This window comes from Coregonus clupeaformis, chromosome 37, assembly GCF_020615455.1.
Source record: "Coregonus clupeaformis isolate EN_2021a chromosome 37, ASM2061545v1, whole genome shotgun sequence".
Taxonomy (NCBI): domain Eukaryota; kingdom Metazoa; phylum Chordata; class Actinopteri; order Salmoniformes; family Salmonidae; genus Coregonus; species Coregonus clupeaformis.
In genome coordinates this window covers 14,677,736-14,749,824 of record NC_059228.1, presented here as the reverse complement: position 1 = coordinate 14,749,824, position 72,089 = coordinate 14,677,736, and the positions used below count along the sequence as shown (strand labels likewise).

Below are 72,089 nucleotides of genomic sequence, written 5' to 3'. Positions count from 1 at the left end.
GGCCGGGCAGCTGCACACAAGCCTAAGATCACCATGCGCAATGCCAAGCGTCGGCTGGAGTGGTGTAAAGCTCGCCGCCATTGGACTCTGGAGCAGTGGAAATTCGTTCTCTGGTGTGATGAATCACGCTTCACCATCTGGCAATCCGACGGACAAATCTGGGTTTGGCAGATGCCAGGACAACGCTACCTGTCCGACTGCATTGTACCCTCTGTAACGTTTGGTGGAGGAGGAATAATGGTCTGGAGCTGTTTTTCATGGTTCTGGCTAGGGAAATCTTAACGCTACAGCAAACAATTACATACTAGATGATTCTGTGCTTCCGACTTTGTGGCAACAGTTTGGGGAAGGCCCTTTCCTGTTTCAGCATGACAATGCCCCTGTGCACAAAGTGAGGTCCATACAGAAATGGTTTGTTGAGATTGGTGTGGAAGAACTTGACTGGCCTGCACAGAGCCCTGACCTCAACCCCATCTAACACCTTTGGGATGAATTGGAACGCCGACTGTGAGCCAGGCCTAATCGCCCAACATCAGTGCCCGACCTCACTAATGCTCTTGTGGCTGAATGGAAGAATGTCCCTGCAGCAATGTTCCAGCATCTAGTGGAAAGCCTCCCAGAAGAGTGGAGGCTGTTATAGCAGCAAAGGGGGGACCAACTCCATATTAATGCCCATGATTTTGGAATGAGATGCTTGATGAGCAGGTGTCCAAATACTTTTGGTCATGAAGTGTGGTTTTTGGATGGAATTTTCCTTTAATAATAGCTTTATAAAGTGAGTTACCTCCATACAATGCAAGTCACTTCGAGACCCAGTGAAAATTAGTAATGATAAATGATCTGATCCAATCCACAATGAATCTACATGAATAGAGAGAAGAAAATGTTGGATGTCTTCCCTTTTCTTGTTGCTTAAAGTCCAGACAGACAGACAAGTTTAGTCACAGAATGGTGTGTCTGACAGAGCACTCAGGCGTGTTTATGAGCATGTCACACGTGTGGCAGGCAGCTCTTAGTGTGTCTGTGTGTGTTAGGGTTGAATGGCGGGAACTCGGTTACTGAGATTTACGGCCAGAAACCACTCCCTTTTCCCAGGATAAATAACTGCGAGAAAGCGGTAAATTATAATAAATTATTTCTATGAACAGCATGGCGTGAAATGGAACTGTTAAGTTATATGCGATGTCTAAATCTGGCTTCTCTACAGCCTCTGTATGATGAACCAACGCTCAGGGTGGGGACAGACAGCCCATCTCAGTATGGAGCGGAGTTCACAATGCATGTAGACCTATCATCTCACTTTGTTTTGCCATAACATTCCACGTCAATTCACAATGCAGCTGTGCTGCTGCCAGCAACGGTTTGGGTCTCATGGTGAGTCCCTTTCAGATGGTTAAGCATTGCACCTGTACTACCATTACTGTACCTCAATTCCACCTCGCAAAGTTTGTATTTCACCACATTCTCATTTAACATCTTAAAGTATTGCCATACAGGACTTCGCTGCTGTCGCTTGTCTTTCTCTGCCATTTTTCCAACTGTTAACGACGATGACGTAGTGGTGGAGAGTCGACTCCAAAATAATTGATTCCTCGACTCCTTGCACGTCGACTCCCGATGTCCCATTTGTGAGTGTCAAGATTAGATTCCGATAGGAAATGACTCATAAGATTCAGTATATTTGGAACGGAGGAGACTGATTAGTTGCCATACTTCCGAGAACACAAACACTTGCATCTTTCATAGCGAGCTAGCGGGGGACTGAGAGAGAGGGGAGGGGCACAGTATAGGCAGGTTGACCACCAGACAGTCAGTCAGAACCACTAGGCCTATCTATCGGCAATCAAAAGCTGTATCTCGCAATGCAATGCTGTATCTTGCTATTTCTTGGCTTACAATGTCTCGCAACTTCAGTAAAGCAGGTCCTATCATCATTGAATAGGCTAGAATATTCTACACGCAACAGTCTGAAGACTGAACACACACTGGCATCATTAGCAAAGAGAAAGAGCAGGCGAGCCAGCGTGAGAGAGAGACAGAGGAGGGGCCAGGCAGAAATAACTGTTTGTGCGCATATGTCTTGGTGATCTGTATCTCGCAATGTCTTGTCTTGCATGCCTCGCAAATTCACCAAAGTAGCCTAAAGTTAGCGTTTTCCTCTCAGGTTTTTAGTTAAATGACACAACTTTCCCAGGGACTTTATAGCCTATTGTCTAGTTAGGCTATAACACAGAAAATAATATGTTTTGTGATAACTGCACTGTGATTTACATTTTGTGGAAAGCAAACATAGTTTTTCGGTTAGGGATTTTTCTTAAAGGAGAACTGCACTTCCTGATTTGGCCTCGTTTTTCATCAATGCTCATTAAGAAATGCTAGCGGCCATGACTGAAGGCAAACGACAGTTGTCTTCGGGGTGTGGTTTCATGTGGGTGTTTTTTTTTTGGGCGGGGGGTGTCTTTGCCATTTAATCATAACAAACAAGGACTAATTTAGTTCTATGTAGACAGGAAGAAGCAAATATAAAGTAAAGCCGGCACTGACCTTGTGTTTAGCCAAGCTGACTACAGCTAATTTAGTTAGCATAGCTTGGGGGATAGCTTTCTGCAGTTGGCTAGCCTGTCTAATGTTAGCTAGCTGATATTTCTCTGTCAAATTACAGTTTTGCCAAGATAGCAAGAAACAGTGACTGGAATGTGTTTCATGAGACATTTGTGGTACAACACCTTGCTACTCGCTAGCATTATCAAATAATATAGATGACCTGGTTAGAGAAGAGTTCTCAGTACACGTGTTATTCATTTAGTTCCAGCATCACTAGAGCAGCTACCATCCTGCTACTGAGATAAACCTATTACTGTGGTGAGAGCTGAGACGATGTGCTGCATCAACTCAATGCCAGACAAATTCCTGAATCAAATTAAATGTATTTTATAAAGCCCTTTTTACATTAGCAGTTGTCACAAAGTGCTTTATAGATACCCAGCCTAAATATGGGACTAGTTGAGCTGCTCCAGTTGTGTGTTATTGGGCCCTGGGAGGCCTCCCATACTGATTTGGGAGTACAGTATTAAAGTATTACGTCCCTGACAAAAACACACACACACACAGCTCTGACCTGCAGCTCTCTGGGCTGCCCTTCATTAGTCACGCTAACTAACATCTGCTGTGTTACATGGAGCTCCGTTTAGGAGACACTCCTGCAGTTTGGGAGACACTCCTGCAGTTTGGGAGACACTGCTGCAGTTTGGGAGACACTGCTGCAGTTTGGGAGACACTGCTGCATTTTGGGAGAGACTCTTGCATTTTGGGAGACACTGCTTCAGTTTGGGAGACACTGCTGCAGTTTGGGAGACACTGCTGCAGTTTGGGAGACACTGCTGCAGTTTGGGAGACACTGCTGCATTTTGGGAGACACTGCTGCATTTTGGGAGACACTGCTGCACTTTGGGAGACACTCCTGCAGTTTGGGAGACACTGCTGCAGTTTGGGAGACACTGCTGCAGTTTGGGAGACACTGCTGCAGTTTGGGAGACACTGCTGCATTTTGGGAGACACTGCTTCAGTTTGGGAGACACTGCTGCATTTTGGGAGACACTGCTGCATTTTGGGAGACACTCTTGCAGTTTGGGAGACACTGCTGCAGTTTGGGAGACACTGCTGCAGTTTGGGAGACACTGCTGCAGTTTGGGAGACACTGCTGCAGTTTGGGAGACACTGCTTCAGTTTGGGAGACACTGCTTCAGTTTGGGAGACACTCCTGCAGTTTGGGAGACACTCCTGCAGTTTGGGAGACACTGCTTCAGTTTGGGAGACACTGCTTTAGTTTGGGAGACACTGCTTTAGTTTGGGAGACACTGCTTTAGTTTGGGAGACACTGCTGCAGTTTGGGAGACACTGCTGCAGTTTGGGAGACACTGCTTTAGTTTGGGAGACACTGCTGTAGTTTGGGAGACACTGCTTTAGTTTGGGAGACACTGCTTTAGTTTGGGAGACACTGCTTTAGTTTGGGAGACACTGCTGCAGTTTGGGAGACACTGCTGCAGTTTGGGAGACACTGCTTTAGTTTGGGAGACACTGCTGTAGTTTGGGAGACACTGCTGCAGTTTGGGAGACACTGCTGTAGTTTGGGAGACACTCCTGCAGTTTGGGAGACACTGCTTTAGTTTGGGAGACACTGCTGCAGTTTGGGAGACACTGCTGTAGTTTGGGAGAGACTGCTGCATTTTGGGAGACACTCTTGCATTTTGGGAGACACTGCTTCAGTTTGGGAGACACTGCTGCAGTTTGGGAGACACTGCTGCAGTTTGGAAGACACTGCTGCAGTTTGGGAGACACTGCTGCAGTTTGGGAGACACTGCTGCATTTTGGGAGACACTCTTGCATTTTGGGAGACACTGCTTCAGTTTGGGAGACACTGCTTCAGTTTGGGAGACACTGCTTCAGTTTGGGAGACACTGCTTCAGTTTGGGAGACACTGCTGCAGTTTGGGAGACACTGCTGTAGTTTGGGAGACACTGCTGCATTTTGGGAGACACTGCTTCAGTTTGGGAGACACTGCTTCAGTTTGGGAGACACTCCTGCAGTTTGGGAGACACTCCTGCAGTTTGGGAGACACTGCTTCAGTTTGGGAGACACTGCTTCAGTTTGGGAGACACTGCTTCAGCTTGGGAGACACTGCTTTAGTTTGGGAGACACTGCTTTAGTTTGGGAGACACTCCTGCAGTTTGGGAGACACTGCTTTAGTTTGGGAGACACTGCTGTAGTTTTGGGTAATTTCTTATGGTTTGTTATAGTTTGCCGTAGTTGCTGTTGTTTGCGGGAGTTTGCTGCTGTTTAGGCCTGCATCACTGTCTCTCGTTTTCTCAACAATGCTGACAGCTCGTTCACACTCTCACTGTTTGGTTTGGAGTGCACTGCACTCCAGCAGTATATAGGGCACGGTTCCCCAACTGGCTGTGATCTTATTTGGCCCCCCAAGTTTTCTGAGCAAAAATATATACAAAAAAGATATAATTGTTTTAATTGTTGGACATAAAAGACTGTAAAAATAAGTGATTTTAATTTTGGAAATCTGTTCCAAAGGATTCCCACGCATAATAGAGATATATATGTGAGCGTATATAAATGTAAGCAAGGTTTGAAATTGTTTAGGTCAAATAATATATCTTAGTGCAGTCAATTTGCAGTATACCAATTATTTGTAATTATGTTCCGGCCCCCTGACCATTCACGAAAAAATCGTCCCGTGGCTGAATCTAGTTGATGGTCCCTGATATAAGGTGTCTGCCTAGAGTGGGTGGAAACGCGTGTTGGTGATGAAATTTAACTTCCTTATATTATAAAATACATTTTACCAAGACAAATATGACTATTCATGTCCTGAATCATTCAGTGGGGTCTTTCTCTAACATATCATAAAAATTGTATCCAAAAAGTTGGATTTCGTATCCTAATGCATCCGATAATAAGCACCGAGCTCTGTTGACATAAAGGTGCATGTTTCTCGTAACAACCTTTGAGAATGTAACATTTTGTGGTGGTCATCGTCAAAGTTGTTTCTGCGGGTCACAAAAAGCAACATTTGCTGAATTAAATGTAAAAGGCTTTGAAATTAAAAAGCTTGGTATATGCTCAGTGCTCCATTGACATTTCACAGAGATATGCTTGTTTTTGTGAGAAATCTACTCAAATATGAAAATACTACATGTCATGTCTCAAAATCGATATACTGTATATACCTCTATTATTGTTTTATGTCCTGCGGATTCAAGAAGAAAGATGATGAGTTCAACGGGAAAGTGAGCCTGTCAAGTAGCCAGTGGCCTCAATTCTTGCACAGCATCCAGACTAGCTGACGAGATGGAATTTTCAAGATTTATGACCACTTTTTTCCTCTGGCCTCCATTGATTTAGTCACCCTAATTCTGACCATCCTACAAGGGTATAAACTCTAATAGGTTTTGAACAGATTATGATAGAGACATGAGGTTTGGACCGTTGGTTTTCTTAGATGAATGTCTAAGGCACTGTGCCACTAGAGATCCTGGTTCGAATCCAGGCTCTGCTGTAGCCGGCCGCAACCGGGAGACCAATGGGGCGGCGCACAATTGGCCCAGCGTTGTCCAGGGTAGGGGAGGGAATGGCCGGCAGGGAGGTAGCTCAGTTGGTAGAGCATGGCGTTTGCAACGCCAGAGTTGTGGGTTCGATTCCCACGGGGGGCCAGTATGAAAATAAAAAAGAATAATGTATGCACTAACTGTAAGTCGCTCTGGATAAGAGCGTCTGCTAAATGACGTAAATGTAAATGTAAATGTAGACACTTATAACATATTATTTTACCCATTGGTCAAAAGACACCCTACGGTATACTATTTATTTTGTGCTGCCATACAACTGCATAAACCACTTGTTTTAATTATAATGAATGACTTTCTATTGACCTTTCATGTTCCTATGTGGCTGAATGAGCCTCTTGTCTTGTACATTCCATTTTTTTTCAATTCCTTCACCTTTGTTAGACCGTGAGGAAGCGACCATAAACTATTTGCTTTGTACTGCTATACAATTGCCACAGTCCTACCAATATACAGTGAGGGAAAAAAGTATTTGATCCCCTGCTGATTTTGTACATTTGCCCACTGACAAAGAAATGATCAGTCTATAATTTTTATGGTAGGTTTATTTGAACAGTGAGAGACAGAATAACAACAACAAAATCCAGAAAAACGCATGTCAAAAATGTTATAAATTGATTTGCATTTTAATTAGGGAAATAAGGATTTGACCCCCTCTCAATCAGAAAGATTTCTGGCTCCCAGGTGTCTTTTATACAGGTAACGATCTGAGATTAGGAGCACACTCTTAAAGGGAGTGCTCCTAATCTCAGCTTGTTACCTGTATAAAAGACACCTGTCCACAGAAGCAATCAGTCAATCGGATTCCAAACTCTCCACCATGGCCAAGACCAAAGAGCTCTCCAAGGATGTCAGGGACAAGAATGTAGACCTACACAAGGCTGGAATGGGCTACAAGACCATCGCCAAGCAGCTTGGTGAGAAGGTGACAACAGTTGGTGCGATTATTCGCAAATGGAAGAAACACAAAAGACCTGTCAATCTCCCTCGGCCTGGGCTCCATGCAAGATCTCACCTCGTGGAGTTGCAATGATCATGAGAATGGTGAGGAATCAGCCCAGAACTACACGGGAGGATCTTTTCAATGATCTCAAGGCAGCTGGGACCATAGTCACCAAGAAAACAATTGGTAACACACTACGCCGTGAAGGACTGAAATCCTGCAGCGCCCGCAAGGTCCCCATGTTCAAGAAAGCACATAAACATGCCCGTCTGAAGTTTGCCAATGAACATCTGAATGATTCAGAGGAGAACTGGGTGAAAGTGTTGTGGTCAGATGAGACCAAAATGGAGGTCTTTGGCATCAACTCAACTCGCCGTGTTTGGAGGAGGAGGAATGCTGCCTAGAACTGTGCAAGAACACCATCCCCACCGTCAAACATGGAGGTGGAAACATTATGCTTTGGGGGTGTTTTTCTGCTAAGGGGACAGGACAACTTCACAGCATTAAAGGGATGATGGACGGGGCCATGTACCATCAAATATTGGGTGAAAACCTCCTTCCCTCAGCCAGGGCATTGAAAATGGGTCATGGATGGGTATTCCAGCATGACAATGACCCAAAACACACGGCCAAGGCAACAAAGGAGTGGCTCAAGAAGTAGTACATTAAGGTCCTGGAGTGGCCTAGCTAGTCTCCAGACCCTAATCCCATAGAAAATCTATGGAGGGAGCTGAAGGTTCGAGTTGCCAAACGTCAGCCTCGAAACCTTAATGACTTGGAGAAGATCTGCAAAGAGGAGTGGGACAAAATTCCTCCTGAGATGTGTGCAAAGCTGGTGGCCAACTACAAGAAACGTCTGACCTCTGTGATTGCCAACAAGGGTTTTGCCACCAAGTACTAAGTCATGTTTTGCAGAGGGGTCAAATACTTATTTCCCTCATTAAAATGCAAATCAATTTATAACATTTTTGACATGCGTTTTTCTGGATTTTTTTGTTGTTATTCTGTCTCTCTGTTCAAATAAACCTACCATTAAAATTATAGACTGATCATTTCTTTGTCAGTGGGCGAACGTACAAAATCAGCAGGGGATCAAATATTTTTTCCCTCACTGTAACTCACATGTAGGCCATCTGCGTCTTAGCTAGTAGATTTTCCTTGCTCTTATTGGCAGTAGGATGAATTTTTTTGATTGAAATCTGCTCTCAGTAGCACACGCTGCCATCTTCTAGTTGTTATTGTGGTAAGTGTCATGGTAACTAGGTTGGATTGAGTCTGCCTCTTCTTGGTCGCGCCAAGCCTGAGTTATTTGTTTTGGTCTTAGGCCTCAGTAAGACTCGTACCATTGAGATTACCTCATTTAGTTCATTGAGGAGAAATACCTGAAACGTAAAGAACAAGGATATGTTGGCTGTGCAAACAGAGAAGAGCAGAGGGTTAGATAGAGATGTGTTTGAGGTATGAGGATAATGCCAGGACTGGTAAATGGTGTGTTTGTTCGGATACACATTAACAGACTCTGTTAGAACTTGCCACGAATGTGGGTTCAATTCCCGCAGGGATCACATACACATTCTGAAAAATGTATGCATTCATTGTACTTTAAGTCGCTTTGGATAGAAGCTTCTAACTTTGTCTATGTGGACAAGTTAAAGTTTTTCTGTTTATTTCATCACCCACTTCATACAGAAAGTCTGATGATACTGGATACCACATACAATAAAAAGTACATTGCATAAATGTTAGTACAGTTTATAGCCCCTGATCATCAATGCCTGTTCCATTCTGATCTGAGCTTGTGGTCGGACAGATTGACAGATGGGCAGAAAATGATTGGATTTACCTTTAATAGAAACAAATCTTGTTGTCTCTGGATCTTCATTCTATTTCTGTCTCTGTGGACATCATGTTCATATTAAATACTCTGGGAGTTCCTTCTAGCTTTATTCTTCTTAGTCTCTACAATTCTCCATCCAGACAGAGAGAGGGGTATAGAGAAGTGATGGAGAGATGGGTGAGATGAGGGGAGAGGGGGATCAGTGAGAGAGAGAGAGGGAGAGGAGCAATACATATGTTTAGTATCCGTAAATCATTCTGGGATTGTCAAGCATTTATAGAAACCCCATTTGACTCTATGTCTGATTAGTTATACAGCTAACAAATGAACATCCTCATTACTCCCGTCTGTCTCTTGCTGGTGTTTAAAGACTGTAAATGTTCTCCTTCCACGGTTAAATATAGTCTTGTCTGTTTGATTGTAAAGACAGCGCCTCTGTTTTGATCCTCTCACACTCCTGGAACGTGCTACTCTTTTCCTTCCTGTATGTGTTTATATAGTGTGTGAAAAAGGGAGAGGGACAGGGAGAGGGACAGGGAGAGGGACAGGGAGAGGGACAGGGAGACGGAGAGGGAGACGGAGAGGGAGACGGAGAGGGAGACGGAGACGGAGAGGGAGACGGAGAGGGAGACGGAGAGGGAGACGGAGACCAACAGGGACACCAACAGACACAGACACAGCGAGAGACAGGGTGAAGGACAGAGATGGACATTGAGTTCTTTATTGATCTCATCAGCCCCTGAGCTATGAATTGCCCCTAAGTTACAGATTGAATCAATAGGTAATTAGTGGGTGGTGCATAGTAGAGGCTAAAACACAGTGACTGTGGTCCGGTAGGCTTCTGATAGCAGAGCTTCTATTCTCTACTGGGACACTGGATATTACATCACACCTCTACTACCACTGAGTATGAGAAAGGAGTTCTGATCCCATTTGTTACTACCACACCAGTGCTGCTAATGTGTGTCTTAATGAGGAATAGAGAGCTTATTCACGCCATGAACATGATCTTTAAAATCCAGGCTAGCGGGCAGGACTGAAGTACTCCATTGAGTCTATGGAAATAGTTTTAACACTTTCCTCATGTTCAACCTTTAAGTTAACAGACAATTTAATAACCTGAACCAACTGAAAATATGACTATCTGTAGAAGTAGTTTAGTATTCAAATTGGTTCTCTGAGTGTTTTTTCTAACATTTTAGGTAGAATTTATTTTTTTTGGTAGGTTATTCATTGTCAAGCTTTAAAACCCGAAGCCAGACTGCAACATTTTAGTAGACTAGCTAGAACTGTGGCATGTGTCTGTACACTTTCCCTCTGCCTCGAGCTGTAAATGGGACACACTAAAGCAGAGCAATTGACATTCAATTCACCGATGCGAGCGCATCAGGCTGTAATTTCATAAAGTAGCTGTAATTTCATAAAGTAGCTGACTCAACTGTTGACTCATTTATAGTTATGTGTCCTATTGTCCTTTAATAGTCATTTATACACGCTTGTGAATACTTTATCTTATAACTTTTTGACAACTAAGATTACATTTTCTGTAGGCTACAGCAATGACCTGTTGGAACCAAAACTTGACATTTAGCCTACAACACTATAAACTATCGGTCAGTGCCATTAGTGATGATATGATACAGTGGGCTGGCTGGCTGGCTGGCTGGCTGGCTGGCTGGCTGGCTGGCTGGCTGGCTGTGTGTGTGTGTGTGTGTGTGTGTGTGTGTGTGTGTGTGTGTGTCTGGGAGGAGGGGTATGTGTGCAATGCACTGCGGTTTAGGGTGCAGCACGTTGGCGGTGCTTGCTGTGACTTGAGTGCACGGGCAGGATAGAAATGTGCATTCTGTGGAACTGAACGCTTAAAAAGCATCTGCTAAATGGCATATATTATACTGAACAAAAATATAAACGCAACATGCAACAATTTCAAAGATTTTACAGAGTTACAGTTCATAAGGAAATCAGTCTATTCAAATAAATAAATTAGGCCCTAATCCATGGATTTCACATGACTGGTCCGGGATGCAGCCATGGGTGGTCGTGGGGAGCCAGGCCCACCCACTGGGGAGCCAGGCCCAGCCAATCAGAATGAGTTTTTACCCATAAAAGGGCTTTATTACAGACAGAAATACCCCACCCATCCTCAGACGATCCTGCAACGGGAAGAAGCGGATGTGCAGGTCCTGGGGCTGGTGTGGTTACACGTGGTCTGCGGTTGTGAGACCAGTTGGATGTACTGCCAAATTCTCTAAAATGATGTTGGAGGCAGCTTATGGTAGAGAAATGGACATTAAATTCTCTGTCAACAGCTCTGGTGGACATTCCTGCAGTCAGCATGCCAATTGCACGCTCCCTCAAAACTTGTGTTATGTGACAAAACTGCACATTTTAGAGTGCCCTTTTATTGTCCCCAGCACAAGGTGCACCTGTGTAATGATCATATTGTTTAATCAGCTTCTTGATATGCCACACCTGTCAGTCAGGTGAATGGATTATCTTGACAAAGGATAAATGCCCACTAACAGGGATTTAAACAAATGTGTGCACACAATTTGAGAGAAATAAGCTTTTTGTGCATATGGAACATTTCTGGGATAACTTTTTTTCAGCTCATGAAACATGGGACCAACACTTTAAATGTTGCTTTTATATTTTTGTTCAGTGTATATATTATTTGCAAGTTATCCAATGTTGGAGATATTTCCGTAGTCTCAGAAAATATCATTGCTAGCTAACTAACGGCTTGCTATCTGAGGAAGATGTATACAGCTAATCAGAGGCCACCTCTCTCTCTACTAGTGCTGAGCGATTAGTGCTTTTCTTGTTCAGTTCGATTATTTAAAAAATAAATAACGGTTTTTCGATTTCGGTTTCAAAAATGTTTTTATACATTAAATGCATTAGGAAATAATGACAATAAAATGATTAGAGCTTTTAAATGGAAATTCCAATGCCAAAAATAGTGAACATTCAATTGCCAAAATATTGTCTCTGTCAGGTCCACATTGGGTAGACATCAATAGAAAAAAATTAAATTACTGTGAAATAATAAAATATTTTAGTTACGTATATTACTTAATTTTTATTTGATGACTTTATTATTTATCATTCCTTGAAGTCATCATCCATGCTTGCTCAGGCAGTAGCAGCCAAACAGCCAGACAACGTTATCTCTGTACTTCCCATACCATACTGTCTTTAGTCATCCTATTTAGCTTGGCATACTTTCACAAACTGTCTCTATCCCTTTCTCTCATCGTTGTGTTGTGTACATTCCTCTCTCATGCAGTCTGTGTGTATCTAACCTAACGTAGCAGGCGTAAAAGTGCAGCTATCCATCTCTGCCTGAGACGATAAAACTGGCGCAATGGATTATGGTCATTGTAGTTAATTAACATGTTTCTGGGCTGAACTATGTTGAATATTTGCTTAATGAAAATTACAGCTACCTTCAGCCCAGTGTCTCACATAGTTCTTGATTTGATTTATCTCATGAATGATTAGATTTCTCTATAGAGAAACGGCGCGTTGGGCTCACAAAAAAACCAAACTAAATGGAATTCAAGTAATTGAACCGACATTGGTCAATTAGTTGTTTAATACCCCCCCCCCCCACACACACTAAAAAATGCCGGTAAATCACTCAGCACTACTCTTTACTGTATGTGCAGCCCAGTGTTACTGTTTTTCTGGTGATGCTAATGAGCCTAATCAGAGTTATATTTGTGTTTCTCGCTCTCTCCCTCAGGCGGGGAGCCCCACCTCCGTCAACACCCCCTGCAGTTTCTCACGGACGTCGGTCACCCCCTCCAACCAGGACATCTGCAGGTACTGTACACACACCTTTAAACAATAACCTTTGAACTCTAACCCCTGACCTTTAACGCTCCAACCATGACATCTGCTGCTTTACATCCTTCAATTGCATTGGGCTGCTGAGGGCAATGCTTGGCAGACCCATGGTTAGTTGATTATGTGAAAAACGGGTCACAGATGGTGTTGCCTGATGCCGAATGGAATAGATAGGAGCTAGAGTTGTCAGTGAGGAGTACTACACTGTACTGAAGAATAATACTTTATTGTCCATTGTCACAGAGAATCTGAAATGTGTGTTCTGCTTTACACCAACCACCCTGTGAAAGGTCAGGGAGTTTCCCTGTTTTAATTCTCCATCCTGTTTTCTTGGTTTTCTTTGAATGCATGCTGGCTTTTTGTTTCATTTCATTTATCTTTTTTCTACCCCTCTCTCCTCCCTCCTGCTTGTCTCTCTTCTTCTCTCTCCTGTACCGGTTTTCCGCTATCGTCCGCCTGTCCATCCCTCCATCCCTCCACTCCTCCAACTTCCATCTCTCACCCCTCCATCCCTCCACTCCTCCAACTTCCATCTCTCACCCCTCCATCCCTCCACTCCTCCAACTTCCATCTCTCACCCCTCCATCTCTCCACTCCTCCAACTTCCATCTCTCAACCCTCCATCCCTCCACTCCTCCAACTTCCATCCCTCATCCCTCCACTCCCTCACACACAGCCTTACCGCCACATCTCCAGATCAGGGCTCCCAGAAGCCTTTGCAGACCGCTGTGGTTCTATTGAACTCAAACGGCAAAACCTCCCAGAGGTCAGGAGGAGGCATCTCGATGACAACCCTCTGCCTGGACGCACCCCCAGCCTTCAAGCCCCCAAAACCCCGGGGCGGGGTCTGCTTCGGGACGGAATGGTTTTCATTGCTCCGCCCCTCCACCGTCAACGGAACACTGAAGTTTTCTCGCTCTCTGAACGATGTGGGCCAGCGCATGGACAGCCTCTGTAGTGGACTGCATTTTATAGACCGGACCTGTTCTGAAGGAGAGCTGGATGTAAAACCCGAACCACCCATCACGGACCGGAAGTCCAAGGCACTCAATGGCAAAGCAGCCACACTCCCACATCAGGCCTCAAACCTTCCTTCCTTCCCCACGCACACACACACCCACACACACCCTCACTTCGTCCCCTCGTTCACCAACAACTACAAATACCTCAACCCCGAACACTGCCTCCAACCTCCCTCTACCGGCGTCCCTCCTCCTCCTCCTCCTCCTCCTCCTCCCAGCTCCAACCTCCTCCTCCTCTTCCTCCATTTCTCTCGCTCCTCTACCTCGGCCAGTCTGCAGTGTTCTGAGCTGGGGAGCTACGCTTCTCACCTCCACATCGCCAAATCCTCCAGCGCCCTGATGGGGGCCAGCGAGCCTCCCCTGGGGGGAGCAGAGGACCTCCTGGGGGATGACGAGGTGTTCGAGGTCCCCCAGGGAAGGACCGGGGCTTGGACAGGGGCTGGAGTCCCAGGAAGAGGTGCTGGCAGCGGGGTAGCAGCTCTCCTCGGAGAAGCCCCCATCTGCTACATGGACGAAGACAGCGATCTGGACCGGTTTTCGTTTCGGGACCAGTGTTCGTCACCCACCCACTCAGAGAAAACAGGGCCGCTCACGCCAGGCCCACTCTCTCCCTATTCATTGTCCGGAGACTGCTGCAGGTGGGTGATTCCTGGATTGTCACCCCGTGCTGTTATGTGGTAGAGTCCCATAGAATGCCATGGCTGGATCCTGCCCACCTCTCCTGTGACGTGACATAGGAGAGTCCTGCCCACCTCTCCTGTGACGTGACATAGGAGAGTCCTGCCCACCTCTCCTGTGACGTGACATAGGAGAGTCCTTCCCAACCCATCCTGTGAAGTGGTAGAGCCTGAACACCCCTGTGACGTGACATGGCAGTAGAGTCCTTTGGTCCACCCCCTCGCAACCTTGTGGTGGTAGATTCCTGTGGTCCACCCCCTTTCAACTTTGTGGTGGTAGATTCCTGTGGTCCACCCCCTTTCAACCTTGTGGTGGTAGATTCCTGTGGTCCACCCCCCTTCAACCTTGTGGTGGTAGATTCCTGTGGTCCACCCCCTTTCAACTTTGTGGTGGTAGATTCCTGTTGTCCACCCCCTTTCAACCTTGTGGTGGTAGATTCCTGTGATCCACCCCCCTTCAACCTTGTGGTGGTAGATTCCTGTGGTCCACCCCTTTCAACCTTGTGGTGGTAGATTCCTGTGGTCCACCCCCTTCAACCTTGTGGTGGTAGATTCCTGTGGTCCACCCCCCTTCAACCTTGTGGTGGTAGATTCCTGTGGTCCACCCCCTTCAACCTTGTGGTGGTAGATTCCTGTGGTCCACCCCCTTCAACCTTGTGGTGGTAGATTCCTGTGGTCCACCCCCCTTCAACCTCACTAGCTTAATGTCCTCACGTGTGACGATCAGTCACACTGTGGTCTACTCTCCAACCACGCACACCTGCACCCAAGCATGCCACACACATGCACGCCCTCCCTGCCCCAGATCAGATAAGGTAGTTGTCCTGGGAGAGAGGGACACATGAGCTCTCTGGGAGTGGGTGAAGGCTAAGGATCAACAGGCAGATTATTGGCTTCAAATAGCCTCATAAGGTCTGACTCACACACACACACACACACTTTGTGTCAAGCCAAGGTCGCGTGGCTCATGACCTGACCCGTGTCGGGAGGCGAGTGTAGGTGTGTGAGTGTGAGGCTACTTGCAAAATAGGATTTCAATTATTAACTCTGGCAATCCACAGGGACAGCAGACATAGTGGGGGTGAGTGAGTGAGTGAGTGAGTGAGTGAGTGAGTGAGTGAGTGAGTGAGTGAGTGAGTGAGTGAGTGAGTGAGATGAGTTCAGGGGAGAGGTAGGGATAGAGACGCATCAAGTGCTTTGGCCAGAGGATGACGGTGTTGTGACTTGTTACTCCCTATAGAGACCAGACCAAGACAAGTATAGAAGCTTAAGGAGCTTTAATTGCACCCTGTTCCCTTTATATGGGCCAATGCGCCCTGGCCAAAAGTAGTGCACTATGAAGGGTAATAGGGTGTCATTTGGGATGCACACATGGACTGAGATCACCACTGATCCTTCCTGTTCGCTCTGCTCTACTCTGTCCTGGCTGCTAGCCTAATGAGACAGTCTTTCTGACACTCCCTGGTTCAGGTGCTCTCCCCGGTTCAGGTCCAATCTGAACTAGAGGAAATGATCAGAAATCGAGCCAGCAAAAAATTTGTTGAAGTTTTAAAGTGCCAATGGAAACAAGATATTATAGATCAATGCAGACTTTTACGGGCATACCACTCAGAGCAGAGAAAACGGGGACGGGGTTTCAATTAAAATATTTTATACAATTTAACACGGAGAGGAGAGGAGAGGAGAGGAGAGGAGAGGAGTGAAAGTGTTTTAATTGCTTATTGTATGGTGACTGTGTGATCAGGGTGAATGAGGGAGGAAGAGGAGGAACAGAGGAGAGCTTTAGATGTGACTAAAACATGCACGCTCCAGTTTCCACTCAAAAGTTGGCATTTATAAAAACTTAAATTGACGTGAGAATGTGCTTATCCTCCCGCAAACATTAGATCATGCGTACAAACAGTTTCTAGGGGTTGAAGTGTTGCATTGCAAGAAGGCAAAAGTAGGCTAGTAGTAGCCTTGTGCAAATGGTGAATATATACTGAGTGCACAAAACATTAGGAACACCTTCCTAACATCCCACTCTCTCCTCTTCTCCTCCCCAGCCATAACCTCTCTCTCTCTCCCTCCATCCCACTCTCCCCTCTTCTCCTCCCCAGCCATAACCTCTCTCTCTCTCCCTCCATCCCACTCTCTCCTCTTCTCCTCCCCAGCCATAACCTCTCTCTCTCTCCCTCCATCCCACTCTCTCCTCTTCTCCTCCCCAGCCATAACCTCTCTCTCTCTCCCTCCATCCCACTCTCTCCTCTTCTCCTCCCCAGCCATAACCTCTCTCTCTCTCCCTCCATCCCACTCTCTCCTCTTCTCCTCCCCAGCCATAACCTCTCTCTCTCTCCCTCCATCCCACTCTCTCCTCTTCTCCTCCCCAGCCATAACCTCTCTCTCTCTCCCTCCATCCCACTCTCTCCTCTTCTCCTCCCCAGCCATAACCTCTCTCTCTCTCCCTCCATCCCACTCTCTCCTCTTCTCCTCCCCAGCCATAACCTCTCTCTCTCTCCCTCCATCCCACTCTCTCCTCTTCTCCTCCCCAGCCATAACCTCTCTCTCTCTCCCTCCATCCCACTCTCTCCTCTTCTCCTCCCTAGCCGTAACCTCTCTCTCTCTCCCTCTCTATCTCTCCCTCCATCCCACTCTCTCCTCTTCTCCTCCCCAGCCATAACCTCTCTCTCTCTCCCTCCATCCCACTCTCTCCTCTTCTCCTCCCCAGCCATAACCTCTCTCTCTCTCCCTCCATCCCACTCTCTCCTCTTCTCCTCCCCAGCCATAACCTCTCTCTCTCTCCCTCCATCCCACTCTCTCCTCTTCTCCTCCCCAGCCATAACCTCTCTATCACTCCCTCCATCCCGCCACGCCTCTCTCCTCCTCTGTCTGTTTTTGAGGAAGACATAATGCCGTTCTCTTTTCCCTCCTGCTTTGTTTATGTTGTCATTTAATCACACCTACCTGCACGACTCAACCTAGGTGTGTGTGTGTGTGTGTGTGTGTGTGTGTGTGTGTGTGTGTGTGTGTGTGTGATAGGGAGGGGGTGTGTGTGTGTGAGTTCTGAGAGTATTGACTTCAGGGATAATTTCAGTGCTGCCTTTACATGTTACTCTGTATTTTCAGCAGCAACTCTGATCCCACCCTCTTCTCTCCCTCTCCCTTCCCCCTCTCTTTCTCTCCCTCTCCCTTCCCCCTCTATTCTCTCTCTCTCTCCCCTCTATTCTCTCTCTCCCTCCCCTCTATTCTCTATCTCTCTCTCCCCTCTATTCTCTCTCTCTCTCTCCCCCTCTCTTTCTCTCTCTCTCTTTCTCGATTTCTCTCTCTCCGTCGATTTTCTCCCTCCAACTTCCTGCTTGAGAAGAGGAGCGATGTTACAGATCTGATTGATTCCCTGAAATATACCTTTCATTTATGGTGTGTGTATGATCAGAATACTCAATAGAGGTGTGTGTGTGTGTGTGTGTGTGTGTATATTTGTGCGCGGGTGGGTGTGTGTGTGCAGAGTCACTGTACTGATCTCATGCCCTCCAACGGTGAATGCTGCTGTGGTAAAATACCTTGAGGTTGTTCTATTTATAAGCCATACTGTAACAAACTATCTGTGTCATTCTATGTCTACTCTAATGGATGCATCCCAAATGTCACCTTGTTCCCTATATAGTGCACTACATTAGACCAAGGCCCATTGGGTGCCATATGGGACGAAACCCATGTCCCTCAGAAAACAGCAAATTATTAATGACTGTGAAGTTGATTCAGGAATAAAGTAGCAGAAATTACATTAGTTTGTCATTATTGAGTTTCCTCTTGGGGACATAGACAGCACAGGTGGCTTGTGGCACCTTAATAGAGGAGAACGGGCTCATAGTAATGGCTGGAACGGTGTGTACTTAACATTATAGAACACATCAAACACATAGTTTGATGCCAATTCATTCCAGCCATTATTATGAGCCATCCTCCCCTCTCCAGCCTCCTGTGATAGACAGTCTCTGTGTTGTGTTATTAGTTCTGATGTGATCAGTATTTCTGTTTGATATAAACTCTGATCTCCTCTAGGGTCACTGTGGCAGAGATGATGAGAATTTGTTGATACTGTAACTCTGTATCAGTAACTGTCTGGAGGTAATATCTCTGTATTAGTAACTGTCTGGAGGTAATAACTCTGTATCAGTAACTGTCTGGAGGTAATAACTCTGTATCAGTAACTGTCTGGAGGTAATATCTCTGTATCAGTAACTGTCTGGAGGTAATATCTCTGTATCAGTAACTGTCTGGAGGTAATATCTCTGTATCAGTAACTGTCTGGAGGTAATAACTCTGTATCAGTAACTGTCTGGAGGTAATAACTCTGTATCAGTAACTGTCTGGAGGTAATAACTCTGTATCAGTAACTGTCTGGAGGTAATAACTCTGTATCAGTAACTGTCTGGAGGTAATATCTCTGTATCAGTAACTGTCTGGAGGTAATAACTCTGTATCAGTAACTGTCTGGAGGTAATAACTCTGTATCAGTAACTGTCTGGAGGTAATATCTCTGTATCAGTAACTGTCTGGAGGTAATAACTCTGTATCAGTAACTGTCTGGAGGTAATAACTCTGTATCAGTAACTGTTTGGAGGTAATAACTCTGTATCAGTAACTGTCTGGAGGTAATAACTCTGTATCAGTAACTGTCTGGAGGTAATAACTCTGTATCAGTAACTGTCTGGAGGTAATAACTCTGTATCAGTAACTGTCTGGAGGTAATATCTCTGTATCAGTAACTGTCTGGAGGTAATATCTCTGTATCAGTAACTGTCTGGAGGTAATATCTCTGTATCAGTAACTGTCTGGAGGTAATATCTCTGTATCAGTAACTGTCTGGAGGTAATAACTCTATCAGTAACTGTCTGGAGGTAATAACTATGTATCAGTAACTGTCTGGAGGTAATATCTCTGTATCAGTAACTGTCTGGAGGTAATAACTCTATCAGTAACTGTCTTGAGGTAATAACTCTGTATCAGTAACTTCTAGAGGCTGTAACACAACAAAATGTGGAGTAAGTCAATGGGTATGAATACTTTCTGAAGGCACTGTATATCTTGTGTATCTGCAGGGGTATTAATACTTTCTGAAGGCACTGTATTTGACTTTTTTGGGAGGGACATTTTAGTCTTTAGCAGACGCTCTTATCCAGAGCGACTTACAATTAGTGAGTGCATACATTTTTCATATTGGCCCCCCGTGGGAAACGAACCCACAACCCTTGCGTTGCAAGCGCCATGCTCTACCAACTGAGCTACAGGATCTGTGTATCTGCTATGGTCTACATATCTGTGTCTGTAACTGACCCTGTGTGTCTATGTCTCTCTCTGTAGGATCTGTCACTGTGAAGGAGATGATGAGAGCCCTTTGATAACACCGTGCCACTGTACGGGCAGCCTGCGCTTCGTCCACCAGGGGTGCCTGCAGCAGTGGATCAAGTCCTCGGATACACGTTGCTGTGAACTCTGCAAGTACCAGTTCATCATGCAGACAAAGCTTAAACCCCTGCGCAAGGTGAGACAGAAGGTCTCTGGGCGGTAAACTCAATAAAGTATTGAATAATTTCGCTGTGTATTTTTGGATGGAATCAAGGCATTAGAATGTACCGGAGGCCACCAAAATGGAGCTTGTTTGGCCCGGGGGATCCTGGCTGGCTACATTTTCTATTTGGCTACTCCATGTGCTTGTAGAAAACACTGTATGTGTATGTACAGTTGAAGTCGGAGGTTTACATACACCTTAGCTAAACACATTTAAACTCAGTTTTTCACAATTCCTGACGTTTAATCCTAGTAAAAATTCCCTGTCTTAGGTCAGTTCGGATCACCACTTTATTTTAAGAATGTGAAATGTCAGAATAATAGTAGAGAGAATGATTTATTTCAGCTTTTATTTCTTTCACCACATTTCCAGTGAGTCAGAAGTTTACATACACTTTGGTAGCATTGCCTTTAAATTGTGTAACTTGGGTCAAACATTTCGGGTAGCCTTCCACAAGCTTCCCACAATAAGTTGGGTGAATTATGTCCCATTCCTCCTGACAGAGCTGGTGTAACTGAGTCAGGTTTGTAGGCCTCCTTGCTCGCACACGCTTTTTCAGTTCTGCCCACAAATTTTCTATAGGATTGAGGTCAGGACTTTGTGATGGCCTCTCCAATACCTTGACTTTGTTGTCCTTAAGCCATTTTGCCACAACTTTGGAAGTATGCTTGGGGTCATTGTACATTTGGAAGACCCATTTGCGACCAAGCTTTAACTTCCTGACTGATGTCTTGAGATGTTGCTTCAATATATCCACATCATTTTCCTTCCTCATAATGCCATCTATTTTGTGAAGTGCACCAGTCCCTCCTGCAGCAAAGCACCCCCACAGCATGATGCTGCCACCCCCGTGTTTCACAGTTGGGATGGTGTTCTTCAGCTTGCAAGTGACCACATTTTTCCTCCAAACATAATGATGGTCATTATGGCCAATCAGTTCTATTTTGGTTTCATCAGACCAGAGGACATTTCTCCAAAAAGTACGATCTTTGTCCCCATGTGCAGTTGCAAACCGTAGTCTGGCTTTTTATGGCGGTTTTGGAGCAGTGGCTTCTTCCTTGCTGAGCGGCCTTTCAGGTTATGTCGATATAGGACTCGTTTTACTGTGGATATAGATACTTTTGAACCTGTTTCCTCCAGCATCTTCACAAGGTCCTTTGCTGTTGTTCTGGGATTGATTTGCATTTTTCGCACCAAAGTACGTTCATCTCTAGGAGACAGAACGCGTCTCCTTCCTGAGCGGTATGACGGCTGCGTGGTCCCATGGTGTTTATACTTGCGTACTATTGTTTGTACAGATGAACGTGGTACCTTCAGGCATTTGGAAATTGCTCCCAAGGATGAACCAGACTTGTGGGTGTCAAAAAAAAAATTCTGAGGTCTTGGCTGATTTCTTTTGATTTTCCTATGATGTCAAGCAAAGGGGCACTGAGTTTGAAGGTAGGCCTTGAAATACATCCACAGGTACACCTCCAATTGACTCAAATGATGTCAGTTAGCCTATCAGAAGCTTCTAAAGCCATGACATAATTTTCTGGAATTTTCCAAGCTGTTTAAAGGCACAGTCAACTTAGTGTTTGTAAACTTCTGACCCACTGGAATTGTGATACAGTGAATTATACGTGAAATAATCTGTCTGTAAACAATTGTTGGAAAAATTACTTGTGTCATGCACAAAGTAGATGTCCTAACCGACTTGCCAAAACGATAGTTTGTTAACAATACATTTGTGGAGGTGTTGAAAAAACGAGTTTTAATGACTCCAACCTAAGCGTATGTAAACTTCCGACTTCAACTGTATGTGTGTGTGTGTATGTCTGTGTCTGTGTCTGTGTCCCAGAGATGACTGTGACCAGAACATTCAGATGTGACCCCCACTTGAAGACACTGACATGACAGAAAGCTGTTTTAATTCACTAATATTGATAAGAGTAGCATGAAATGGGGTTTTAGGCTTTGAATAAAGATTTCAGGTGAGAATTTGGAGGGTGCAATTGGTTTCAAGTGGTTTTGACATGATACACTCTTATTTCAGGCATGTATCAATCTTCATTGCTTCCAGATTCAACATTTTAATACAAATTATTTCACTGTCAATTAATTGAACGAAAGCACTTAAATAAAGGTAATTCTGATAATAGTCCTGAGTCCCCGTAGAGGAGGATACACACCCAACACACACACATGAACACCATGGAAACCAGACAAAACCCTCCTCCTCCTGTCTCTTACTCGACCCCCCCCCCTCCAAGACCCTCATGGAGGAGGTTAAACACACATACACACACAGCACACATACACTACCAGTTAACAGTTTGGACACACCTACTCATTCAAGGGTTTTTCTTTATTTTTACTATTTTCTACATTGTAGAATAATAGTGAAGACATCAAAACTATGACGTAACACATATGGAATCATGTAGTAACCAAAAAAGTGGTAAACAAATCAAAATATATTTTAGATTTTACATTCTTCAAAGTAGCCACCCTTTTCCTTGATGACAGCTTTGCACACTCTTTGAATTCTCTCAACCAGCTTCACGAGGTAGTCACCTGGAATGCTTTTCCAACAGTCTTGAAGGAGTTCCCACATATGCTGAGCACTTGTTGGCTGCTTTTCTTTCACTCTGCGGCCCAACTCATCCCAAACCATCTCAATTGGGTTGAGGTCAGATTATTGTGGAGGCCAGGTCATCTGATGCAGCACTCAATCACTCTCCTTCCTGGTCAATTAGCCCTTACACAGCCTGGAGGCGTGTATTGGGTCATTGTCCTTTTGAAAAATAAATGATAGTCCCACTAAGTGTAAACCAGATGGGATGGCGTATCGCTGCAGAATGCTGTGGTAGCCATGCTGGTTAAGTGTGCCTTGAATTCTAAATAAATCATCAACAGTGTCACCAGCAAAGCACCCCCACACCATCACACCTCCTCCTCCATGCTTCATGGTGGGAACCACACATTCGGAGATCATCCATTCACCTACACTGCGTCTCACAAAGACACGGCGGTTGGAACCATAAATCTCAAATTTGGACTCATCAGACCAAAGGACAGATTTCCACCGGTCTACTGTCCATTGCTCGTGTTTCTTGGCCCAAGCAAGTCTCTTCTTATTATTGGTGTCCTTTAGTAGTGGTTTCTTTGCAGCAATTTAACCATGAAGGCTTGATTCACGCAGTCTCCTCTAAACAGTTGATATTGAGATGTGTCTGTTACTTGAACTCTGTGAAGCATTTATTTGGGCTGCAATCTGAGGTGCAGTTAATTGCCGATTTCTGAGGCTGGTAACTCTAATGAACTTATCCTCTGCAGCAGAGGTAACTCTGGGTCTTCCTTTCCTGTGGCGGTCCTCAAGAGAGCCAGTTTCATCATAGCGCTTGATGGTTTTTGCGACTGCAAATTGAAAATTTCCGGATTGACTGACCTTCATGTCTTAAAGTAATGATGGACTGTTGTTTCTCTTTGCTTATTTGAGCTGTCCTTGCCATAATATGGACTTGGTCTTTTACCAAATAGGGCTATTTTCTGTATACCACCCCTACCTTGTCACAACACAACTGATTGGCTCAAACGCATTAAGAAGGAAAGAAATTCCACAAATTAACTTTTAACATGGCACACCTGTTAATTGAAATGCATTCCAGGTGACTACCTCATGATGCTGGTTGAGAGTGTGCAAAGCTGTCATCAAGGCAAAGGGTGGCTACTTGGAAGAATCTCAAATATAACATATATTTTGATTTGTTTTAACACTTTTTTTTGTTACTATGTGAGTTATTTAATAGTTTCTACAATGTAGAAAATAGTAAAAATAAAGAAAAACCCTTGAGTGAGTAGGTGTGTCAAGGTACTGTAGATGCAGGGTAAATTCAGGACAACACCATGGAAACCAGGCCAATTCCTCCTTTCTCCTCCACTTTTCTCCTCCTCCACCTCTCTCCTCTTCTCTCCTCCTCCTCTCTCCTCCTCTCTTGTCCTCCTAACTACTCCTCCCTATCCTCTCTCTTCCTCTTCTCTCCTCCTCCTCTCTCCTCTTCTCTCCTCCTCCTCTCTCCTCTTCTCTCCTCCTCCTTCTCCCTTCCCTTCTCTCCTCCTCCATCCTCCTTATCCATTCTCTCCATCAGGGTAAAGTGTATTTATTATCTGTCCGCTGTTCTATAAAATGTTGCATTATTCAGGTAGAACTAGCCAGTGTGCCAGGGTATTGGTTAACAGGACTGGCACACAGATCTATAGACGGGGTGGGTTGTTTAGCAACAAAACCGATGTGTGCGCAAACGTGGAGAAAAACAGGTGGGGTTGGTTTAGAATCAAAGGATTGTTGACATGTAAACTATATTTCCTCTCCAAATCTATATAGAAAACATTTCTACATTTGCACAATGAGCTCTTGTTGTCTCTCAAATACATTGTTACAGTTGTTAGCTAGCTAGCAAATCTTTGCCATATTGGCATTGATGTGGGAGTCAAAACACCTAAAAACAAGACATGGTATCAATAACAAGATACAACGAGCTGAAACGAGCCATCTATGATTCCCCACATGGCAGCTTGTTGCCATTGTTGCTAGCTATCTGCCTGTCCAGAACATATTGTTGTCATGACAACACACAGACTTCTGCCTCAACGACACAACATTTTTGGGACGTTGCCAGGCAACCCGTCTATACATTTTATGTTTTAGTCATTTAGCAGACGCTCTTATCTCATACACCCTCTCTGCCAAAGAAGAGTGGATGGGCAGAGTGGGCCTGCTCCTCTCCCTGTTCCCCATTCTGTCATCCTCTCATTCTCCTCCACTCTCATCTCTCCCTTTCCTCATTTTTCATCAAATCAATATCAGAAATCAAAGCTGAAAAATACATTGTGGCCATTGGCCTTTCATTTCATGCTTGTTATAAAGGATTTCAAAGCATGTCGACATTTATGAAGGTTATTGAGAGATTGCATCAGCTATTCAGACGTGTAATGTACCAAAACCCTTTAGCAATATGTATTTGAATTTGACCATTGATATCAATAGGTTTCATGGATCAATAAAGAAACCCTCCTATGTGTTGGATCTATGAGAGGTCTAACGATGTGGTTGAGTGGTACTGGACAGCTGATAAATTGTTAACCAGCATCAGTGTGTAACTGAATGATTCACATCACACTGACTGAGTGATGACCATCAAATATTTAGCACTCAGTTTAAGCAGCTTCTGAAGAGGGCACTTTTTGCCAGACTGCTCATAGTCCATTGATAGTCAATCGCCCAAACCCTGTCCAAAAGAACACAATGGAGTCTTTGAGTGTGTGTATGTGTGTATTTATGTGTGTGTGTCTTTCGGTTTTTTTCTCTCTCTCTCGCTCCTCTCTCAGTGGGAGACGCTCCAGATGACGTCTAGTGAGAGGAGGAAGATCATTTGTTCTGTGACGTTCCATGTCATCGCCATCACCTGCGTGGTATGGTCCCTCTACGTACTCATCGACCGCACTGCAGACGAGATCAGAGCAGGTCAGCACAGTCACCAAAAACAGCACAACACCCTTCAGCATGGACACTACACACTACATACCCTTCAATTCTTTCACTGCACGCTAAAAACACCACTACACACCTTAGAACAGTCACACACTCCTCAGCATGGACAGTGCACTCCAAAAACACCACCCCTCACTGAATACAGTGACAGCATTCCGAAAACACCACAACACCCCTCACTGAATAGAGCGACGGAAAAACACAATACACAACTCTAGTACAGTACAACATGACACACACTCTCTCTCGGGTCAGGCCCGTTCACGCAGATTGACATGTTGTGTTTCTGCTCTGATCGTAATAAATAGTTAGTACCCGTCCGTAATAACAGGCCAGTATCCACTGTATATCTTTCTCTATCTCTGTCTTCTTACATCAAGTAATTTGGCAGGTAGTACTCTCAGCATGTCGCAAAGACAATTAGGACGTTTATTCTGGGTCTGTTAAGATGTTATTGTACTGCTAAGGAGAATGGGGGGAGAGGGAGAGAGAGAGAAAACCACCATCTGTTTTCACTAGTTTGACTAGGGAGTATACGGGCATGTTAAACTGAGTTATACTGTATAGTGTACATTCAATCATCTGTACTCTCTCTCTCTCTCTCTCTGTCTATCACTGGTAATACATTGTAATGACAATCTCTTCACCCATGCAGCCGGAAGAATCCCAGGTAAACTTTTGACCTTTGACCTTTAACCCTGTTTTATGTCATTTCCTGTGAGACTGGGCTCTGGTGTTTAGGGCTTTCTCTAATTTCTAATCAAATTTTATTTGTCACATGCTTCGTAAACAACAGGTGTAGACTAACAGTGAAATGCTTACTCACGGGTCCTTCCCAACAATACAGAGAGAAAGAAAATAGAGAAATAATAGAAAAGTAAAATTAGTAATAATAAAAGTAATAATAGATACACAATGAGTAACTATAACTTGGCTATATGCAAGGGGTAACAGTACCTAGTCGATGTGCAAGGGTATGAGGTAATTGAGGTAGATATGTACATATAACTAGGAACAAAGTGACAGATAGTAAACAGTAGCAGCAACGTATGTGATTAATCAAAAAAGTTAGTGCAAAAAGGGTCAATGCAGATAGTCCAGGTAGCTACAGTATTTGGTTAACTATGTAACAAACTATTTAGCAGTCTTATGGCTTGGGGGTAGAAGCTGTTCAGGGTCCTGTTGGTTCCAGACTTGGTGGCTGGAGTCTTTGACAATTTGTAGGGCCTTCTTCTGACACTGCCTGGTATAGAGGTCCAGGATGGCAGTGAGCTCGGCCACAGCGATGTACTGGGACGTCCACACTACCCTCTGTAGTGCTTTGCGTCGGATGCCAAGCAGTTGCCATTCCAAACGGTGATGCAGCCAGTCAAGATGCTCTCAGTGGTATAGCTGTAGAACTTTTTGAGGATCTGAGGGCCCATACCAAATCTTTTCAGCCTCCTGAGGGGGAAGAGGCGTTGTCGTGCCCTCTTAACGACTGTGTTAGTGTGTTTGGACCATCATAGATCCTTAGTGATGTGGACACAGAGGAACTTGAAGCTCTCGACCCGCTCCTCTACAGCCCTGTCGATGTGAATGGGGGGCGTGCACGGCATTAATTTAATGTAGTCCATGATCAGCTCCTTTGTCTTGCTGACGTTGAGGAGGAGGTTGTTGTCCTGGCACCACACTGCCAGGTCTCTGACCTCCTCCATATAGGCTGTCTCATCGTTTTCGGTGATCAGGCTTACCACAGTCGTGTCATCAGCAAACTTCATGATGGTGTTGGAATCGTGTGCGGCCACGCAGTCGTAGGTGAACAGGAGTACAGGAGGGGACTAAGCACGCACCCCTGAGGGGCCCCTGTATTGAGGGTCAGCGTGGCGGATGTGTTGTTGCCTATCCTCACCATCTGGGGGTGGCCCGTCAGGAATTCCTGGATCCAGTTAGAGAGGGAGGTGTTCAGTCCCAGTGTCCTTGGCTTAGTGATGAGCTTGGAGGGCACTATGGTGTTTAACGCTGAGCTGTAGTCAATGAACAGCATTCTCACGTAGGTGTTCCTTTTGTCAGAGTGGGAAAGGGCAGTGTGGAGTGCAATAGCAATTGCATCATCTGTGAATCTGTTGGGGCGGTAGGTGAATTGGAGTGGGTTCAGGATGTCTGGGATGATGGTGTTGAAAGCATTTCATGGATACAGATGTGGGTGCTACGAGGCGGTAGTCATTCAGACAGGTTACCTTGGCGTTCTTGGGCACAGGGACTATGGTGGTCTGCTTAAAACATGTAGGTATTACAGACTGGGTCAGGGGGAGGTTGAAAATGTCAGTGAAGACACTTGCCAGCTGGTCAACGCATGCTCTGAGTATGCATCCTGGTAATCCATCTGGCCCTGCGGCCTTATGAATGTAAACCTGTTTAAAGGTCTTACTTACATCGGCCACAGAGAGCGTGATCACACAGTCGTCCAAAACAGCTGGTGCTCTCACGAATGGTTCAGTGTTGCTTGCCTCGAAGCAAAGATAGAAGGCTCGTCTGGTAGGCTTGTATCACTGGGCAGCTTGCGGCTGGGTTGCCGTTTGTAATCCATGATAGTTTGCAAGCCTTGCCACATCTGACAAGCATCAGAGCCCGTAGGATTCGATCTTAGTCCTGTATTGACGCTTTGCCTGTTGGATGGTTAGTCTGAGGGTGTAGTGAGATTTCTTATAAGCGTCCGGGTTAGTGTCCTGCTCCTTGAAAGCGGCAGCTCTAGCCGTTAGCTCAGTGCGGATGTTGCCTGTAATCCACAACTTCTGGTTGGGATATGTACGTACGGTCACTGTGGGGATGATGTCGTCGATGCACTTATTAATGAAGCAGGTGACTGTGGTAAACTCCTCAATGCCATCGGATGAGTCCCGGAACATATTCCAGTCTGTGCTAGCGAAACAGACCTGTAGCTTAGCATCTGCTTCATCGGACCACTTCCGTATTGAGCGCGTCACTGGTACTTCCTGTTTGAGTTTTTGCTTGTAAGCAGGAGGATAGAGTTATGGTCAGATTTGCCAAATGGAGGGCGAGGGAGAGATTTGTATGCGTCTCTGTGTGGAGTAAAGGTGATCTAGAGTTGTTTCACCTCTAGTTGCACAGTTGTTGTGCGGTCTTAGTGCCAGCATCGGTTTGTGGGGGTAAATAGACCGCTACGAAAAATATAGATGAAAACTCTCTTGGTAAGTATACTGAACAAAAATATAAACGCAACATGCAACAATTTCAAAGATTTTATTGAGTACAGTTCATATAAGGAAATCAGTCAATTGAAATCAATTCATTAGGCCCTAATCTATGCATTTCACATGACTGGGAATACAGATATGCATCTGTTGGTCACAGATACTTTTATTTTTTTAAGGTTGAGGCATGGATCAGAAAACCGATCAGTATCTGGTGTGACCACCATTGTCTCATGCAGCGCGACATATCTCCTTCACATAGAGTTGATCAGGCTGTTGATTGTGGCCTGTGGAATGATGTCCCACTGGATATTGGCGGGAACTGGAACACGCTGTCGTACACGTAGATCCAGAGCATCCCAAACATGCTCAATGGGTGACATGGGTCCGTGCATTATCATGCTGAAACATGAGGTGATGGCGGCAGATGAATGGCACGACAATGGGCCTCAGGATCTCGTAACGGTATCTCTGTGCATTCAAATTGCCATCAATAAAATGCAATTGTGTTCATTGTCTGTAGCTTATGCCTGCCCATACCATAACCCCAACGCCACCATGGGCCACTCTGTTCCAACGTTGACACAGCAAACCGCTCGCCCACAGGACGCCATACATGTGGTCTGCGGTTGTGAGGTCAGTTGGACGTACTGCCACATTCTCTAAAACAACGTTGGAGGCGGTTTATGGTAGAGAAATTAACATTCAATTATCTGGCAACAGCTCTGGTGGACATTCCTGCAGTCAGCATGCCAATTGCATACTCCCTCAAAACTTGAGACATCTGTTGCATTGTGTTGTGTGATAAAACTGCACATTTTAGAGTGGTCTTTTATTGTCCCCAGCACAAGGTGCACCTGTGTAATGATCATGCTGTTTAATCAGCTTCTTGATATGCCACACCTGCCAGGTGGATGGATTATCTTGGCAAAGGAGAAATCCTCACTAACAGGGATGTAAACAAATTTGTGCACCAAATTTGAGAGAAATATGCTTTTTGTGGGTATGTAAAATTTCTGGGATCTTTTATTTCAGCTCATGAAACATGGGACCAACACTTTACATGTTGCATTTATATTTTTGTTCAGTGTAGTATGGTCTACAGCTTTTCATGAGGTATTCTAACTCAGGCGAGCGGCACCTCGAGACTTCCTTAATATTAGAGATCATGCACCAGCGGTTGTTAACAAAGAGACACACATCTCCCCCCTTGAGCTTACCCGATGTTGCCGTTCTGTCCTGCCGATGCATAGAAAAAGCAGCTAGCGAATTATACGTCCTCGTTCAGCCAAGTTTCCGAAAAACATAGGATATTACAGTTCTTTGGGTCCTGTTGATAGGAACGGAGCTCGTCCAGTTTGTTCTCCAGTGATTATACATTCGCCAATAGAACGGAGGGTAGAAGCGGATTATTTGCTCGTTGCCGTAGTTTCATCAGGGTACCCACAGTCGGACTCTATATATGACCGACCGGCTCGATTCGGTCTTATGTAGCAAAAATTGAAATGGTGTGTTTTACATTGGATAAAAGTAGAGACTCAGAGCTAGAAAATGGTATATCATACACTACAGTTGAGGAACAATGGGAAAGTAATTCTACTTTGAAAGTTGATAAACTTGTAGCCTCACTTTTGAGAAAATGGCCCTTGAATGTTTTGGTACCTACTGGAGAGCTCTTCTTTGTCTACACCCCATTAAGCATAGTTCACACCCTCTTAAGCTTTAGCCCCACCCATCTTTTTAAGGATTCACATGTGAGGCTATGTACTAAACAACCAAAGATTTCAATACTAAAGGCTGGTTTATACTACGGGTGTGTTCGTAAATTTAATATTGGCGTTCGTAAACTCAGAGCGTTGTCAGATTGTCCGTTTGTAAATTCAGAGCGTTTCGCTTTCGTAGCGTTCAGAGCACACACTGGACACTCTGGCCGAGGAGTAGGGTTGATCCGAGCGTTCTAACCTAACAACAGCAGTCAAGCACCCAAGCTAACTGGCTAACGTTGGCTAGCTTGCTAGCTACTTCCAGACACAAATGAGAGAACAGCTCACTGACCATTTTACTCACCCTAGCAGAGCTGGTTAGGCTGTTTTTATGTTATCCAGAGCGTTGGTGACTGCAACTGTGCGGCTGGCAACAATTTAATTACGTTTTTTTGCCAACGTTTACTGACACCGGCCATATTCAACAGGTGTTGCGCGTTCGTAAATTTGTCAGTTATTCGGAGCTCTGGCACACTCAGACGAGAGTGCACAGAAATCGGTAGATTTCCAGAGCAAATTTACCAGCTACGTCTATCGACAATTGTCGCAGTGACATCATAAACATTCTATTGAAATAGTTACTTACATAGTGGAGTCTTTTGTTTAGACATGTAGCTATATAGCTAGCTAAACAATGAACCATAATCCCAACTCATAATGTTACTACCCTGCATGAATCTGCAGGTAGCTAACCAACCAGGTTCAATGTTAGCTAGCTAACATTAGGCTATAACTAGCAATACAAATGGCTCTGAGATACTAATAATATTACTACACAGATCACACACGTAACGTTAGCTAGATAGCCAGCCAGCTAACATTAGCTAGCTAGCAAACTACACTTTAACTTGAAATGAAAATGACTTTCTGACAAAATTAGAAACGTGTAATATCTGAAAATGTAGCTAGCTAGACTATCTTATACATGGATGGACGCTTCTCCCTCTCTGTCACGGATGCCATGGTTGCCCTTTGTTTGAAGATGTAATCCGGAGACAGATGTTTTATAAAACAGCCTTCTGTGTGTTCTCTTTTCGACTCTGTCTGCATGTTTGCAATCAAATGCCAGAATTTTCTCCATCTCCTTAGCTATCATATGCTAATTCCACTGATTTCAAAACTCGGTCCTCCAGAAAGCGGAGAGCAACACTTATGCAGTTCTACTACGTGATGTCTTTCAAAAAAGCAGAGTTAGAAAGGATTACATACACATACTGACCAGCTTATGTTATAGACCGAAGCGTGCTACATGGCAGACCAATCCGAACTCATCTCTCGGCATGTCCAGCCCACTCATTATCTCAGCCAATCATGGATAGCGGGAAGGTTGCTGTCTTTTTCTGTGGCTAAACCAACTAGGCTCCTAATTTAACAATTGTATTCATATTTACAGATGGCATACAAGTTTGATATTGAGGCACATGAAAGTTCACATGTTCCAGAAGGCATTTCTGCCAAAAAAACACATTTTGATTTAAAAAAAGTGAATGTTCAAATGGCGCTCCTGTGAAGTAGTGACGTGCGACATACGCGTAGTTTCCTGAAACGAGTCACATATAGCCCTCTCTTTCTCTAGCGAGTGTCGGGGATTAGGGCCTGGTCCGAAATGAGCAGTATGTCCTGTGCCGCCAACTCATTGAAGTAGAAATCTTCATCCAAATCGAGTTTAGTGATCGCTGTTCTGATGTCCAAAAAAACAAAAAACAGCATAATTGGTCAGGAGGCCGTAAAACAGTCCAGCGCCATTCTCATTTCATCTTTCCTTGATTCCTCTCAACCTCTCTCCTCACCTATACCTCAAATAATCCCCCCACAAGGACAAAAAGAAAACCCACCCTTTCCTTTCTTGCACTTTTCTTACTAGCACTGACTTTGCTGATAGGGGCTTTATTGAGGAAAAGTTTTACTTACTATGACTGTGATATGTGGTTGTCTATACCTTGACATGAATGCACTAACTGTAAGTCGCTCTCGATAAGATTGTCTGCTAAATTACAAAAATGTCAAATGTTTTTAAAACGCATTGGAGAAGGAGGAACGTTGGACCTTCTTCTCCAATCTGTTTGGGAAGGAGGTAAGGAGATAGGACGCAAGGAATTGCGGAAAGACTAATTGAGATAGAACCCAGTTCCTGTTCCTACTTCCTACATGACCCTATCTACTCCCATTTCTTGAATCTTTCACCATTCACCATCTCTTAACTTGAAATAATGATTATTATAGCATCGTCATCCTAGATAAGCACATATCTATGGCTGTGACTGTTTGCGATGTATTTTATATGTCTCTCTTCTCTCTCTCTCTTCTAACCCTAACCCCAGGTATCCTGGAGTGGCCATTCTGGACCAAGCTGGTGGTGGTGGCCATCGGCTTCACTGGCGGCCTGGTCTTCATGTACATCCAGTGTAAAGTCTACTTCCAGCTGTGGCGGAGACTCAAGGCCTACAACCGGGTGATCTACGTCCAGAACCGCCCGGAAACGTGTAAAAAGCAGATGTTGGAGAAGCCGCCCCTCATGGAGCCCAATGTGGAGCACAAGGAGGCTCTGGTCCCCACCCAGTCAGACACAAACTCCTCCCAGTACACAGAGACAGAGGACTACAGTATGGAAGTGCTCCATGTCTGACCCACAGATACTGACACACAGTGACACACCATGTCTGACCCACAGATACTGACACACAGTGACACACCATGTCTGACCCACATATACTGACACACAGTGACACACCATGTCTGACCCACAGATACTGACACACAGTGACACACCATGTCTGACCCACAGATACTGACACACAGTGACACACCATGTCTGACCCACATATACTGACACACAGTGACACACCATGTCTGACCCACAGATACTGACACACAGTGACACACCATGTCTGACCCACATCAAGTGCCTTCAGAAAGTATTCACACCCCTTGACTTTTTCCACATTTTGTTGTGTTACAACCTGAATTTAAAGTTGATTAAATTGAGATTTTGTCACTGGCCTACACACAATACCCCATAACGTCAAAGTGGAAATATGCTTTAAAAAAAAAGTGAAATGAAAAGCTGAAATGTCTTGAGTCAATAAGTATTCCTTTGTTATGACGAGCCTAAATACGTTCAAGAGTAAAAATGTGCTTATCAAGTCACATAATAAGTTGCATGCACTCACTCTGTGTGCAATAATAGTGTTTAACATGATTTTTGAATTACTACCTCATCTCTGTATCCCACACATACAATTATCTGTAAGGTCCCTTAATCGAGCAGTGCATTTCAAACACAGATTCAACCTCAAAGACCAGGGAGGCTTTCCAATGCCTCAGAAAGAAGGGCACCTATTGGTACATTTAAAAAAAGCAGACATTGAATATCCCTTTGAGCATGGTGAAGTTATTCATTACACTTTGGATGGTGTATCAATACACCCAGTCACTACAAAGATACAGGCGTCCTTCTTAACTCAGTTGTCAGAGAGGAAGGAAACCACTCAGGGATTTCACCATGAGGCCAATGGTGACTTTAAAACAGTTACAGAGTTTAATGGCCGTGATAGGAGAAAACTGAGGATGGATCAACAACATTGTAGTTACTCCACAATACTAACCTAAATGACAGAGTGAAAAGAAAGAAGCCTGTACAGTATAAAAAATATTCCAAAACATGCATCCTGTTTGCAACAAGGCACTAAAGTAATAATGCAAAAAATGTGGCAAAGCAATTCACTTTTTGTCCTGAATATAAAGTGTTATGTTTGGGGCAAATCCAATACAACACATTACTGAGTACCACTCTTCATATTTTCAAGCATAGTGGTGGCTGCATCATGTTATGGGAATGCTTGTAATCGTTAAGGACTGGGGAGTTTTACAGGATAAAAAAGAAACGGAATGGAGCTAAGCACAGGCAAAATCCTAGAGGAAAACCTGGTTCAGTCTGCTTTCCACCAGACACTGGGAGATGAATGAACCTTTCAGAAGGACAATAACCTAAAACACAAGGCCAAATCTACACTGGAGTTGCTTACCAAGAAGACAGTGAAGGCTCCTGAGTGGCTGAGTTACAGTTTAGACTTAAATCTACTTTAAAATCTATGGCAAGACCTGAAAATGGTTGTCTATCAATGATCAACAACCAATTTGACAGAGCTTGATGAATTCTTTCAATAGAAATTGGCAAATGTTGCACAATCCAGGTGTGGAAAGCTCTTAGAGACTTACCTAGAAAGACTCAGCTGTAATCACTGCCAAAGTTGCTTCTACAAAGTATTGACTCAGGGGTGTGAATACTTATGTAAATGTGATATTTCTGTATGTCATGTTTTCACTTTGTCTTTATGGGGTATTGTGTGTAGATGGGTGAGAAAAAACATATATTTAATGCATTTAGAATTCAGGCTGTAACACAACAAAGTGTGGAATAAGTCAAGGGGTGTGAATACTTTCTGAAGGCACTGTATACTAACACACAGGGACACATCATTTACATTTTAGTCATTTAGCAGACGCTCTTATCCAGAGCGACTTACAGTTATTGAGTGCATACATTTTTCATACTGGCCCCCCGTGGGAATCGAACCCACAACCCTGGCGTTGCAAGCGCCATGCTCTACCAACTGAGCTACAGGAGGCCAACGTATATAAACACACACATGAGTGCCACAGGAGGTTGGTAGCACCTTAATTGGGGAAGATGGGCTCATGGTAATGGCAGGAGCAGAATCAGTGGAATGTGTCAAATACATCAAACACATGGTTTGATGCCATTCCATTCGCTCCGTTACAGCCATTATTATGAGCCGTCCTCCCCTCAGCAGCCTCCACTGATGAACGCACAGAGTGAAACACACACACAGATATACAAAATACTATAGTATGGATGTTGTCCTGAGGAGGTGTGACTGACCCACCCTGATCCCACCGTCCCCACACAGTCTGAGACAGGACTACAGTATGCAGGAGTATGGACCAACAACCCTCAGCCTCTCAGCCTCCTTCTTTCTCCCAGGACTTTCTCCACTGAGGCCCGAAGAGCCCATAGACACCTCTACACACACACACACACATCTCTAGGGGAACAGGACTGAGACAGATGAACTCACTCTGCTCCAGAGGTTTCAGTGTTTCTGTTTCGTTGTTTGTTTGTTTGTTAGCTTGTATGTTTGGTTTATTTGTTTTACTAACTGTGAGTCGTTGGCTAAAGCACCGCCGGATCTCTGGAACATTCTAGAACACTTTGGAACATTCTAGAACATTCTGGAACATTGAACATTCCAACAACTACTGCCACCATACCGCTGACGTCCGAGAGCCCGCTAAGGCCTGCATGCCCGCCTCTCTGGGTTTGGGTCTGTACTGGTCTCAACCAGATCAGACCGGATCGGACTGGATTGTACCGGATCTGACCATGCATTGAAGCACTTTTTAGTTCCCACCAACATCCCTCTCACCCCTTTTCTCTTTTAATCTGAGTCAAGTTCTTTATAGTATATCCCAGCAAACAGGGGACGTCTCTAGGACATTAAACGATGTTCCCATTAGTTCCCTTTTAGGGTTTCGGCAAGACGTTATCCATAAGGGGACATCAGTGCAGGTCCCGGTCTGGTCGCAGTGTAACGTTATAATACGTTTTTTTATGTCCACTAGGGAACTTTACAAACTTTTGACGACCATTTCGTGATGTTTCCGGGAAGTCCTAAGGACACATTTTTGTTTGCAGGATAATTGTGGGAAATTATACAGACATTTGTGGGGAAATCTTTTGTTTTACATTTGAGATTTCTGTCCCACACACAGACACATACACACCTGCCCTCCCTTGGATGACAAAAAAGGAATTGAGAATGATGGGGGGGGGGGAGCAATGAATGATGGGGGGGGGGGGAATTGAATTTTGCCAAAATGATCATTTCCCTTTTCGACAAGAAAAACAAACAAACACTGAAAGTCAATACTATATATGGCCTACTGGTTACTCAAGCTCTGTGGTTTTTACATCTTGTTTGGGTTGGGTTGATACAATATTGATACAACGTTGATACAACCAAAACACAACGTTGGGATAACATCAGATCTAGCCATCCACCTGACATTACCTCCCTCTACCATATGAACTCTCTAAAGGCTCTGAGAAGAATGTAACGTTTTTAAAACCATTTTCTACCAACCATTCAGTCACAGGAAATTGCTAGATAATCTCCCATGTCAGTCATCATCTTAACATGACCTTTGGAAAACCAACCAATCGGTCATCTTTTTTCTATTGTGCGAATGATACAGTACTTATGGTATTCCATGTGCAGTTTTTAATAATAATAATCTGTTGTTAATTATGTTGGTGTAATCATGGGTTTTATGATGCCTTGAGGAAGCTACAGCCTGCTATATTTAGACTGTTATCTCATCCTGTCATCCTCCTCTCTTCTCAAGGCAGTTTACAGTGGGCCTATTGACTTCTCTGATCACACTGATAATGATAATGCAGATGGGATTATTAAAATCCTCATTTACATAAGATTATATTAATTTGATCACTGGCTGTTTATTTTCATCCAATGAGCTACAGAGGCAGAAGGCATGGAGTACAGGGCCTATTATTACAATGAGAGGTCCTATGAGCTACAGATACAGAGGCAGAAGGCATGTAGTACAGGGCCTATTATTATGAGACAACCAATCACCATCATCTACCATCCTCTGACCAGCTCCCTCCGCTCAAGCCATGAACTGACCCTCTCCATCTTCGGAGGATGCAGCTTTCAGAGACTTGTCCTCTATTGGTTGACCTGTCCTGATATATTGCTGCTTTGGTTTTCGCTCTTTGCTTTGAGAGTTGAGGAGCTGACTGGGTCACCATCTAGTGTTGGGAGTAGGAAAGTGCAGTCTGAACAGGGACGTTGTGGTTTCCTCAAGGCAACACTGTGTTTTGGGCTTACAGTCTGTTGTAAGTGCTTTTATATCTGTGGGAGAACAGCAATGCCAGGGTCCTCTCTGGCCTTATACAACCATTCCAGCAAACACACATTTTTATCAACAGTGTATTTGATACTAGTGTAAACATACACACGACAACAACAGAGGTCCAACCTTGACACTTCTAATGTACGATGACGACAAACAAAACCAAAATCAACATCTGATTTCCTGTAATGTAAAGCCCCATTGTATTCTGGGATTTGGTGTCTAATTTGTGTAAAATTCAGGAATAGAGTTGTGGGTGGCAGGTAGCATGGCGGTTAGAGTGTTGGGCCAGAAACCGAAAGGTCACTGGTTCGAATACCCGAGCCGACAAGGTGAAAAATCTGTTGATGTGTCCTTGAGCAAGGTGCTTAACACTAATTTGCGCCAAGGACGCTGTACTACTAAATCTGACCCTGTAAATCAACACATTTCACTGCACTTATCTGGTGTATGTGACATTATTTTGTATTTGAGAAGCATGTTTGATTATAAGGGCCTCATGCTTTCTCAGAACATATTATTATTGTATTATACAGCTGTGGACTCACACAGTCCCCTGTACGGTGTACATTTTAGGACACCCTCACACAGTCCCCAAGATGCTCTTTACGATTAGACAGAAAAAGTGCAATTACCTTCGCTGACCTGGTCAATTCACTAGTACTGTCGCTCTCATCCAGAGGTTGACTCTCTGGATACATGATGATTATTTCAAAATTTTCTGTGTTGTGTATTTTTTTTTTTTTTTAAGAAAAAGATTTGTTTGCATCAAAAGAGACCCCTTTATGCAACTAATACTAGCAGTACCCAACTCCAGACATGAGCTAGTTGAGCTTTCCCCTGGAAACCAATTCCATCTCTGTGTGTTCTCCTCCTGTACATTACTTTCTCACACTGTCTTAGTTATTGTCGGATGCAAGACTCTTTGAAAGGGAGCAGTAATACACTGAGTCCAGGCTTAAAGTAAACCTCACTGCACTTGGCTTTTAAAGGTAATTTACTCTTAAGTCTATAGTTCTACCCCCTAAGTTATTCAGCCTGCTTTTATAACCACTGCTTTTACCTGATCAATACAATGGATCCAAATGATCAATAGTTTTGTTTTAGTCAGATAATTATTGATATTTTAAAATATTACAATTTACATGATTGATAAATTAATTGAAATTATATGTTTGATGATGTATAGCTGGCTCCTATAATTCTCTTTTTGAGAGAACATACCTGTTGACTTGTTGATGTTGACCTTTCATGTTTGACCTCAAGACTTTTATGTACAGGGCTTTGCTTAGCTATATGATGAGAACAGTTCTTTACAGCTAAGCTCTATAATAACTTTGTAACAGCGGCATTTCTGGCAACTTTCCCCAAATTCCCATGTTTTCCAGTTGTCCCGGTTGGAATATTCACAGATTTCTGGAAAACCTGACCATTTTGGGAAAGTTACTAGAAATTGCGTACCCCTAAACCATTCTGTATAACATTGCTCTGGCAGAAGTCTGTCTGTTCATTCAAAGCCATTTAACATGTAAGAGAACACACATCTCTCCTGCAGAACATAACAACTTAAGCAGCCATTCCATAAGGTAAGCTGTTCTGTCCCCCATCATCAAAATAATAACCCTTGTGCTGAGAAAGTGTTACTTGCATAAAACTACAGTGCTTTACTACTGACTCGACTTGAGCATACCACTGTTTCCCTCCTTCATAGATCATTCCACACGTTTGTCTGTGAGTTTACCTTTGAATAGTAAAAAATTTTGGTAAGAAAAAAAGTACTTATGTTTTTAAAAATAAATATTGATGTGTTTTGATTTGTTTCATTTCCCATGTTTGAATAAAGTATGTAGATTGAAAAACCAACCAAATAAAAATGAAAACCTTTAAACGGTTTGTTAATATGAATACCGGTAAGTCTTCTTTCATTTTAGCTACTGGATGTGCGTCTCGTATACTTTCATTGTCACCAACAGTTTTACAATACTATAAGGAGAAATAGAAAAGCACATTTTTAGATCATTTTTATTTGACATTTGAAATGTACAGCAATGATGTTTCATAGCTAAATCCACATTATTTAAATGTGGGACTTTCTGTTTGTAAGAATCGCTGGCAAAAAAGTTGAATGGCATCAGTGGGTATGTGCTTATCATAGCGCAATATACATACAGCACAGGATGTAAGAAACAACACTGTGTTCACAATATATCAGACTATATAGCTATTCCCCCTCCCCCTCTCTCCCCTTCCCTCCCCCCTCCCTCCCTCGTTCCCTCCCTAGTTCCCTCCCTCGTTCCCTTCCTCTCTCTCTCCATATCTCCTTCCCTCTCTTCCCCCCTCTCTCCATATCTCCCTCCCTCTCTCCCCCTCATCCCTCTTCCTCTCCCTTCCACCCCTCCTCACTCACTCTCCCACTCCTCCCTCCTTCTCTCCCCCTCCCCTGCTCCCTCCTTTTCACCCACACTCCCTCTCCCCTCCTCCCTCTCTCGTTCCCTCCCTCCCCCTCCCTTTCTTCCTCCCATCTCCCTCACTCCCTCTCCCCTCCTCCCTCTCTCCTCTCCACCTCCTCCCTCTCCCTCTCCCCTCCTCCCTCCCTCCCTCTCCCCTCCTCCCTCTCCCTCTCCCCTCCTCCCTCTCTCGTTCCCTCCCTCCCCCTCCCTTTCTTCCTCCCATCTCCCTCACTCCCTCTCCCCTCCTCCCTCTCTCCTCTCCCCTCCTCCCTCCCTCTCTCAGACAGCCACACTGTTAGGGATGCGGTCAGGAGAGAAGTAGTAGTAGGGTAGTTTCTTGCCTTCGTTGCGGATCTTGATGACACTGCTGACCTCTGCCAGTCTCTTCCTGAACGACTCCATGGCCTCCTTCACAGGCTTCTCTATGAAGTGCTCATCTGGGTACATCCCCAGGAACAGCTGGAGGAGAGGACACACACACACACACACACACACACACACACACACACACACACACACACACACACACACACACACACACACACACAGGGGTTGGAGGGCTTTCTTTAACATTCAGAACAAAAGCAGACAAACACTGTGTGTGTGTGTGTGTGTGCGTGTGAGTGTGCGTGTGCGTGTGGTGTGTGTACCTCATTCTCCTGGAACTGACTGAGGGCCCAGACGGCCCCTAGGTGCCAGCAGGACCGGCCGCGGTCAGGGAGACTCTCGATGATGAACTTCACATCTACCACCCCTTTCTGTGTGGGAGGGGGCTTACGCATGGTGGGGGGAGCGTTGGGGATCCACGAGCACCAGTCATACTGATAGACACAGAGTAGACAGACATTAACAGCTAAGGGAAGCTAGGTGGTGCTCTTGTGTCATGAGACCGTAAATAGGCATTTTAACGTCATAGATTTAACATTAACATTTTAGTAATTTAGCAGACTTACAGTTAGACCAGCAAAACAACGCTATGCAGATGTCAATCTGATTGAATCTAGCCCCAAGTCTCACCTGTCCGAAGTTGACAGCAGCGTGGTGAGCTGAGGCAGTGAAGATGATGACAGTCAGGTACTCTGTGAGATCCTCACGTGTCTTCAGGGACTTGGGAAACTCTGCAGAAAAAGTTTCCATATAATCAATCAAATGTTATTTGTCACATGCTTCATAAACAACAGGTGTAGACTAATAGTGAAATGCTTCCTTACGGGTATTTTTTCAACATTGCAGAGTTAAATATAAAGATAAAAAATAAAAACAAATTTGAAATAGTGACACGAGAAATAAAAAGCCTATAATCACCAGAGGAACTATGCTTTCCTCCTTGCCACAGAGTGCAGTGGTCAGCCCTTGCTTAATGCCAAGTTAAGGGGATGTTTAACATGTTTAAGGCGCAACACAGGATGTTTATTTTGACACTTGTTCCACCAGTGAGCCACTAAAAGTTAAGTACATGTCTGCATACAAGGATGTCTGCATAGCTAAATATTGATAATGTTACTGCATGGTCAGCTACGTCTTCCAACACAGTCCAGAGAAAGTGTGTGTTTGTATTGCAGATAACTAAAACAGCATTTTGAAGCAGGCTATGCCATTGTAGTGTTTGTTGGTTATTATGTGTTTGTACCCACCACAGCAGTCAAGGTCCTGCATCCCAAAGCTGCAGACATCTTTAACAAACGCCTGGATCTCCTCATCCTTCTGTACTGTGGCATCACTGTCGTAGTAGATACACACCACGTCCCACACAAAACTAGGGACAAACAAAAATGTAGGGTTAGGGTTGATCAATGATGTGGACATGAAGCTAGGGTTAGTATTGATCAGGGATATGGACATGAAGCTAGGGTTAGTGTTGATCAGGGATATGGACATGAAGCTAGGGTTAGTGTTGATCAATGATGTGGACATGAAGCTAGGGTTAGTGTTGATCAGGGATATGGACATGAAGCTAGGGTTAGTGTTGATCAATGATGTGGACATGAAGCTAGGGTTAGTATTGATCAGGGATATGGACATGAAGCTAGGGTTAGTGTTGATCAGGGATATGGACATGAAGCTAGGGTTAGTGTTGATCAATGATGTGGACATGAAGCTAGGGTTAGTGTTGATCAGGGATATGGACATGAAGCTAGGGTTAGTGTTGATCAATGATGTGGACATGAAGCTAGGGTTAGTATTGATCAGGGATATGGACATGAAGCTAGGGTTAGTGTTGATCAGGGATATGGACATGAAGCTAGGGTTAGTATTGATCAGGGATATGGACATGAAGCTAGGGTTAGTGTTGATCAGGGATATGGACATGAAGCTAGGGTTAGTATTGATCAGGGATATGGACATGAAGCTAGGGTTAGTGTTGATCAGGGATATGGACATGAAGCTAGGGTTAGTATTGATCAGGGATATGGACATGAAGCTAGGGTTAGTGTTGATCAGGGATATGGACATGAAGCTAGGGTTAGGGTTGATCAGGGATATGGACATGAAGCTAGGGTTAGGTTTAGTATTGATCAGGGATATGGACATGGAGCTAGGGTTAGGGTTGATCAATGATGTGGACATGAAGCTAGGGTTAGTGTTGATCAGGGATATGGACATGAAGCTAGGGTTAGGGTTGATCAGGGATATGGACATGAAGCTAGGGTTAGGGTTGATCAGGGATATGGACATGAAGCTAGGGTTAGTATTGATCAGGGATATGGACATGAAGCTAGGGTTAGGGTTGATCAGGGATATGGACATGAAGCTAGGGTTAGTATTGATCAGGGATATGGACATGAAGCTAGGGTTAGTATTGATCAGGGATATATGGACATGAAGCTAGGGTTAGGGTTGATCAGGGATATGGACATGAAGCTAGGGTTAGGGTTGATCAGGGATATGGACATGAAGCTAGGGTTAGGTTTAGTATTGATCAGGGATATGGACATGGAGCTAGGGTTAGTATTGATCAGGGATATGGACATGAAGCTAGGGTTAGTATTGATCAGGGATATGGACATGAAGCTAGGGTTAGTGTTGATCAGGGATATGGACATGAAGCTAGGGTTAGGGTTGATCAGGGATATGGACATGAAGCTAGGGTTAGGTTTAGTATTGATCAGGGATATGGACATGGAGCTAGGGTTAGGGTTGATCAATGATGTGGACATGAAGCTAGGGTTAGTGTTGATCAATGATGTGGACATGAAGCTAGGGTTAGTGTTGATCAGGGATATGGACATGAAGCTAGGGTTAGGGTTGATCAGGGATATGGACATGAAGCTAGGGTTAGGGTTGATCAGGGATATGGACATGAAGCTAGGGTTAGTATTGATCAGGGATATGGACATGAAGCTAGGGTTAGGGTTGATCAGGGATATGGACATGAAGCTAGGGTTAGTATTGATCAGGGATATGGACATGAAGCTAGGGTTAGTATTGATCAGGGATATGGACATGAAGCTAGGGTTAGGGTTGATCAGGGATATGGACATGAAGCTAGGGTTAGTGTTGATCAGGGATATGGACATGAAGCTAGGGTTAGTGTTGATCAGGGATATGGACATGAAGCTAGGGTTAGTGTTGATCAATGATGTGGACATGAAGCTAGGGTTAGTGTTGATCAGGGATATGGACATGAAGCTAGGGTTAGTATTGATCAGGGATATGGACATGAAGCTAGGGTTAGTGTTGATCAGGGATATGGACATGAAGCTAGGGTTAGGGTTGATCAGGGATATGGACATGAAGCTAGGGTTAGGTTTAGTATTGATCAGGGATATGGACATGGAGCTAGGGTTAGGGTTGATCAATGATGTGGACATGAAGCTAGGGTTAGTGTTGATCAATGATGTGGACATGAAGCTAGGGTTAGTGTTGATCAGGGATATGGACATGAAGCTAGGGTTAGGGTTGATCAGGGATATGGACATGAAGCTAGGGTTAGGGGTTGATCAGGGATATGGACATGAAGCTAGGGTTAGTATTGATCAGGGATATGGACATGAAGCTAGGGTTAGGGTTGATCAGGGATATGGACATGAAGCTAGGGTTAGTATTGATCAGGGATATGGACATGAAGCTAGGGTTAGTATTGATCAGGGATATGGACATGAAGCTAGGGTTAGGGTTGATCAGGGATATGGACATGAAGCTAGGGTTAGTGTTGATCAGGGATATGGACATGAAGCTAGGGTTAGTGTTGATCAGGGATATGGACATGAAGCTAGGGTTAGTGTTGATCAATGATGTGGACATGAAGCTAGGGTTAGTGTTGATCAGGGATATGGACATGAAGCTAGGGTTAGTATTGATCAGGGATATGGACATGAAGCTAGGGTTAGTATTGATCAGGGATATGGACATGAAGCTAGGGTTAGTATTGATCAGGGATATGGACATGAAGCTAGGGTTAGTGTTGATCAGGGATATGGACATGAAGCTAGGGTTAGGGTTGATCAGGGATATGGACATGAAGCTAGGTGTCATGAGCCCTCTCACTCCACCGGGTTACCACCTTAATGTGTTTCCACTATCTTCCACTCTGCTCATCTCTCTCTCTCTACTCAGCCTAACGAGCTCCACCTGTCCCTGCTCTGCTCGGCTCTAATTACTCTGCCAGCTGCGCTGCATTACCCACTAACCTCTCCCAGTATTTAAAGTCCCGTCTTTCAGCTCTCCTTTGTCAGATCGTCTGCAAAGCTCACACCCGGAACCTGTGTGCTCACGCTTCTGGCTCACCCTTGTTTTGTGACCCCGGACCTGCCTGATTCTTGGATACTCTTCTGCCCCAGGAAAACCAGACCTGCTTTCTGCCATTACGACTCCTGACTACTCTTCGACCCCGGTAACTCTGACCAGCCTTCTGCCTTGCTACAACGTATTTGGATTTCCCTTGAACTGTACTTCTGCCTGTTTTCATCCGCCCCGTTGTGTCTGTGTTTCCTCCCCCCCCAGGACTTCTGGACCACCAACCACCGGCGTCATCGGACGCATCGCTGCCACTGGGGGAGGCACAGACCCAGCACACTGGACGGGATAACCCCTGGAGCCTTCACTCACTCCCTACTTCCCTTTTCCCTTAAGTTTAAATAAACTTTCTGGTGTGACGCAATTGTGGTCCTCTTGTCGTCTGTCTGAACCGTGACAGTACGATCTGACCATCATGGACTCATCGCACACTTCCCCCGACATGGAAACCGAAGAACCTGAGCAACCCACCGCCATGCTACGCCTGGAACACACTGAGAGAGAGCTAGGCCGCATGAGCGGCGACATCACCTCTCTGCTTCAGGTCGGGCTACCAACAGCATCAGCAGTTCCAGCAGCACCAGCAGCAGTCCCAGCAGCAGCAACAACAACTCGCCAGGATCATCCAACTCCTCACCAACCTTACCCCAGCCAGTCTGCCCACCAGCCCTGCCTCCGAGTTACCTGCCCCGGTCATTTCAGCCGCTGCCCCGGAACCCAAGATTGAAACCCCGAGCGGTTCAACGGCGATTCTACCCAGGTCCGGCCATTCCTGACTAGCTGCCGACTTCAGTTCTCCTTGCAGCCAAGGACCTTCGCCACGGAGGGGGCTAGGGTCGGGTATGCCATCACTCACCTGACGGGCCGAGCTCGACTCTGGGGAACAGCAGAGTTCGAACGTCAAACCCCCGCATGTGCAACCTTCGACCTGTTTGCTGAGGAGATGCTGAAGGTGTTTGACCTGGATTCACCAACCGCAGAGGCGTCTCGTGAACTGTTCAGTATTCGACAAGGCAGACGTACAGTCGCAGACCATTCCATCGACTTCCGAACCCTGGCAAGACGAAGTTCTTGGAACACACCATCGTTGGTGGACGCGTTCTTCCATAGCTTGGCTGACTATATCAAGGGCGAGTTGGTCTCCCATGAACTGCCTTCCACTCTTGATGAAGCCATCGCACTGACTGTCCGGATCGACAGAAGGATACAGACCCGTCGTCGTGAGAGGGGGCGCCAAGGTCCACCAACTACCGGCATTCGGAGAGATCCGACTGGGCTCCTGTCAGCTACTGCCACTCACCCAAGTCAGCTTGATCAGTCTGAGCCTATGGAGATTGGGCGAGCCTCTCTCACTCCTGCAGAGCGCCAGCGCCGCTCACCTCAAACCTCTGCCTCTATTGTGGAGGTGATGGACATCGTGTGGTAACCTGCCCTTTAAAAGCCGAAGCTCACCGGGCATAGGGGAGTCCGGTTGAGCTCAATGACCATCCAGTCCTCCGACCGCAAACCCTTGCTGCAAGTTCACCTCCGCCTCTCTGACTCGAACTCACACCCTGGCTGCTCTGGTGGATTCTGGCGCCGAAGCCAACATAATGGACATCAAGCTGGCACGCCAACTGGGACTGGAGAACCTCCGTTTGACACCTCCTATTCCTGCCCGGGCACTGGACGGACACTTACTGGATCGGTCACTCATGTCACGGCCCCGGTCTTGATGGGTCTGTCCGGAAACCATCAAGAAACTATCCAGTTTCACCTGCTCCCCTCTCCAGGCCAACCCCTCATCCTGGGTTACCCATGGCTCCGCCGGCACAACCTCAGCTCGACTGGGTGACCGGGGTGATCAGGGAGTGGGGAGAGGACTGCCACCGAACCTGCCTGCTTGCTGCCGCACTACCCCCTCGGCCAGTACCTACTAACTCCGCCCCCTGACCTCTCCCATGTCCCAGAATGCTACCATGGTCTCAGAGAAGTGTTTAACAAAGCAAGAGCCACATCTCTGCCCCCTCACCGACCGTACGACTGTGCCATCGACCTCCTCCCTGGAACAGCTCCTCCAAGGGGCCGTCTTTATTCGTTGTCTGCTCCTGAAAGAAGGTCCATGGAGGACTACATCAATGACTCTCTGTCCACAGGATTGATCCGTTCATCTTCATCTCCGGCTGGTGCTGGCTTCTTCTTTGTGGGGAAAGAGGACGGATCTCTTCGCCCCTGCATCGACTACAGGGGACTCAACGACATCACAGTGAAAAACCGTTACCCTCTCCCTCTGCTCACCTCTGCTTTTGAGTTGCTCCAGGGAGCCACTGTTTTTACCAAGTTGGATCTCAGAAACGCTTACCACCTAGTGCGGATCCGGGAGGGAGATGAATGGAAGACCGCATTCAATACACCAACAGGCCACTACGAGTATCTGGTTATGCCTTTTGGCCTCACCAATGCTCCTGCTGTGTTCCAGGCTCTAGTGAATGATGTACTGCGGGACATGTTAAACAAGTTTGTCTTCGTTTACCTGGATGACATCTTAATCTACTCCAGAAACCTGTCTGAACACACCCGCCATGTCCAGCAAGTCCTTCATCGTCTTCTGGAGAATTCCCTCTACGCCAAGGCAGAGAAATGTGAGTTTCACGTCAAGACGGTGGCCTTCCTGGGGTACATAGTGGCAGAGGGAAGTATCCAAATGGATCCTGCCAAAGTATCAGCAGTCACGTCATGGCCAGTTCCGGAGAACAGAAAGAAGCTGCAACAGTTTCTGGGGTTTGCTAACTTCTATAGAAAGTTTATCCGGAACTACAGTACCGTTGCTGCCCCTCTCACTGCTCTAACCAGCACCAAGCAACCCTTCACCTGGACCCCAGCAGCCGACAAGGCCTTCAGTACCCTCAAGGTAAGGTTCACCTCCGCTCCCATCCTCCAGATGCCTGACGTGGACCGGCAATTCATTGTGGAGGTGGACGCCTCGGATGTGGGAGTTGGTGCTGTGATTTCTCAGTGGGCTGCGGAGGATAGGAAGCTCCATCCCTGTGCCTTTTTTCTCACGTCGGTTGTCCCCCTCTGAGTGCAATTACGACATAGGGAACCGAGAGCTGCTGGCTGTGAAGCTTGCCTTGGAGGAGTGGCGTCACTGGCTGGAGGGGTCCACCATTCCATTTCTCGTTTGGACCGATCATAAGAACTTGGAGTACATCCGCGACGGCCAAACGGTTGAACTCCAGGCAGTCCCGCTGGGCCCTGTTCTTCACCAGGTTTAATTTCACTCTGTCATACCGGCCAGGATCACGCAACACCAAGCCAGACGCCCTCTCCCGTCAATTCCAGAAGGATGACAACCCCTCCAAGGATCCTGTGTCGATTCTGCCAAGTCCCTGCATCGTAGCAGCTCTGACCTGGGCTGTTGAGGAACAGGTGCTGGAAGCTCTCCGTAACCAGCCCGGTCCCAGCACTTGCCCAGCTGACCGCCTTTTTGTCCCCCGAAAACCTAAGGTCCCAGGTCGTTCAGTGGGGACATGACTCCCGCCTAGCTTGTCACCCTGGCTCCACCCGCACTTACAACCTGCTCGCCCAGAGGTTCTGGTGGCCCGCTCTGAGAAAGGATGTACGGGAATTCGTCCAAGCCTGCCCCATCTGCAACCAACACAAGTCGTCCTGCCAGCCCCCCAGCCGGATTGCTGCAGCCCCTGCCTGTGCCCAGACGTCCCTGGTCTCACATCGCCCTTGACTTTGTCACGGGGCTGCCCCCTTCAAGGGGCAAGACCGTCATTCTCACCATAGTTGACCGATTCAGCAAGATGGCACACTTCATTCCCCTCCCCAAGCTCCCAACCGCCAAGGAGACCGCCCAGGTGGTCCTGGAACACGTCTTCCGGATCCACGGACTGCCAAAGGATGTAGTTTCTGACCGTGGTCCACAATTCTCCTCCGCTTTTTGGAAGGAGTTCTGTCACCTGCTGGGAGCCACAGTCAGTCTGACTTCCGGATTCCATCCCCAATCCAATGGGCAGTCAGAGCGGGCAAATCAGGAGCTCGAGAAGGCACTGCGATGCATGACTTCACGCAACCCCCACTCCTGGTCGCAGCAATTGACATGGGTGGAGTACGCACACAATTCTCTGACCTGCTCTGCCATCGGTATGTCCCCTTTCCAATGTGTTTATGGATACCAGCCTCCTCTATTTGCCAGTCAGGAAGGGGAGGTTACTTGCCCATCTGCACTTGCGTTTGCCCGTCGATGTCGCCGCACCTGGTCACAGGCCCGAGCCACACTTCTCAGATCCGTTGCCAGCTACACTACCGGGGCCAACCGTCGGAGAATCCCTGCTCCCACCTACCATGTTGGTCAAAGGGTGTGGTTGTCGTCAAGGAACCTGCCACTCAGGGTGGAGTCGCAGAAGTTGGCACCTCGGTTCATTGGCCCATTCCCTATCATAAGAGTGATTAGCCCAACTGCTGTCCGGCTCCAACTGCCTAATTCCATGAGGGTGCACCCCACTTTCCATGTGTCTAAGATTAAGCCCATTCATGAGAGTCCGCTGGTCCCTGCTGCGCCTTGTCCTCCTCCTCCACGGCTCGTCGATGGTGGTCTGGTTTACACCGTCCCGCCGCCTGCTTCGGTCCAGACGGAGGGGTAGGGGTCTCCAGTACCTCATTGACTGGGAGGGCTATGGACCTGAGGAAAGGACCTGGGTGCCAGCTAGTCGGATTGTGGATAGGACTCTCATCACCGCCTTCCACCAACGGCATCCTGATCAACCTGCAATCCGTGAGGGCCGCCCCAGAGGGATCCCCTAACCGTCCTGCCCGCTCGGCTTCCTGTCCTGTGCCTGATCCTGTCTCGGGACCTGTCCCATCTCCCCGACCACGGCCCTCCGGCTTCCTCCGAGGATGAGGGCGTTCGCTCGGGACCGTTCGGAGGAGTTCTAGCCCTCCTCCGGCTCCCTCCTCCCGCCCGGCGTGGTGTTGCTCTTGGGACTTCTGGGGCCGTCCCTTGGGGGGTTCTGTCATGAGCCCTCTCACTCCACCCCGGGTTACCACCTTAATGTGTTTCCACTATCTTCCACTCTGCTCATCTCTCTCTCTCTACTCAGCCTAACGAGCTCCACCTGTCCCTGCTCTGCTCGGCTCTAATTACTCTGCCAGCTGCGCTGCATTACCCACTAACCTCTCCCAGTATTTAAAGTCCCGTCTTTCAGCTCTCCTTTGTCAGATCGTCTGCAAAGCTCACACCCGGAACCTGTGTGCTCACGCTTCTGGCTCACCCTTGTTTTGTGACCCCGGACCTGCCTGATTCTTGGATACTCTTCTGCCCCAGGAAAACCAGACCTGCTTTCTGCCATTACGACTCCTGACTACTCTTCGACCCCCGGTAACTCTGACCAGCCTTCTGCCTTGCTACAACGTATTTGGATTTCCCTTGAACTGTACTTCTGCCTGTTTTCATCCGCCCCGTTGTGTCTGTGTTTCCTCCCCCCCCAGGACTTCTGGACCACCAACCACCGGCGTCATCGGACGCATCGCTGCCACTGGGGGGAGGCACAGACCCAGCACACTGGACGGGATAACCCCTGGAGCCTTCACTCACTCCCTACTTCCCTTTTCCCTTAAGTTTAAATAAACTTTCTGGTGTGACGCAATTGTGGTCCTCTTGTCGTCTGTCTGAACCGTGACACTAGGGTTAGGTTTAGTATTGATCAGGGATATGGACATGGAGCTAGGGTTAGGGTTGATCAATGATGTGGACATGAAGCTAGGGTTAGTGTTGATCAATGATGTGGACATGAAGCTAGGGTTAGGGTTGATCAGGGATATGGACATGAAGCTAGGGTTAGGGTTGATCAGGGATATGGACATGAAGCTAGGGTTAGGGTTGATCAGGGATATGGACATGAAGCTAGGGTTAGGGTTGATCAGGGATATGGACATGAAGCTAGGGTTAGGGTTGATCAGGGATATGGACATGAAGCTAGGGTTAGTGTTGATCAGGGATATGGACATGGGGCGTCAGGTAGCTTAGTGGTTAAGAGCATTGTGCCAGTAACCGAAAGGTCGCTGGTTCTAATCCCCGAGCCGACTAGGTGAAAAATCTGTCGATGTGCCCTTGAGCAAGGCACAACCCTAATTGCTCCTGTAAGTCGCTCTGGATAAGAGCGTCTGCTAAATGACTAAAATGTAAAAAATGGTTAGGGTTGATCAGGGATATGGACATGAAGCTAGGGTTAGGTTTAGTATTGATCAGGGATATGGACATGAAGCTAGGGTTAGTATTGATCAGGGATATGGACATGAAGCTAGGGTTAGTATTGATCAGCGATATGGACATGAAGCTAGGGTTAGGGTTGATCAGGGATATGGACATGAAGCTAGGGTTAGGTTTAGTATTGATCAGGGATATGGACATGAAGCTAGGGTTAGGGTTGATCAGAGATATGGACATGAAGCTAGGGTTAGTATTGATCAGGGATATGGACATGAAGCTAGGGTTAGTATTGATCAGGGATATGGGGTTAGGGTTGATCAGGGATATGGACATGAAGCTAGGGTTAGGTTTAGTATTGATCAGGGATATGGACATGAAGCTAGGGTTAGTGTTGATCAGGGATATGGACATAGGGTTAGGGTTGATCAGGGATATGGACATGAAGCTAGGGTTAGGTTTAGTATTGATCAGGGATATGGACATGAAGCTAGGGTTAGGGTTGATCAGAGATATGGACATGAAGCTAGGGTTAGTATTGATCAGGGATATGGACATGAAGCTAGGGTTAGGGTTGATCAGGGATATGGACATGAAGCTAGGGTTAGGGTTGATCAGGGATATGGACATGAAGCTAGGGTTAGGGTTGATCAGGGATATGGACATGAAGCTAGGGTTAGTATTGATCAGGGATATGGACATGAAGCTAGGGTTAGGTTTAGTATTGATCAGGGATATGGACATGAAGCTAGGGTTAGGGTTGATCAGAGATATGGACATGAAGCTAGGGTTAGTATTGATCAGGGATATGGACATGAAGCTAGGGTTAGGGTTGATCAGGGATATGGACATGAAGCTAGGGTTAGTATTGATCAGGGATATGGACATGAAGCTAGGGTTAGGGTTGATCAGGGATATGGACATGAAGCTAGGGTTAGGGTTGATCAGGGATATGGACATGAAGCTAGGGTTAGGGTTGATCAGAGATATGGACATGAAGCTAGGGTTAGTATTGATCAGGGATATGGACATGAAGCTAGGGTTAGGGTTGATCAGGGATATGGACATGAAGCTAGTGTTAGTATTGATCAGGGATATGGACATGAAGCTAGGGTTAGTATTGATCAGGGATATGGACATGAAGCTAGGGTTAGGGTTGATCAGAGATATGGACATGAAGCTAGGGTTAGTATTGATCAGGGATATGGACATGAAGCTAGGGTTAGTATTGATCAGGGATATGGACATGAAGCTAGGGTTAGGGTTGATCAGGGATATGGACATGAAGCTAGGGTTAGTATTGATCAGAGATATGGACATGAAGCTAGGGTTAGTATTGATCAGGGATATGGACATGAAGCTAGGGTTAGTATTGATCAGGGATATGGACATGAAGCTAGGGTTAGGGTTGATCAGAGATATGGACATGAAGCTAGGGTTAGTATTGATCAGGGATATGGACATGAAGCTAGGGTTAGGGTTGATCAGGGATATGGACATGAAGCTAGGGTTAGTATTGATCAGGGATATGGACATGAAGCTAGGGTTAGGGTTGATCAGAGATATGGACATGAAGCTAGGGTTAGGGTTGATCAGGGATATGGACATGAAGCTAGGGTTAGGTTTAGTATTGATCAGGGATATGGACATGAAGCTAGGGTTAGTATTGATCAGGGATATGGACATGAAGCTAGGGTTAGGTTTAGTATTGATCAGGGATATGGACATGAAGCTAGGGTTAGTATTGATCAGGGATATGGACATGAAGCTAGGGTTAGGGTTGATCAGGGATATGGACATGAAGCTAGGGTTAGTATTGATCAGGGATATGGACATGAAGCTAGGGTTAGGGTTGATCAGGGATATGGACATGAAGCTAGGGTTAGTATTGATCAGGGATATGGACATGAAGCTAGGGTTAGGGTTGATCAGGGATATGGACATGAAGCTAGGGTTAGGGTTGATCAGGGATATGGACATGAAGCTAGGGTTAGGGTTGATCAGGGATATGGACATGAAGCTAGGGTTAGTATTGATCAGGGATATGGACATGAAGCTAGGGTTAGGGTTGATCAGGGATATGGACATGAAGCTAGGGTTAGGGTTGATCAGGGATATGGACATGAAGCTAGGGTTAGGGTTGATCAGGGATATGGACATGAAGCTAGGGTTAGGGTTGATCAGGGATATGGACATGAAGCTAGGGTTAGGGTTGATCAGGGATATGGACATGAAGCTAGGGTTAGGGTTGATCAGGGATATGGACATGAAGCTAGGGTTAGGGTTGATCAGGGATATGGACATGAAGCTAGGGTTAGTATTGATCAGGTTTATGGACATGAAGCTAGGGTTAGTATTGATCAGGGATCAAATCAAATCAAATCTAATTTTATTGGTCACATGCGCCGAATACAACAGGTGCAGACATTACAGTGAAATGCTTACTTACAGCCCTTAACCAACAGTGCATTTATTTTAAACAAAAAAAGTAAGAATAAAACAACAACAAAAAAAAGTGTTGAGAAAAAAAAGAGCAGAAGTAAAATAAAGTGACAGTAGGGAGGCTATATATACAGGGGGGTACCGTTGCAGAGTCAATGTGCGGGGGCACCGGCTAGTTGAGGTAATATGTACATGTGGGTAGAGTTAAAGTGACTATGCATAAATACTTAACAGAGTAGCAGCAGCGTAAAAAGGAAGGGGTGGGGGGCAGTGCAAATAGTCCGGGTAGCCATGATTAGCTGTTCAGAGTCTTATGGCTTGGGGGTAGAAGCTGTTGAGAAGTCTTTTGGACCTAGACTTGGCACTCCGGTACCGCTTGCCGTGCGGTAGCAGAGAGAACAGTCTATGACTAGGGTGGCTGGAGTCTTTGACAATTTTGAGGGCCTTCCTCTGACACCGCCTGGTATAGAGGTCCTGGATGGCAGGAAGCTTTGCCCCAGTGATGTACTGGGCCGTACGCACTACCCTCTGTAGTGCCTTGCGGTCGGAGGCCAAGCAGTTGCCATACCAGGCGGTGATGCAACCAGTCAGGATGCTCTCGATGGTGCAGCTGTAGAATTTTTTTGAGGATCTGAGGACCCATGCCAAATCTTTTTAGTCTCCTGAGGGGGAATAGGCTTTGTCGTGCCCTCTTCACGACTGTCTTGGTGTGTTTGGACCATGATAGTTCGTTGGTGATGTGGACACCAAGGAACTTGAAGCTCTCAACCTGTTCCACTACAGCCCCGTCGATGAGAATGGGGGGCGTGCTCAGTCCTATTTTTTTCCTGTAGTCCACAATCATCTCCTTTGTCTTGGTCACGTTGAGGGAGAGGTTGTTGTCCTGGCACCACACGGCCAGATCTCTGACCTCCTCCCTATAGGCTGTCTCATCGTTGTCGGTGATCAGGCCTACCACTGTTGTGTCGTCGGCAAACTTAATGATGGTGTTGGAGTCGTGCCTGGCCATGCAGTCATGGGTGAACAGAGCGTACAGGAGGGGGACTGAGCACGCACCCCTGAGGGGCCCCCGTGTTGAGGATCAGTGTGGCAGATGTGTTGTTACCTACCCTTACCACCTGGGGGCGGCCCGTCAGGAAGTCCAGGATCCAGTTGCAGAGGGAGGTGTTTAGTCCCAGGATCCTTAGCTTAGTGATGAGCTTAGAGGGCACTATGGTGTTGAATGCTGAGCTGTAGTCAATGAATAGCATTCTCACGTAGGTGTTCCTCTTGTCCAGGTGGGAAAGGGCAGTGTGGAGTGCGATAGAGATTGCATCATCTGTGGATCTGTTGAGGGCGGTATGCAAATTGGAGTGGGTCTAGGGTTTCTGGGATAATGCTGTTGATGTGAGCCATGACCAGCCTTTCAAAGCACTTCATGGCTACAGACGTCAGTGCTACGGGTCGGTAGTCATTTAGGCAGGTTATCTTAGAGTCCTTGGGCACGGGGACTATGGTGGTCTGCTTGAAACATGTTGGTATTACAGACTCAGTCAGGGACATGTTGAAAATGTCAGTGAAGACACTTGCCAGTTGGTCAGCACATGCTCGGAGTACACGTCCTGGTAATCCGTCTGGCCCTGCGGCCTTGTGAATGTTGACCTGCTTAAAAGTCTTACTCACATCGGCTACGGAGAGCGTGATCACATAGTCATCCGGAACAGCTGGTGCTCTCATGCATGCTTCAGTGTTGCTTGCCTCGGGCGAGCATAGAAGTGGTTTAGCTCGTCTGGTAGGCTTGTGTCACTGGGCAGCTCGCGGCTGTGCTTCCCTTTGTAGTCTGTAATAGTTTTCAAGCCCTGCCACATCCGACGAGCGTCAGAGCCAGTGTAGTATGATTCAATCTTAGACCTGTATTGACTCTTTGCCTGTTTGATGGTTCGGTCGGAGGTCATAGCGGGATTTCTTATAAGCGTCCGGGTTAGAGTCCCGTTCCTTGAAAGCGGCAGCTCTACCCTTTAGCTCAGTGCGGATGTTTCCTGTAATCCATGGCTTCTGGTTGGGGTATGTACGTACGGTCACTGTGGGGACGACATCATCGATGCACTTATTGATGAAGCCAGTGACTGATGTGGTGTACTCCTCAATGCTGTCTGAAGATATGGACATGAAGCTAGGGTTAGTATTGATCAGGGATATGGACATGAAGCTAGGGTTAGTATTGATCAGGGATATGGACATGAAGCTAGGGTTAGGTTTGATCAGGGATATGGACATGAAGCTAGGGTTAGTATTGATCAGGGATATGGACATGAAGCTAGGGTTAGGGTTGATCAGGATATGGACATGAAGCTAGGGTTAGTATTGATCAGGGATATGGACATGAAGCTAGGGTTAGTATTGATCAGGGATATGGACATGAAGCTAGGGTTAGTATTGATCAGGGATATGGACATGAAGCTAGGGTTAGGGTTGATCAGGGATATGGACATGAAGCTAGGGTTAGTATTGATCAGGGATATGGACATGAAGCTAGGGTTAGGGTTGATCAGGGATATGGACATGAAGCTAGGGTTAGTATTGATCAGGGATATGGACATGAAGCTAGGGTTAGGGTTGATCAGGGATGTGGACAGAAAGCTAGGGTTAGGGTTGATCAGGGATATGGACATGAAGCTAGGGTTAGTATTGATCAGGGATGTGGACATGAAGCTAGGGTTAGGGTTGATCAGGGATATGGACATGAAGCTAGGGTTAGGGTTGATCAGGGATATGGACATGAAGCTAGGGTTAGGGTTGATCAGGGATATGGACATGAAGCTAGGGTTAGTATTGATCAGGGATATGGACATGAAGCTAGGGTTAGTATTGATCAGGGATATGGACATGAAGCTAGGGTTAGGGTTGATCAGGGATATGGACATGAAGCTAGGGTTAGGGTTGATCAGGGATATGGACATGAAGCTAGGGTTAGGGTAATGTCCAGGACTTTAGGGTTATGGTTATGGCTAGGGTGAGGGTTGAGCCGGTGTGTGGACATGAAGCTAGGGTTAGGGTTAGCTTTAAGGTTAGCCACCTCATGGCCATTTCATGGCATCTCTTCCTGGTGATTGGTCTGGTTCTACTCCTCCTTCAATACTGTGTCAAGGAGGACACACACACACAGACCCCCCCCCCCCCACATACACACACCCCTATGACCTCTGACCTCTTGGTGGCGTCCCAGACCCTGTTCCCGTCATCTCTGTAGTAGTAGTAGGGTAGGTCCTCAGGGCTGTCCACCCCGCGGGCCTTAATGGCATCAGGGAAACACAGAGATCTGAAGGTCAGTTGCCTCATGGCCTTCTGGATCATTTCTACATGACCTCCACCTCCTGTACCGTTGGCCTGTGGAGAGACAGACACATTATCTGTACCGTTGGCCTGTGGAGAGACAGACACATTATCTGTACCGTTGGCCTGTGGAGAGACAGACACATTAACTGTCCCGTTGGCCTGTGGAGAGACAGACACATTAACTGTCCCGTTGGCCTGTGGAGAGACAGACACATTAACTGTCCCGTTGGCCTGTGAAGAGACAGACACATTAACTGTCCCGTTGGCCTGTGGAGAGACAGACACATTAACTGTCCCGTTGGCCTGTGAAGAGACAGACACATTAACTGTCCCGTTGGCCTGTGGAGAGACAGACACATTAACTGTCCCGTTGGCCTGTGAAGAGACAGACACATTAACTGTCCCGTTGGCCTGTGAAGAGACAGACACATTAACTGTCCCGTTGGCCTGTGGAGAGACAGACACATTAACTGTCCCGTTGGCCTGTGGAGAGACAGACACATTAACTGTCCCGTTGGCCTGTGAAGAGACAGACACATTAACTGTCCCGTTGGCCTGTGAAGAGACAGACACATTAACTGTCCCGTTGGCCTGTGGAGAGACAGACACATTAACTGTCCCGTTGGCCTGTGGAGAGACAGACACATTAACTGTCCCGTTGGCCTGTGGAGAGACAGACACATTAACTGGCTCTGTCTATGGCTCTGTCTCTCTCGCTCGCTCTGTCAAACACACACACAAGCTCTCACCTTATCGAAGATGCCAAACTCACAGATGAGTTGCTCTCTGGCCTTGGTGTTGATGGCGATGGTGAAACGAACGTGAGGAAGGAGCAACTAGAGGAGGACAGACCATCAGTCAGTCAGTCAGTCAGTCAGTCAACCAATCGATCAATCAATCAATACATAAATAAATCAACCAATCATCTAACTAACCAATCCATGAATCAATGAATCAACCTATCAATCAATCATCGAATCAGTCACATGAGCAGGAACAAAACTCAGGCACAGACTGAAGTGTAGTTGGTGTACCTTATATGCGGGGTGTACAGAAGGCAGCTGTCTGAACATGGCCACTCCAAACACCTCCGAGACCAGGTGAGTCCTCAGCAGGTGGGTGACTGTCTGGTGGATGTGGAAGTCAGAGGAGCGGACCCAGATCTTAGCTAGCATCCAGTCATACTGACCATCACTGGGCAGGAAGATAGGGTTGTCCTCCCCTGGACTCTGACCCAGCTGGGAGATACAGAGGAGGAGGTGGAGGAGTAGAATGAGGAGGAGGAGGGGAGGAGGAGGAGGAGGAGGAGGAGGAGGAGAGGAGGAAGAGAGAGAGGAAGAGGAGGAACATGGCAGGAGGAGAGGAGGGATATGTTTTATTAAATGGTGAAGAAACGTGATGTCAGCTTATGGGTCGTTCCACCAATTCGGTGCCTTTTGAGAAGTGTAATGAACTTTTGACTTCACCTAATTTGAACATTCTGTCATAAAGAGCACATGTTCAACTTGATTAAAACACATTTTCCCATCTCAAGAGGTTAAATAAAAAATAGAAAATCCTATAGTAAGTGCATATTAAGTGCCAAATAAAGTAACAGGGTTGACCGTAACAGGGTTGACGATTTGTTCTTAAGTAGCCATAAATCCCCTTTTGTTGTGTGCAACAGGAAGTAGCAATTGAATGCAAGCTTCACCCAAAAAATGAAATTGTTCAATCATTTCTAGCCTGTCTATCTATGGGTAACGGGTTGCCGTGTTATGATCGACCCACTCAGTTTTCCACCACAAAACACCAGAAAATTTGCAAAAACAGTAGAACAAGCTCACCTTTAGCAAACCTTTATTCACTTTTTTTTATTTATTTTTATGCAATATTGGTGCACAATTTCTACTTAAGATATCAAAGGGACACAAAAGCCCTCATTTCGTGCAACGACCATTATAACAATTGACCAAATTACTTTACACTATTATGACACAAACAGTTGTTCAGCTGAAATATTTGGCTAATGGCTAGGGTTAACACTAGCCAACTGCTCCATAGTGTTTTTCTAAGCACCGAGTAGCCTACCTGTATGGCCAGAGGCAGGATCTTGCTCTGGCTGTTGTTGTACAGCAGACAGATAGGAGCAGCCAGATACTGCAGAGTACAGGGGTCTGTACTGTTGGGACTAATGTCTTCCATCAACTCATAGTCTGCTAGGTAGATGTTACCAGCCTGCAAACAACACGTAATACAAGGGGTGAATGTCTTAGAATAGGAGCCTAACCTCCGTGTCTGTTTGTCTTTCTGCATGTCTTGTCTGTTTGTGTGTACAATGTCACAGGTACAGTGAGTGGATGTGATGTGTGCATGCATGTGTATATGCTTGCACAAATGTGTGCATGTGACATGTGACATATGTGTGTCTCAGTCATAGAATTAGGAATTAGAATAATTGAATAGGATCTATATGGGCTCAGTCTCTACCTTGAGCTCCTCCTCCAGAGTCATCTCTCTCTCCAGACAGTCTGCCACCATGTCGTGTGTAACGGGGAACTTCTCTGGCAGCTTGGTGCACTTCTGGATCATCACTGGGTTACAGCCGTTCAGGTACTGGTAGCCAAACATAAAATCCTCTTTCCAGTGCTGCATCACATACTCTAGGATAGGAATAGGGTAGAGGAGAGGAGAAGAGCAGAGATGAGGAGAGGAGAGGGGGAGAGGAGAGGAGAGGAAGAGAAGAGAAGAGAAGAGAAGAGAAGAGAAGAGAAGAGAAGAGAAGAGAAGAGAAGAGAAGAGAAGAGAAGAGAAGAGAAGAGAAGAGAAGAGAGGAGGAGAGGAGAGGAGAGGAGAGGAGAGGAGAGGAGAGGAGAGGAGAGGAGAGGAGAGGAGAGGAGAGAGGGGAGGAGAAGAGAAGAGAAGAGATGAGATGAGGACAGGAGAGAGGATGAGAGGAGAGGGGAGAAGAAGATATGAGATGATGAGAGGAGAAGAGAGGAGGAGAGGAGAGGGGAGGAGAAGAGATGAGGAGAGGAGAGGAGAGGAGAGGAGAGAGAGGAGAGGAGAGGAGAGGAGAGGAGAGGAGAGGAGAGGAGAGGAGAGGGAGGGGAGGGAGGGAGGGGAGGGGAGGGGAGGGAGGAGAGGAGAGGAGAGGAGAGGAGAGGAGAGAAGAGAAGAGAAGAGAAGAGAAGAGAAGAGAAGAGAAGAGAAGAGAAGAGAAGAGAAGAGAAGAGAAGAGAAGAGAAGAGAAGAGAAGAGAAGAGAAGAGAAGAGAGGAGAGGAGAGGAGAGAGAGGAGAGGAGAGGAGAGGAGAGGAGAGGAGAGGAGAGGAGAGGAGAGGAGAGGGAGAGGAGAGGAGAGGAGAGGAGAGGAGAGGAGAGGAGAGGAGAGGAGAGGAGAAGAGAGGAGAGGAGAGGAGAACTATGATTGCAGAAACAGCTAGTATAGTACCGGTCTTACATAAGGGAACCCTATGGAGAAAACAGAGACCACACACCTGAGATGGTGTTTTTGATCCTGACGAAGATTCGCTCAAAGTCAGCAAAGTCATTCCAGGAGGACTGGAACATGTGCATGAACTGGTTCACACACAGGTTCTCTATGCTGGGGAGGAGAGAACAACATCATGTAGATGCAGGGAAAGATGTCTAACTCCTAATCCACCCTCCTGACCATGTAGAGAAACAGAATGTAATCAGGATGGTCAGGATGGTCGAACGAAGCTAAGATTATGTTGAGTTATTTTCTTCCAATTTCAATGTGATCAACAAACAAGACAATTCAGGAAATGTCACTCACTGACTTACTGACAACCAGGAGTTGATGATGTAGCTATGTACACATTCTTTACACACTTATCCACCTTATTTTAGACCGTTAGCAGCGTTGGTTGCTATATGGTTGCACATATGTGTGCAGTACTTTGGCAACAACATTTGGGATACCGAGGATGCTGCTACTCACCTCCTGGTGAGTAATGTTTACTAGTCATTGGTACATTGGTACTGTCAATGTACGTCAGTCATCATGCTCTGAATCTAATTATATCCATCACCAGTCTGGTAAAGCTACATCAAGCATTGTGCAATGTCTTAATAGCATAACGTACTGCATGTAGTCCTTTGTACCCTGTGCCCTCTGCAGATAACGTTATCAATGCAAATTCAGCTGCACAAATAATTCAGCTGCACAAATAAATCAGCTGCACAAATAAATCAGCTGCACAAATAATTCAGCTGCACAAATAAATCAGCTGCACAAATAAATCAGCTGCACAAATAATTTAGCTGCACAAATAATTCAGCTGCACAGATAAATCAGCTGCACAAATAATTCAGCTGCACAAATAAGTCAGCTGCTCAAATAATTCAGCTGCACAAATAAGTCAGCTGCTCAAATAATTCAGCTGCACAAATAATTTAGCTGCACAAATAAGTCAGCTGCACAAATAATTCAGCTGCACAAATAAGTCAGCTGCACAAATAATTAAGCTGCACAAATAATTCAGCTGCACAAACAAGCCACAGTATACAGTAGCGACACAGTTAGTCATGGTGACACCAACCCTTTTCAGGACTATAAATACACGGCATCCTGCTAACACCAGCCACTTCCTCTAAGACTCTATAAGGTGTAGAAAGCCTCTGAATGGCACGCATACACAATCCATGTCTTAATTGTCTCAAAGCTTAACAATCATTATTTACATGTAACCTGTCTCCTCCCCATCATCTACACTGATTTAAGTGGATTTAACAAGTGACATCAATAAGTGATCATAGACTGACGAGTTGAATGCTATGTCATGGAAAGAGCAGGTGTCTTTAATGTTTTCTACACTCATTGTATAAGCCATCTAGTAGACACTTTTATCCAAAGCGACTTACAGTCATGTGTGTTTACATTTTACATATGGGTGATCCCGGGAATCGAACCCACTATCCTCGCATTATAAGCAACTTGCTCTACTAACTGAGCTACAGAGAACCACACAGAGGAACTATAGAGCAAAGACACACAACCCGTTTCCAAGGTTGTTATCCCTCCTAAGCAATCAAAGGAAAGTTGGACCTCATCATCACCCATATTCTCCTTATTTCCTCATTTCTTAATGTATATTAAAAGCATACAGTACGCTGATAGGTATGGACCAAAGTATTTGTCTCCTTGACACAATATGTGTTTGTGTTTAGGCCTGGTGATGTGTAGGATACATGCAAATGTCCCTGGTTACTCATAAAATAACTCTCCAGTTCCACAGGCTTTCATACAGAGCTTTAAAACAGGTTACCTTTTAGTCACATCCACATACTACTCACCACCCACCCAGCTACTGAGCCAACAGATGATTTCTATTTCCCATTTAGCCTTTATTCAAACAAGGAAGTCCCTTTGAGAACAACAACAAAAAAACATTCTGAGGAACACCTCACTAGATGACAGCTCCATCCTGGACAACCGGACATTTAGAGCATACAGTCAATGCAATAAACAAATATTGACCCCAATAAACTGAAAATCCCCTATTATGACAAGCATGGGTCTTTTACATGGAAATCTCCACATTGGAAAGAGGTCTACTGTAGGTTAAGCACCGTAGAGAGTACAAATTAAACCGAGTGTAAATCTCCACATTGGAAAGAGGTCTACTATAGGTTTAGCACTGTGGAGAGTACAAATTAAATTGAGTGTAAGACTGGCTGGACAATGTTGTAAATCAAATCAAATCAAATGTTATTTGTTACATGCGCTGAATACAACTGGTGTACACTTTACCGTGAAATACTTGCTTACGAGCCCTTCCCAACGATGCAGAGTTAAAAAATAATACAATAAAATAGTAACACAAGAGGAATAAAATAAAATACACAAGAAGGGAGCTATAAACAGGGAGTACCAGTACCAGATCAATGTGGAGCTATATACAAGGAGTACCAGTACCAGATCAATGTGGAGCTATAAACAGGGAGTACCAGTACCAGATCAATGTGGAGCTATAAACAGGGACTACCCGTACCAGATCAATGTGGAGCTATAAACAGGGAGTACCAGTACCAGATCAATGTGGAGCTATAAACAGGGACTACCAGTACCAGATCAATGTGGAGCTATAAACAGGGACTACCAGTACCAGATCAATGTGGAGCTATAAACAGGGACTACCAGTACCAGATCAATGTGGAGCTATAAACAGGGACTACCAGTACCAGATCAATGTGGAGCTATATACAAGGAGTACCAGTACCAGATCAATGTGGAGCTATATACAGGGAGTACCAGTACCAGATCAATGTGGAGCTATAAACAGGGACTACCAGTACCAGATCAATGTGGAGCTATATACAGGGAGTACCAGTACCAGATCAATGTGCAGAGGTAAGAGGTATTTGAGGTAGATGTGTACATGAAGGCAGGGTAAAGTGACTAGGCATCAGGATAGATAATAATAAGATATTTGAGGTAGATATGTACATGAAGGCAGGGTAAAGTGACTAGGCATCAGGATAGATAATAATAAGGTATTTGAGGTAGATATGTACATGAAGGCAGGGTAAAGTGACTAGGCATCAGGATAGATAATAATAAGGTATTTGAGGTAGATATGTACATGAAGGCAGGGTAAAGTGACTAGGCGTCAGGATCAATGCGGAGTAAAACAAAGAACAGAGTAGCAGCAGCAAAATTATGACAGTAAAAAGTGATGAGGGGATACAGTTGTAGCAGGGTTTGAACCTGTAAAATGGATGCAGTACTTACGCCTTACTGTAGTTAAGAACGAAGTCCACTCCTTTCTCGCTGTCAAACTGGATGTCTCTGGGAAGCTCCTTGTGTGTGTTGGAATCTATACTCATAGGAAACCCAGGCTGCCACTCACTCCATCTATACACAGCAGGATATTACAGAATCACTAGCAGGTTCAGCAGCACTACTGAATTAGGACTACAGTATGTAACACTGTGTGCAGGTCTTTTACTGTTAGGCTACACGATATTAAAGTCAGAGCATTGAATACTAGAAAACATTGACTAGTTCAATACTTTGAATACATGTATTTGTTTAATGCATCTTGGTGTATAATCAATATGTTATAATTGTGATGTAGATGTGTGCTACACAATAAACCCAGCTCTTGCCTGTAGGTTTTCCGTCTGCTCTCCAGCTCTTTACGTCGGTGCTGCTTCTCCAGTCTGGTCTTGTCGTCCTTTGGCAGCCGTGCTTAAAAAAATGTGAAAAACTTTAAGGAGGATGATTTTAGATTGACTTCTGTGTTCCTTAAGATAAAGAGTGGGGACAGTTTATTGACAGACAGACCGACAGACCGACAGACAGAGAGACCAACAGACCGATAGACATACAGACAGACAGAGAGAGAGAGAGAGAGAGAGAGAGAGAGAGAGAGAGAGAGAGAGAGACAGACCGACAGACTGACAGACAGACAGACAGACAGACAGACAGAGAGAGAGAGAGAGAGAGACAGACTGACAGACCGATAGACAGACAGACAGAGAGACCAACAGACCGATAGACATACAGACAGACAGAGAGAGAGAGAGATAGAGAGACAGACCGACAGACCGATAGACAGACAGACAGACAGACAGACAGACAGACAGACAGACAGACAGACAGAGAGAGAGAGAGAGAGAGACAGACAGACAGACAGACAGACAGACAGACAGACAGACAGACAGACAGACAGACAGACAGAGAGAGGGAGAGATAGAGAGACAGACCGACAGACCGATAGACAGACAGACAGACAGACAGACAGACAGACAGACAGACAGACAGACAGACAGACAGACAGACAGACAGACAGAGAGAGAGAGAGACAGACAGACAGACAGACAGACAGACAGACAGACAGAACAGACAGAGAGAGAGACCGACAGACCGATAGACAGACAGAAAGACCGATAGACAGACAGACAAAGAGACAGACAAACAGACCAACAGTCAGACCGTCAGACAGAAAGATGTGATCGACCAACCGACAGACAGGCAGACAGACAGACAGACAGACAGACAGACAGACAGACAGGTACCTTTGCCATCCCTGAGGACCACCTCCTTGTTGTCTATCAGCCAGCGGAAGCAGGGGAACTCTATGTAGTCTCCAGAAGGGGTCTTCACTGTGATGTACTTACAGTACCAGTCATCCTGAACCCAGTACTTATTCTTCTCTATCTTCACCAGCTCCATCTCTCCCAGGTTCTCCCCCACCGTCACATCATACGAGTCCACCTGAGAACGGACAACCAGGTTTAGAGACATTGAGCTTGCTCTCATCCTGTAAAGTGAACATAATGGGCCAATTCCTGGACCCAGATTCAGCCTAACCTGAGGACGGACAATAGTCATTACCAGGTTGTCATTGTTACGTAAAGTGTTTTGTTTTTTATCAATGACTTACAGTGCCTTCGGAAAGTATTCAGACCCCTTGACTTTTACACATTTTGTTACATTACAGCCTTATTCTAACATTGATAAAATATTTATTTTTCCTCAGCAATCTACACACAATACCCCATAATGACAAATGTATTAAAAATAAAAAACAGAAATAGCTTATTTACATAAGTATTCAGACCCTTTGCTATGAGACTCGAAATTGAGCTCAGGTGCGTCCTATTTCCATTGATCATCCTTGAGATGTTTCTACAACTTGATTGGAGTCCACCTTTGGTAAATTCAATTGATTGGACATGATTTGGAAAGGAACACACCTGTCTATATAAGGTCTCACAGTTGACAGTGCATGTCAGAGCAAAAACCAAGCCATGAGGTTGAAGGAATTGTCCATAGAGATCCGAGACAGGATTGTGTCGAGGCACAGATCTGGGGAAAGGTACCAAAAAAATTTCTGCAGCATTGAAGGTCCCCAAGAACACAGCGGCCTCCATCATTCTTAAATTGAAGAAGTTTGGAACCACCAAGACTCTTCCTAGAGCTGGCCGCCCGGCCAAACTGAGCAATCGGGGGAGAAGGGCCTTGGTCAGGGAGGTGACGAAGAACCCGATGGTCACTCTGACAGAGCTCTAGAGTTCCTTTGTGGAGATGGGAGAACCTTCCAGAAGGACAACCATCTCTGCAGCACTCCACCAATCAGGCCTTTATGGTAGAGTGGCCAGATGGAAGCCACTCCTCAGTAAAAGGCACATGACAGCCTGCTTGGAGTTTGCCAAAAGACACCTAAAGACTCTCAGACCATGAGAAACAAGATTCTCTTGTCTGATGAAACCAAGATTGAACTCTTTGGCCTAAATGCCAAGCGTCACGTCTGGAGGAAACCTGGCACCATCCCTACGGTGAAGCATGGTGGTGGCAGCATCATGCTGTGGGGATGTTTTTCAGCGGCAGGGACTGGGAGACTAGTCAGGATCGAGGGAAAGATAAATGGAGCAAAGTACAGAGAGATCCTTGATGAAAACCTGCTCCAGAGCGCTCAGGACCTCAGAATGGGGTGAAGGTTCACCTTCCAACAGGACAACGACCCTAAGCACACAGCCATGACAATGCAGAAGTGACTTCGGGACAAGTCTCTGAATGTCCTTGAGTGGCCCAGACAGAGCCCGGACACGATCGAACATCTCTGGAGAAACCTGAAAAATAGCTGTGCAGCGACACTCCCCATCCAACCTGACAGAGCATGAGAGGATCTGTAGAGAAGAATGGGAGAAACTCCCCAAATACAGGTGTGCCAAGCTTGTAGCATCCTACCCAAGAAGATTCGAGGCTGTAATCGCTGCCAAAGGTGCTTCAACAAAGTACTGAGTAAAGGGTCTGAATACTTATGTAAATGTGATATTTCAGTGTTTTATTGTTTATACATTTGCAAAAAAAACTGTTTTTGCTTTGTCATTATGGGGTATTTTGTGCAGACTGATGAGGGGAAAAAAACAATTTAATACATTTTAGAATAAGGCTGTAATGTAACATAATGTGGAAAAAGTCAAGGGGTCTGAATACTTTCTGAATGCACTGTATACCAAACAAGGTTTATTGTGTTTGTTGGGATCCCCATAGCTGTTCATTTTGCACCAGGTGCTCTTTCTGGGGTCCAGATACAAAGCCAGATAGAGACAGCATGAGGTTAATACCAGCTCATGAGTCACTGACGGTTGGTGCAATAGAGGAAGTACACAACCATTGCATCCTGAACTAAAGAGTAGAGCTGGATCTAGTGAACAAGATTCAGACACTGGCGAAGAATTTAATGCCAGAATGAGTTGACAATTTTGATCAGATAGGGAAGCTTTTTTTATTGAAGTGGTTTGTATGGGCCATAAGGTCATGAGGTCATAAGGTCTCATCAGCTATTGGTTTGTCTACATATGTTGTTATTTTGAGTGAAAGAACAGATACATTAATTTGGTAATCTGATTCCGTTAGACCACCCTCATACACAGAAACAGCCTCTAGGGCTCACCCTGCACCCAAGTGTAACCCCCTTTATCTAGTACTGTACTGTGTAGTGAATAAGGCAAGTTTCTACAAGACAATGTAAAGTGATTTGAGCGCCTTAGCAAATGCTTTATATTATTCAATCCATTGTATTCCCAAGTGACAACCAGGTAAATAGCACTGTGTAAATGGAGCTTATCACAGTCTTGTAGTCTCTTCATCTCTATGGGTTACTCCCCTTCACTCATATTGCAGCACAATTTAAGAGAATAGAGCTCATCAAGCTTATGTGTAACCTAACTGACTGACTGAGTGGTTCCTCTTTTCTCAGCTTGCAGTGTGGACCTGATGACATAGGTTCCCATAGGGCTGGGCATGATCCTGCAACACATTCTGTGGCAGATCTTACACCGGGGAACAGTAAGATACAAATATATTATATATATACAGTACCAGTCAAAAGCTTGGACACACCTACTCATTCAAGGGTTTTTCTTTATTTTTACTATTTTCTACATTGTAGAATAATAGTGAAGACATCAAAACAAAACTATGAAATAACACATATGGAATCATGTAGTAACCAAAAAGGTGTTAAACAAATCAACATATATTTTATATTTGAGATTCTTTTGTTCTTTTTTCTATTTTTTTTGTCATTTAGCAGACGCTCTTATCCAGAGCGACTTACAGTTAGTGAGTGCATACATTTTCATACTAGCCCCCCGTGGGAATCGAACCCACAACCCTGGCATTGCAAATGCCATGCTCTACCAACTGAGCTACACGGGGTCATTCTTCAAATAGCAACCCTTTGCCTTTATGACAGCTTTGCACACTCGTGGCATTCTCTCAACCAGCTTCATGAGGTAGTCACCTAGAATGCATTTCAATTAACAGGTGTGCCTTCTTAAAAGTTAATTTGTGGAATTTCTTTCCTTCTTAATGCTTTTGAGCCAATCAGTTAAGATTTCCCTTCACTGGAACTCAGGGACCTAGCCCGACCATGAATAACAGCCCCAGACTATTATTCCTCCTCCACCAAACTTTACAGTTGGCACTATGCATTGGGGCAGGTAGCGTTCTCCTGGCATCCGCCAATCCCAGATTTGTCCGTTGGACTGCCAGATGGTGAAGTATGATTCATCACTCCAGAGAATGCGTTTCCACTGCTCCAGAGTCCAATGACGGCGAGCTTTACACCACTCTAGCCGACGCTTGGCATTGCACATGGTGATCTTAGGCTTGTGTGCGGGTGCTCGGCCATGGAAACCCATTTCATGAACCCATTTTGTGGTCCTCTGTAGCTCAGCTGGTAGAGCACGGCGCTTGTAACGCCAAGGTAGTGGGTTTGATCCCCGGGACCACCCATACACAAAAATGTATGCACGCATGACTGTAAGTCGCTTTGGATAAAAGCGTCTGCTAAATGGCATATTATATTATTATGAAGCTCCTGACGAAGAGTTATTGTGCTGATGTTGCTTCCAGAGGCAATTTGGAACTCGGTAGTGAGTGTTGCAACCGAGGACAGACGATTTTTACGCACTACGCACTGCAGCACTCGGCGGTCCCTTTCTGTGAGCTTGTGTGGCCTACCACTTCGCAGCTGAGCCGTTGTTGCTCCTAGATGTTTCCACTTCACAATAACAGCACATACAGTTGACCGGGGCAGCTCTACCAGGGCACAAATTTGAAAGTCACTGAGCTCTTCAGTACGGGACATTCTACTGCCAATGTTTGTCTATGGAGATTGCATGGCGGTGTGCTCGATTTAATACACCTGTCAGCAATGGGTGTGGCTGAAATAGCTGAATCCACTAATTTGAAGGGGTGTCCACGTACTTTTGTATATATAGTGTATGTAATTGTCTACACAACTAGTAATCAGCCATCCTAGAGAACACAATCAAAGCTTTCTACAATGACACAGTCAGAGTTTTTAAATCTCCAGTCTCAAGTCTGATAGAGGTACAATATTTCCAATGATTGTCAAAAAACTAAACAAAATCACCTCTGTCTTTCAAGTAATGCACACACTGTGAAACCTTCAAGCTCACTGTAACACAAACTCTTGACTGTGAGAAAGAAAGACAAAACCCTAACCACACAAGCCACTGTAACTCAACTCACAGCCCCTCTCTCGAAGTCGTTGTAGAGTGGTTTGTCCAGTAAAGTCCTCTCACTGCATCCCTCTGTTCCCACCAGGGTGATGTATATGTAGTCATCAGTCCCTGCGAACCACTGGCTCCCTGTAGCCACCGTCACTGTGTATGATGGCATGGTGGTACACACACAGGATAGACAGGAGAGCTGATATCCACTGGTTAACTCTGCAGGCAGATATGATCACCTACTACAAGTGCGTTGGTCATTCACTTTGAGAGAGAGAGGAACAAATTAGATTTCCCCTTCCTGCTCATGAATATACGTAGACCCTCTCTCTCTCTCTCTCTGTCTCTCGCGCTCTCACTCTCTCTCTCCCTCATAAATATATCCTTATGTACTGACACCAAACATGCAATGTAAAAGCAAACTAGATGAGGCAGAGGCATTTGATAATGTTGCACGTTGGCTGGTGTACTGTTTGAGTGTTTGAGTGTTTGACCCCACCCCCTTATCATGCCTGAAGGAATGGCCAGATTATCTATATAATATTTTATTCATATTCATATTCTCTCTCAATTCAATAAATGCTTTGTTGCCATGAATGGGTGGTTGCCACTGTTGCCAAAGCAATGTATATAAGGAATTACACATGAACAATATGTTTGAGCAACAATAATAATATATATATATCAACAAAAACAATTATACAGAAAATAATACACAAAACATTGAACAAACACACAACAATTGAGAAATTAAATCAACAAGGGCTCGTGTGCATGACATGGTGTGAGCTATTGTCTCTCTTATATTATGATAGGCCAGGACATAACCAACTGTCTCTACGTTTTCTCCACCCAAAACATCTCCTCAACAGGTAGTTCAAGAGATCCTGCAATTCTTTCTTCAAATTTCAGGAGATAAATACCTCTGGTTGAGTCATATGTGCAGCAGTGGAGTAGGAAGAGCTGCTCATTCCCGACCCACAGTGCTTACATAGTCTTTCTTCTCTGACGTCCATGATATCTCTATGGTGTCCTGTCTCTATGGTCTGTACATTGTTAATGTCTTCCTTTGTTTGAATTATTTTATCTTATTATTATTTTTAACACATTTCCAGGTGTTAAATGTTGGTGGGGCTTTAATCCCATCATGTATATTTTAAATTGTAAAGGGGACCCCAACATTTCGCTGCCATATAGAATGATTGGAGTCATGACAGAGTCAAATAATTTATGCCAAATTCTAATTGGTGGTTAATTTATACTGGCTCTTTCTAAATGCAAAATATGCTCTGCGTGCTTCATCTGTTAGAGACATTATGGCCATGTCAAACTGCCCAGATGAACTTCTAGTCAGACTAAGGTACGTATAGTTGATGGTGTGTTTCAGGGTTTTTTCTCCTAGGGTGAAATGGTATCTACTTGAGAATGGTATTTATACTGAACAAAAATATAAACACAACATGCAACAATTTCAACGATTTTACTGAGTTACAGTTCATATAAGGTAATCAGTCAATTGAAATAAATTAATTAGGCCTTAATCTATGGATTTCACATGACTGGGAAGGGGCGCAGCCATAGGTGGGCCTGGGAGGGCATAGGCCCAGTTTTTCTCCACAAAAGGGCTTTATTGCAGACAGAAATACTCCTCAGTTTCATCAGCTGTCCGAGTGGCTGGTCTCAGACGATCCCGCAGGTGAAGAAGCCGGAAGAGGAGGTCCTGGGCTGGCGTGGTTACACGTGGTCTGCGGTTGTGAGGCCGGTTGGACATACTGCCAAATTCTCTAAAACGACTTTGGAGGTGGCTTATGGTAGTGAAATGAACATTAAATTCTCTGGCAACAGCTCTGGTGGACATTCCTGCAGTCAGCATTCCAATTGCTTTTTGTGCGTATGGAACATTTCTGGGATCTTTTACTTCAGCTCATGAAACATGGGACCAACACTTTACATGTTGCGTTAATATTTTTGTTCAGTATGCGTTCTTCTCTCTCTTTCTCTTTGAGAAACCACAGACAGGCTTGAAGCAATATCCTGTTGATGTTGTCCTTAACCATAGATCTAGGATCAGTTTACTCTATCCCCAATCGTAACACTAAACATTAGGAGGATGAAACAATAGCTGGCAACTTCCTATTTCATAAGGCAACCTCACAATCTCTTTTAGCAAATAGTGGTCGCTGGCACCTTTGAGTATCTGAAATAATCCCCCCCCCCCTTCATTTTTTTTGTACTAGCACTGACTTTGCTGATAGCTACTTTATTGTGGAAAAATGTACCGGAACTTACTATGACTGAGACATGTGGTTGTCCCACCTAGCTCTCTTAAGATGAATGCACTAACTGTAATTCGCTCTGGATAAGAGCATCTGCTAAATGACTAAAATGCAAATATAATGGTTGCTGGCACTTTTAAGTATACAAAACATTAAGAACACCTGCTCTTTCCATGACAAAGACTAAACAGGTGAAAGCTATGATCCCTTATTGATGTCACTTATTGAATCCACTTCAATCAGTATAGATGAAGGGGAGGAGACAGGTTAAAGAAGGATATTTAAGCCTTGAGACAATTGATACATGGATTGTGTATGTGTGTAAGTGTGCCATTCAGAGGGTGAATGGGCAAGACAAAATATTGAAGTGCCTTTGAATGGGGTATGGTAGTAGGTGTCAGGCGCACCGGTTGTGTCAAGAACTGCAACGCTGCTGGGTTTTTCACGCCCAACAGTTTCCCGTGTGTATCAAGAATGGTTCACCACCCAACTTGACACAACTGTGGGAAGCATTGGAGTCAACATGTGCCAGCATCCCTGTGGAACGCTTTCGACACCTTGCAGAGTCCATGCCCCGACGAATTGAGGCTGTTCTGAGGGCAAAAGTGGGTGCAACTCAATATTAGGAAGGTGTTCCTAATGTTTTGTACACTCAGTGTATCCTAAGTATAAGTATATCATCAAGCAGAAAATTGTTGTGGCGTTATGTC

General features: G+C 45.4%; 2 protein-coding genes across 5 annotated transcripts in view; one reads left to right on the top strand and one right to left on the bottom strand.

Annotated features, from left to right (window-relative positions):
- Positions 1-33,424, top strand: part of LOC121553706 (E3 ubiquitin-protein ligase MARCHF8-like) — a 161,557-nt gene extending 128,133 nt beyond the window's left edge. For 3 of the 4 annotated variants that reach the window (XM_041867027.2, XM_041867026.2, XM_041867029.2), the window contains 5 exons: positions 12,666-12,745; positions 19,812-19,992; positions 25,390-25,525; positions 26,208-26,222; positions 32,831-33,424. In XM_041867027.2, the coding sequence (XP_041722961.1) occupies positions 12,666-12,745; positions 19,812-19,992; positions 25,390-25,525; positions 26,208-26,222; positions 32,831-33,135 (717 nt within the window). In that variant the 3' untranslated portion in view covers positions 33,136-33,424. The remainder of the gene's footprint in view (positions 1-12,665; positions 12,746-19,811; positions 19,993-25,389; positions 25,526-26,207; positions 26,223-32,830) is intronic. The other variant, XM_041867028.2, reaches the window with a different exon arrangement.
- Positions 33,425-40,138: 6,714 nt separating this feature from the next.
- LOC121553196 (polyunsaturated fatty acid 5-lipoxygenase) lies at positions 40,139-70,570 on the bottom strand. Its single transcript, XM_041866196.1, has 14 exons — positions 69,123-70,570; positions 64,631-64,829; positions 63,719-63,800; positions 63,342-63,464; positions 60,082-60,188; positions 59,073-59,245; positions 58,674-58,820; positions 57,638-57,841; positions 57,353-57,439; positions 56,476-56,654; positions 41,551-41,672; positions 40,934-41,034; positions 40,567-40,737; positions 40,139-40,375 (listed from the first exon to the last, which is right to left on the bottom strand). Exons 1-14 carry the CDS (start codon positions 69,270-69,272, stop codon positions 40,196-40,198), a joined length of 2,025 nt encoding a protein of 674 aa, XP_041722130.1. The 5' UTR covers positions 69,273-70,570; the 3' UTR covers positions 40,139-40,195.
- Positions 70,571-72,089: the final 1,519 nt, after the last annotated feature.

Bases quoted from the DNA above. Each gene is read 5' to 3' on its own strand.
- LOC121553196 (XM_041866196.1), bottom strand. From the start codon at position 69,272: ATGCCATCATACACAGTGACGGTGGCTACAGGGAGCCAGTGGTTCGCA. The intron at 64,830-69,122 runs GTGAGTTGAGTT...GTCCGTTCTCAG, and splicing joins ACGACTTCGAGAGAGGGGCT to GTGGACTCGTATGATGTGAC. The intron at 58,821-59,072 runs GTAGAGACTGAG...TGTTGTTTGCAG, and splicing joins CTCTGGAGGAGGAGCTCAAG to GCTGGTAACATCTACCTAGC.